The sequence below is a fragment of the Meriones unguiculatus genome, chromosome 8, assembly GCF_030254825.1.
Source record: "Meriones unguiculatus strain TT.TT164.6M chromosome 8, Bangor_MerUng_6.1, whole genome shotgun sequence".
In the NCBI taxonomy this organism is placed as follows: Eukaryota; Metazoa; Chordata; class Mammalia; order Rodentia; family Muridae; genus Meriones; species Meriones unguiculatus.
This window is the reverse complement of record NC_083356.1, coordinates 108,513,392-108,585,480: the sequence shown is the minus strand read 5'-3', so window position 1 is coordinate 108,585,480 and position 72,089 is coordinate 108,513,392. Positions and strand designations below refer to the sequence as shown.

Sequence of the window (72,089 nt, the reverse complement as noted above, 5' to 3'; positions counted from 1 at the left end):
CCATTAAAATATTGTTTGACAATGTTCAATCCCTATCCAGAAAGGCAAAGAGGATGGACATCAGAAGAAGGAGAAAAGAGGGAACAAGTCAGGAGCCTGACACAGAGGACCTCTGAAAGGCCCTGAGACTTATGGCCAACCTTTGGGCAGAGTGCAGGGAATCTTATGAAAGAAGTGGGAAACAGTAAGATCTGCAAAGGACAGGAACTCCACAAGGAGAGCAACAGAACCAAAAAATATGAGCACAGGGGTCTTTCCTGAGACTGATACTCCAACCAAGGACCATGCATGGAGATAACTGAGGTCCCCTGCAGAGATGTAGCTCATGGCAGTTCAGTGTCCAAGTGGGTTCCATAGTAATGGGAACAGGGACTGTCTCTGACATGAACTGATTGGCCTGCTCTTCAATCACCTTCCCCTGAGGGGTGAGCAGCCTTACCAGGCCACAGAAGAAGACAATGCAGCCACTCCCGATGAGACCTAATTGACTAGGATCAGAAGGAAGGAAAAGAAGTTCTCCCCTGTCAGTGGACTTGGGGAGGGACATGCATGCAGAGGGTGGAGGAAGGGAGGGAGGGATTGGGACAGGAGGAGGGAGGGAACCACAGGGGGGATACAAAGTGAATTGTAATTACAATTTGTAATTTACAAAGTAAAGTGTAATTAATAAATAATTAAAAAAAGAAAAAATATTGTTTGAAACAATGTTTTTAAAGTTTTATGTATGTATGCATGTTTCTTAAAATTTTGAATAATGGCTATAAGACTTCCCCCTGAGTAATGTGAGATGCTTTCTAAATGACATTACATGGAGAACAAGTTTTAGGAACAGGTCTTAGGATTTTCCCCACATTCTAAGATAGCCCACAATGATATAGGTAGCACTGATTCATACTGCACGTTTTCAGCTTTAGAATTATTCACTTGTGGTAAAACCTAATAATGAGGAATGTATCATGAGGTGATTTCGTGGCTGGACAAACACCAGAGTGTCATTACACTCCCATAGCTGGTATAGGTTGCCCCATACTTGAGATCCATGGCCTATCCTATTGCTTGTAGCTTACAGAACTATCTTACTGAACTAAACACTTTAGGGAACTGTCATATGATATAAGTGTTAGTGTACATAAATGTATACAAGTATAGAAACATGATAACTTGCTGTGATGGCTAATATTGGCTTTTAACTAGATAGACTTTGGAGGGGACCTCACACTGTCACCATCAGATTGGCCTGTGGCAATTTTCTATGTCTCAGGGCCCAGTCCACGGTGGGTTGGTCTGGGTTCATAAAATGGTCCCTGAATGTGATCCAGGGAAACAATCCTGTAAACCTTGCTGCTCGACAGTCTCTGATTCAGTTCTTGCTTGAAGCTCCCCCTCTGAGTTTCTGCTTTGGTTTGTGACGATGGCGAGGTTGTGAGCTGGAAGGGTGAGATGAAGCCTTTCCCCCCCAGGTCAGCTTGGTTATGGTGTTTGTTACAACAACATAAACCAAACTTGTCTGAGTAGGATAGTTGCCATGACGTTGCCTTGCGTGAGTCAGTGCATAACAGGTCAGGGTCTGTGCAGTCCCAACTGTTGCTCCCCAGACTGCACAAACATTGCACACCTGTGCCAATGATAAATTAACTTCAGCTTACTGCAATTTTATCTTATGAACTTCAAGCCTTTTGACTCTTGAGCTAGCACAAACATGTTACAGTCGCAAGGAAAAGTTTTTTTATAAATGTTTTTCTTTCATAAGCTTTATTTCTGTGTTTTGTCTTTTCAAAATCTTTAGTTAAAAATCAGTATATAAATGTTTCCTTTTACTGTCCACGGAGGCTGCACAAGAGGTAGGGAATGGAAGCTGTCACATGACTGAGAGGTGGGACGGAGTGCTCTGAAACTGTTTTCTGGATATGTAATCATGAACAAGTCACAGTGCGGCTACCTGCAGAAGACCTGCGTGAAGAAATCAGACATGGAAGTAGGGGGGAGGGAGAAAAGAATCAGCACAAGGGAAAAAGAGAGATGAAATGAAGATGGGCAATTATTATTATGCTGATCACTATGTGTGGTGCACACAAATGAAAATGTGAAAATTGCTCTAAAATTGAAAATTGAACACACACACACAAACACACACACACACACACACACACACACACACACACACACACACAGAGAGAGAGAGAGATGCCTAAACCTAAACCTACACGTGATGAACATCATTAGTACAGCTGTCTTCTACCTCCAGAACTTTTTTCTCTTTCTGAAACACCTTAATTGTTAAAAAATGGGTGGAGCCCAACTGTCCCCTTACGTGTAAGCACGCCCTGCTTTGGAATCCCTTCTTAGGAACCTTCCTAACAGTCTTCATGGGGGAGCTGTTCCTTTTCAGAAATACATCTCTCAGGAGTTTCCTTTCATCCTCCATCACATATTTACACTCTGGGCATTTCTTTGTATTAATGAAAACATTTTGCTGTTGGGATCTGCTTTCTCCACCTGAAGGAGCTTGCTGGAATCTACAAGGAACACCCGATGAGCCTTCTGTGTAAGTCTTTGGACTGTTTTTCAGCTGAGTGTTTTTCAGTGCCAACAGCTCCTCATTAGTCAGGTCCACAGGAACCACGCCTCAGTGCTCCTCAGTATCAGCCTCATCCAGGCTCTGGCTGAAAGTGTTCTGGATGCTCCTCGTTGAAAAATCCTCTGAAGTCATGAGTGAACATTTTTAGTGTCTTCTTTGGGTTCCATTCATACACTCTTTGGTGACACTAGCCTGAGCTCCAGCAAAGTTCTTGGTGTAGTCACTGATGTTGCAATTCTTCCAGATTTGCAGCTATATGCTTTGTATACTGTTTAGTTGCAGCAATGGTCCAGGGTCATTGAAGATAGTAGGTGTTAAATGCATCTTTAACTCCTAGGTACATTAGCCCATTATATAAGCAGTGACATTTGAAGGAATAAAATTCTACTTTGATATTGGTATGAAAATCAATAAAATGGAAATGTATAGAAAATTATGAAGTTAAGCAAAACAATTGAAAGGACTATTATTTTTTATTTTGTTTAATTTATTTATTTTTAATTTTTATTATTAGTTACATTTTATTAACTCTGTATCCCAGCTGTATCCCACTCCCTCATTACCTCCCAACCCCACCCTCCCTCTCTCATCTCCTCCCTGCCCCTTTCCAAGTCCGCTGATTGGGGAGGACCCCCTCCCCTTTCATCTGACCCTGTTTTATCAGGTATCTCCAGGACTATTATTTTACAAATGATAGGTCTCAGTTTTGTTGGCATAACATTTGGGGGGCTGGGTTGGTATCCCCATTTCTCCATCAGAGTCTTGCTTGGTTACAGGAGGTGACCAGCTCATGTTCCATGTGCCCTATTGCTAGGAGCCAGCTAGTGCCACCCTCATAGATTCCTGGGAGTTTCCACTGTCCTAGGTTTCAAGCTTGCCACGAAACCTCTGACCCACATTTTCCCTTCCTCTAAGCTGTGCAGGGATAAAGAGGGAGCAGAAAGTGAGGGAATGGCTAACCAGTGACTGGCCCAACTTGAGTCCCATGGCATGAGAGAGAGTCCACCTCTGACACTGTTAATATTCTCCTATTCTTGCAGACAGAAGGCTAAAATAACCACCATCTGAGTGGCTTCACCCAGCAGTGGATGAAAACAGAAGCACAGACCCACAGCCTAACATTAGGCGGAGCTCCGGGAATCTTATGGAAGAGGCAAGGATGGGTTAAAAGAGCCAGAGAGTTCAAGGACACCACAAGAAAACTTACACAATCAACTAACATTGAGTGAACCACCAGTCAGAGAGCAGGCACGGGAGGGATCTAGGCCCTCTGTAACTGATATATAACAGATACAGTTGGGTCCTCATGTGGGACCTCTAACAGCAGGAGCAGGGTCTGTCTCTGACTCTGTTGCCTGTCTTTGGATCACTTTCCTCTAACTGAACAACCTTGTCTAGCCTCAATAGAAAAAGATGCACCCAGTCCTAGTACCACTTGATATGCCAAGGCAGGTTGATATCCATGGGAAATATCCCTTTCTCTGTGGAGAAAGGGGTGGGGGGAGTATAGGGGAGCTGAGAGGGAGGAGAGGAGGGAGGGGAATAGGCATGTAAATAAATAAATCAATGAAGACAATTTGGGGGAGCATCTTGGAAGAGGATCTGGGTCATCAGTGTTCCTACTCCTGCAACACTCCTAACTATTTCTGGATATGTAAAAAGGCTGGAAGTTCTCATTGTTCTAGATCCCAGAACATCACTTCATAGTCTATAACAATAGCCATGTACACAAGTGCCATCTTATTTTTAAAGGCTTGCTTTCCTCATAGATGAAAGTCCTGTGGGACACTGATTCTAGCATTATGGAGGTTTTACCATGCTAAAGATTTTTTACTCTGCTAAATAATTTCCCTTTCACTAAAAGCTCTACCCAGCAGGGTATCGAAGCAGATGCGACGACTCATAGTCAAACTTTGGACAGAGTGCAGGGCATCTTATGGAAGAAGGGGGAAGTAGAAAGACCTGGAGGGGACAGGAGCTCCACAGGGAGACCAACAGAGCCAAAAAATCTGGGCGCAGGGGGCACCGAGGATACTCCAACCAAGGACCATGCATGGAGAGGACCTATATCCCTGCTTAGATATAGTCCATGGCAGCTCAGTATCCAAGTGGGTTTCCCTAATAAGGGGAACAAGGACTGTCGCTGACATGAACTCAGTGGCTGGCTCTTTGATCACCTCCCCCTGAGTGGGCAGCAGCCTTACCAGGCCACAGAGGAAAACAATGCAGCCAGTCCTGATGAGACTTGATAGACTCAGTCAGATAGAAGGGGAGGAGGACCTCCTCTATCAGTGGACTAGAGGAGGGGCATAAGGGGATGAGGAAGAGCATAAGGGGATAAGAAGAAGGGGGGGGTCTAGTAGGAGAAGAGGGAGGGGGTTACAACATGGATACAAAGTGAATAAACTGTAATAAATAATAAGTAAATAAAAATTAAAAAAATGTTCTTCAAAGTCTTCAGCTGCCTTCTCTGCAGCATTTGCAGCCCTACCCCTTATATTGGCAGCACACAGTGATTGCACAATGCTGAATGATTGAAATCATTCACAACGAGCAGTAAGTTCAACGCTCTGGCCAGATGCAGCCTTTTTCAACATCAAACAGTGTTGCTTCAGCTGTGACCCCTATAGTACTAAAAGATGTACACACCTGTGACCATGTTTTCAAATCGGTTCTTCACAAGTTTCTTTGTATCTGATACCAGCCTTTCTAAAAAAATTGGCTAGATTTTGTCTGCAACAAAGCAGATTCTTCAATAGCTTCTATCACTTTGTTCTTTAAAAAACATATTTCCCTTTTATTGAAAATACAGTCTTTTCTCATACAATGTATCCTGGTTAAAGTTTTTTCTCCCTCTATTTCTCCTATTGCCTCCCACCTCCCTTCCCATCCAGATCCATTCCCTTTCTATCTCTCATTAGAAAAGAACAGGCTTCTAAGAGATCACAGCAAAACCTAACAAAACAAATATAATAAGATAAAAACCATCACATCATTTTTGTGGGTCTATGTAAATTTTAGCAGTGGTTTTCTTTTTCCTTTTCAGTGAGAAATGCATTCAGGTTTTTGTGGCATTTGTGACATTGTGACATTGTGGCATTTGTAGGTCACCTTGGGAAGTGTGGGCATTTTAACAATTAATATTGCAGTTCATGAACGTGTTTTCACTTGGTACTTCTTCCAGAAAATGAAAAAAATAAGGCATGTTCTCTTTTACATTATCATAGTCACATATTGAATATCTGTATATTCTGTGTCCATTGACACATGTTTATAATGTAATGCCAGGTTCACGGGACCCTCAGAGACCACCAGGAGATGACTCAATTTAATAGCAAGAGAGCTTTATTATGAGAGCGTTTGAACTCAGGACGGAAGCCCCACTGACACAGCAGTAGGTGAAGTGGGACCCCAAGCTCTGAGTGAACAGGATTTTTTAAAATTTTTTATTTAACTTTTATTAATTACACTTTATTCATTTTGTATCTCCCCCATAAGCCCCTCCCTCCTCCCCTCCCGACCCCACCCTCCCTCCCCTTTCTGCATGCATGCCCCTCCCCAAGTCCACTGATAGGGGAGGTCTTCCTCTTCTTCTTTCTGATCTATCAGTTCTCATCAGAAGTGGCTGCATTGTCATCTTCTGTGGCCTGGTAAGGCTGCTCCCCCCTCAGGGGGAGGTGGTCAAAGAGCAGGCCAAGGGAAAGTCTGTGAGCAGGGAGTTTCCATGGTAGCAAGCAGGGGGGCATAACCCTTGGCATTACAGAATTGGGTGAAGTTTAGCAGGGCAGGGTGACCTTTTCTGAGACATATAATCACAATGGATAAAGCATATAATCATAATGGCTATTTTTCTAAACTATATCTGAAACATTGGGAAGAGTTTTTCCACCCAGTCCTCAACTGATTCTCATTGATTATTGCCAGGGAGATTGTCTCTATTTTCTACGAAGTATTTATGCTGTGATATTTCCTGGAGGCTGTTTCTAGGAGAGTTAACTTTGTTTTCTGCCAGGTGCACATTTTGTGATATTTCCTGGTACCTGAATTCAGCTCCCAATGAAGATGGCTCTTTATTTCAAAATGGAGTTATACTCATGCTAACTATACCCAGGCTAACTGAAACGCTTCAATAATTGTTTAAATGACCTTTTCATCAAAATTCTGCAAGATGAAATAAAAATGTTAAAAATTAAAAAATGAAATACTGCAGTACAGCTTGTGTGTGTGTGAACTCACACACGCGTGAATATGTGTATGCTGACCAGAGCTTGATGTCATGTATCTTTCTCATCGTTTTCCACATTTGTTTTTTCTTAAAGTGACTTAAAAACATTTTATTGAATTTTTCTTTGACAATTTCATGCATGTATGATGCACATTCTGATTATGGTTAGAGTGCTTTTCAGAACGTTCTGGCCTGTTTTGATATTGCCCTGTTTCTTCAGTGTTCTCTGCTGCCAGTTTCAGGTTTTACAAGAAGGGTTTTGATTCACCTGATTTCTGTGCACAGTGGGAAATGGGATCTGATCTCATGATTCTATCTATGGACATTCAGGTTTCCCATCATCATTTGATGAGAAGGTTATATTTTCTCCAGTGGTTTTTTTTTTTGTTGTTGTTGTTTGTTTTTTATTAAAATTGAATTTTTATTTTTTTATATTATTTACAGTTTATTCACTTTGTATCCCAGCTGTAGCCTCCTCCCTCCCTTCCTCCCTTCCTCCCAACCTCACCCTCCCTCCCTCATATCCTCTCATGCCCCTCTCCAAGTCCACTGATAGGGGAAGTCCTCCTCCCCTTCCATCTGACCCTAGTTTATCATGTTTCATCAGGATTGGCTGCATTGTCTTCCTCTGCATCCTGGCAAGGTTGCTCCTCCCTGTGGGGTGGGGTGGCCAAAGAGCCACGGAATTCATGTCAGAGACAGTCCCTGTTCCCCTTACTAGGGAACCCACTTGGATATTGAGCTGCTGAGCTACACCTGTGCAGCTGTTCTAGGTTATCTCCATGCATGGTCCTTAGTTGGAGTATCAGTCTCAGAAAAGACCCCTGTGCCCAGATATTTGGCTCTGTTGCTCTCCTTGTGAAGCTCCTGAACTCTCCAGTTCCCTGTTGGTGGCATCTTTGTAAAGACTTTTTCAGCATTCTTTAGTTGCCTGTAGTACACTTACTACCACTGAGGCTGTGTGGCCTCTCTGCCTTCCAGGTTAGCAAAGTTGTAGGAACTGAGCAGGTTTTTTTTTCTTTTTCTTCTTCTTCTTCTCTCTCTCTCTCTCTCTCTCTCTCTCTCCCTCCCTCCCTCCCTCCCTCTCTCTCTCTCTCTCTCTCTCTCTCTGTGTGTGTTTGTAAAACTGAAAAAGAGAGGCCATGAATTTTAAAGAGAACAAAGTTTTGGTATGGTACATGGGAAGTTTTGGAGGAAGGAATGAAAAGGGAAAAGTGATGTAATTGTATTATAGCCTCACAAAATAAAAACATCAAAAATCAAGTGGTGGGAGCCTAACATGGTTATTTCTCAGTCCTCTCTCCTATTTTACTGTTTTATATATCTGTTTTTGTCAGCTCCATACTGTTTTGCTCCTATGGCTCTGTGGTATAATTTGAAATTAGGTATTTCCTTACTACCAGTATACTGTTACTCAGGATTGCTTTGGCTATTCGGAGTCTTTGTCAATTTAGTGTAGCTTTTTTCATTTCTGTGAAGAGAGCAATTGGGATTTTACGGGTATTGTATTGTATTTCTAGATAACCTTTGGTAATACAGCAATTTCATTATATTGATTATAGTAATCTGTGAGCATGAGAAATCTTTAATTTCTCTATTCTGTGTTTTAGTTTTTTTCTAGGTGAAGATTTTTCACTTTCTTTGTCTGGTTAGTTCCAAGGTTGTGTGAGTATTTTGCCTGCATATTCATTTGTGTACCACGTACACCCCTGCTGTCTTCACAGGCCAGAAGGGAGTGTTGAGCCTCCTAGAAATGGAGTTACAGATTATCATGATTTTCCATGTGGGCCTGGGAATCCCATGAAGCCATCTGCCCAGTCTCATAGTCCAGGGTCGGTTTATTTTTGGGAGGGGTAGTGGCTGAGTGGATTATCCTCCTGGTTTCGTTCTCATTGTGTTCATTATTGGTGTGTAGAAAAGCTATTGATGTTTTACATGTTGATTTTGGGTCCTGCTGCTTTGCAGGAATTACTCCTTTAGAATCTCACAGGAGGACCACATGGCCTGCAGATCGGTATACTTTGAGTTTTATACTTTCCTGCTTGTGCTCATTTTATTCCTCCAAGCACTGTATTGAATAGAATGAGAAGAGAACATATGCTTCTCTCAGTTTAGATTTTAGGGAAATGCTTTAATTTTCTCCCCATTGATTTTACTATGTTGAAATGTGTTCATTCAACCCATAATTTCTTCAAGGCTTTAAAATAAAGTGCTATTGGATGCTGTCAAAAGTCTGTGTCTGTTGAGATTACCATGCAATTTTTATTCCCTGAATCTATTTGTGTATTGTATTTCATTTATTGACTTAGGTACAATGAACCACCCAGAATGAATCTCATTTGGGTATGGTGAATGATCTTTCGACTATGCTGCTGAATTCAGTTCACAAGTATTTTATTGAGAATTTGAGTGTTTGCTTTCATAATGAAGGTTTGTATCATTTTCCAGTTTTGTTCTGTTATTAGGATAATTCTTTACAGTTTTCATGCCACAATTTACGTTTTAACTGTAAATTTACATTTAACACATTGTCCCAGTTTTGTTGCTGCTGCTGTGATGAAATATCTTGACAAGAGAACAACTAAGGGAGAAAGAGCTTATTTTAGTTTACAGTTCCATGTTACTGTCAGTCATTGCAGGGAATCAAGGCAAAAGAAAGTCAGAGCAGTTATTCACATCACTTCCACACTCAAGACCAGAGAGAGAATGCATACATTAGTATCTATATCCTGAGTCTCCCTGCTACACATATGCAGCCCAGGACTCAGCCCAGGAAATGGTGTTCCACAATCGCTGGGTCTTCCTACCTTAAATAACATAATCAAGACAGTGTACCTACAGATATGCCCACAGCAGACCTGACCTTAACAATGCCTTATTGAGACTGCCTTCCCAAAGTGAGTCTACAGTGTGTCAAGGTGACAAAACCAACTACCACATAGACATTTTTGTAGTTGTGGTTATTTAAACTTTTCTCCTAAGAGAAAAAAGTCGAGTGTTTCATGGCTTCCCATTATAGTAGTGGAATGTTCTGGATGCAGGAACAGACCACCTTTACCAGATGTGTTTGCTGCTTCACATGGATCTGTGTCACTAATTACCATCCTTTAATTTCCACCGGAACCAGCCTTTTAACAATTACTTGTAAAACAAGCCTAGTGGTAATGAACTTCATCACTTTTCTTAGGCTTGGAAAGTCTTTATTTCTCTTGTGCATCTGAAGAGCTGATTTCCCAGGCGAAATATTCTTAGTTTGCAAATTTACTGTGTAGTACTTTGCATGTCTCTACCCATTCTCTTCTGTCCTGCCTCTTCTGGTCTGGTTTTATATTGAGGTCTTCTGTATATTTAGTATGATATCCTTTAGATTTACTCACGTTATCTGAAATGGCAAGGCCACACAGTATTCTGCTATTCCGGTGGATTGGAAAGATTTAGGATATGTTCACAATTGCTCTTTTACTTGGTTTTAGAGCATGCCTTAGAAGAAACTAAGGTTTTCTTTTTTTAATCTTTTAATTAAAAAGTTTTAGGTTATTCACTTTACATCTGGATTGTAGCTCCCTCCCTTGTCTCATCTTGGTCCCTCCTTCCCCCATCCCCTTCCTCTAGTCCTCAAAAAAGGGGGAGCCCTCCTCCCCTACCACCTGACCTCAGCCTGCAAGGTCTCATCAGGACTGTCTGCACCCTCTTCTGTGGCCTGGCAAGGCTGCCCTGCCAGGGGAATGTGATCTAGGAGCAGCAACAGAGTCCATGCCCTGCTCCACTTGCTAGGAAACCCACATGGAGGCTGAGCTGCCTATTGGCTACATCTGAGCAGAGGGCCTAGGTCTTCTCCATGCATGGTCTTTGGGGCAGGCGCTCCACAAGAAGACCAACAAAGCCAACAAATCTGGGCCTAGGGTAACTGAAACTAAGGTTTTAAATCCTTCAGCTGAGGGTGATAGTTCTTTCCCATTCTCCTTCCTTACTGGACTTTCAGAGGTGTATTTAGAACCCCTGTTTCGTGTGCTCCTTACTTTCCATCTCTCAGCCATTGGCTCAGCTCATGTCTTTTCTTATTACTATTTCTCAATCAACTTTTTTTTTGGGGGGGGCAGCCTCACTTTTACAAATATAGACTCTTAAGTGCACACTTGGTGATGTCTCTCCTGACTCAATTCTTTTTATCACCCCGAGGTCTTTTGGCATAAGTTTCAAGCACTTTTGGTGCTGCACGCAGGATATTTTACAAGTTTCCTTTACTGATTGCACTGCTGCGTCTCCTCAAATCAAAACATTTCCTTTAATGCAGTCTAAAACCCCTTTCCTGCTTCCCTTTCCTTTCTCACCACTCACCCTTCTGTTAATCAATACTTGTCCTTTGATCCTTAGTTATTGGAAATGTACCTGCCCACTCCTTCTTGCCTCTTTATTTACTTCCCATAGATTATGGACATAGCCATCCATGGCTCCTATGCGATGATTAGTAAACGAATGATTAGTTTGCATTAGATATTATTATATACTTGAAAGCACATGTCGCTTTGTATAACTGTGTGCCTTTGAAGTTTTGTGATGTGTCTGTAGCTAGAATATTCATGTAATAACTGTGAATGAAAAACCATGATTTTTGGTAGAGAAATACAACTTAACTTTTACTTTTTGATGATAACTGCTGTTAACTGAAAACCAATACCAACAGTAGTAACAGTAAACTTTACTGAGAGCTTAACATTTCAAGAGCTTCTTATCTGAAAGATTTATATGTAGTGTCTTTGTTTAATATATAAACAATACTATGTCATAAGCACTGTTAGTATCTGCATTTTACAGATAAGAGATCTGAAGCACAGAGACATTTGAAGTCACCGATTTTAAGGATTGATTTGTAGTGCTTTAATATGTAAACCACTTTCTGCCACAAGCATTATTTGCATCTAAATTTTAAAGATAAGAAAGCCGAGACTCAAACTTGAAGTAACTTGCCCATGCTCCCACATGTAGAAGCTAGAATTTTGGATCTTATCAAGCTAAGTAGTACTCAAATTTGATAACCCTAGACAAAGTACTAAAGCAAGTGATGACTGCTGAGATAGGAATAAAGGAGGTAATGTGGAGAGCAGATGCAGAGACCCACAGCCAGATATTATGTAGGGAAAGAGTTCTTGGAATACATAGGTAACAAATGGGATGTCTCCATCAATCCCTTCCCATCAGAGCTCATGAAATTCCAGGGAAGAGGAGGCAGAAAGAGTGAATGTAAGAACCAGAGAGGATGGAGGGCACTAACAGAAAAAGTCCTCTGAAACAACTGAGCAAGGCCCTTCTGAATTCACACAAATTCAACCAGCAAGCACAGAGCCTCCCCAGGTGTTCACTAAATCCTTTCCCTATTTAGTATAGCATTCAGCTTTCTATTTTTATTGGACCCCTGAGTGTGTGAATGAGTGAGTCTCTGATTTTTGTGCCTGCCCTTAGGCCTCTTTTCTTTCTGTTGGGTTGCCTTGCCTAGCTTCAATATGATGTTTTTTTTTTAATCTTATTAATTTTATTTTGTCAAGTTTTGTTGTTATCTCCTAAAAGCCTGCCCTTTTTCTAAAGAGAGGGAAAGAGAGGAATTGGGGGAGGAACTGAGAGGAACAGAGAGCAAGGAAACTATAATCAGGATATACTGTATAGAAAAGAACCTATTTTCAACATAAAGGAAAAAAAAAAAACAACAGAAAAACCCCCTTCATGTTAATAATACAACACTGTAAATTTGTACAACCACTTTGGAAATCAATCTGGTGCTTTCTCAGACAATTAGGAATAGCGCTTCCTCAAGATCCAGCTATACTACTCCTAGGCATATATCCAAAAGATTCTCAAGTACACAACAAGGACATTTGTTCAACCATGTTCGTAGCAGCTTTATTCGTAATAGCCAGAAGCTGGAAACAACCCAGATGTCCCTCAATGGAGGAATGGATACAGAAATTGTGGTGCAATTACACAATGGAATACTACTCAGCAATTAAAAACAAGGAAATCATGAAATTTGCAGGCAAATGGTGGGATCTAGAAAAGATCATCCTGAGCGAGGTATCCCAGAAGCAGAAAGAAACACACATGGTATATACTCACTTATAAGTGGATACTAGAGTTATAGGATAAATATACTAAAATCTGCACACCTAAAGAAGCTAAACAAGAAGGAGGACCCTGGGTAAGATGATCAATCCTCACTTAGAAAGACAAATGGGATGGACATTGGAAGAAGGAGAAAACAAGAAACAGGACAGGAGCCTTCCACAGATGGCCTCTGAAAGACTCTACCTAGCGGTGTATCAAAGCAGATGCTGAGACTCATAAACAATCTTTGGGCAGAGTGCAGGGAATGTTATGAAAGAAGTGGAAGATAATAAGACCTGAAGAGGACAGGAGCTCCACAAAGAGAGCAACAAAACCAAAATATCTGGGCACAGGGGTCTTTTCTGAGGCTGATACTCCAACTAAGTAAGGTCCATTCATGGATATAACCTAGAACCCCTGCACAGATGTAGCCCGTGGCAGCTCAGCATCCAAGTGGGTTGGTTACCTTAGTAAGGGGAACAGGGACTGTCTCTGACATGAACTCAGTGCCTGGCTCTTTGACCACTCCCAATGAGGGAGGAGCAGAATTGTCAGGCCACAGAGGAGGACAATGCAGCCAGTCAAAATGAGACCTGACAAGTTAGGGTCATATGGAAGGGGAGGAGGATCTCCCCTATCAGTGGACTTAGAGAGGGGTTATGGAGAAGATGAGGGAGGGAGGGAGAGTGGGATTGGGAGGGCATGAGGGAAGGGACTACAGTTGGGATACAAAGTAAATAAGCTGTAATTAATGTAAAAAATAAAAATTTAATTAGAAAGTAATGCAACGCTGTTTTTCATTAATGCAATCAATATCACTGGCGTCAACTGTATGTTAGGCACTAGAGCAGTAGAAAACATGCATATGTGGCTGTGAGTACTGAAGAATGTGTAGTCTGTTGCATGAAATAAACAAGGAAATCCATCTTTGTGTGTTCTAGTTTAATACATGTTGCTGTGATAAAACACTCTGGCAAAACATCTTAGGGAGAAAAAGCCTATTCGGCTTGTACTTCCAGGTCACAATCTATCATTGAAAGAAAGTAGGGTAGGGCCTCAGGGCAGGAGGAACCTGGAAAAATGCTGCTTTCCAACTTGTATACTCTGTCTTGTTTTCTGTTTTTTTTTTTTTTTTTTTTTCTTGTATAGATGGAATATTTTTCCATAACCTGGGAACACCTGCTGGAGGAATAATATTGCCAACAGGGTCCTGGGGCCTCCTACATCAATTAGCACTAAACAGCATGACCCATAGACAATCCCATAGACCAACTTGATTTAGCCAGTTCCTCAATTGAGGCTTCTCCTGTCAGATGACGCTAGGCTGTGAAAGTTGAAGACGGAGGCTAACCAGGACTCTCGGCTGCATAGTTTCTGGGAGGTGCAGGTTCTGTAATAACAATGATGAACTGTGAAGGAACAGTGTTTGAAGGGAGGCACTGTGGTTAGATAAGGTGGCAGAAAAGTAGCACAGTGGGGAGAGCAGATGCAACTGTGGGGAAGATAACATGAAACAAATTATAAAATGGACAGAGCAGAGTTTGTGTTTTCTGAGGACAAGGACAGGCTGATCCTGTACATTGTTTCAGGGACCCAGGATTAGAGCAGAAAAACAATACCAGATGAGTTATTAGGGAAATTGTTGCTGCTACTGACTGGAGTATAGATGTAAAAGCAAACATGGAGGCTGAGATGGCGTACAAGACCCATGTTATCATTCGCTTGAAGAGTGTGACAACTAGATCATGCACAGTGTGGGAAACTGGATACCTGATGCTTTATCACGCCACGAAGATGGAGTTTATACTGATGGCTTCTAGACTGAATTCATGAAGAGGGACTAACTTTGACTCCTAGATTCTTACTCTAATCATTCATGTGAGTGTTAGTGCTGTTTAGCTTTGCTGGAAAATACGGAAGGAATGGGTTAAAATAAAATGCAGTAAAACCAGATATGATGTTACAAAGCAAGCAGGCAGGCAGGCAAGCAAGCAAGCAGGCAGGCAGACAGGCAGACAGGCAGGCAGGCAGGCAGGTAAGCAGGCAGGCAAACACTCCTCCAACCTCAGTTCTCAGTATAATTTAAAAAAAAAAATAAAGCAGGTTACAACAGGATTGTAAAGGACTTGGTAGAAACGGGGAAAAATGGTAAAAAGCTGCTAACAAGGGTCCAAGGAGACAAAAACTGGCTCTAACCAGTTCTTTCAAGGATTTCCTCCATAAACATTTAAGATTGAACATTTTACCATGTTTGTAGCAGCTTTATTTGTAATAGCCAGAAGCTAGAAACAGCCCAAAAGCCCCTCAGTTGAGGAATACAGAAATTGTGGTACATTTACAAAATGAAATATTACTCAGCAATAAAAAACAAGGAAATCATGAAATTTGCAGGTGGGAACTGGAAAAGATCGTCCTGAGTGAGGTATCCCAGAAGCAGAAAGACACACATGGTATATACTCACTCATAAGTGGATACTACACATACAATATAGGATAAACATACTGAAATCTATACACCTAAAGAAGCTAATCAAGAAGGAGGATTCTGGCTAGGATGCTCAATCCTCATTGAGAAAGGCAAAGAGGCTGGACATCAGAGGAGGGAGAAAACATGGAACAGGACAAGAGCCTACCACAGGGGGCCTCTGAAGGGCTCTACCCTGCAGGATATCAAGGCAGATGCTGAGACTCATAGCCAAACTTTGGGCAGAGTGCAGGGAATCTTATGAAAGAAGTGGGAGATAGTCAGACCTGGAGAGGACAAGAACTCCACAAGGACAGCAACAGATCCAAAAAGTCTGGGCACAGGGGTCTTTTCTGAGACTGATACTCCAGCCAAGGACCATTCATGGAGATGGCCTGGAACCCCTGCACAGTTGTAGCCTATGGCCGTTCAGTGTCCAAGTGGCTTTATAGTAATGGGGACAGGGACTGCCTCTGACAGGAACTGATTGGCCTGCTCTTTGATCACCTCCCCCTGAGGTGGGGAGAAGCCTTACCAGGCCACAAAGGAAAACAATGCAGCCACACCTGATGAGAACTGATAGACTAGGATCAGAGGGAAGGGGAGGAGGACCTCCCTTATCAGTGGACTTGGGGAGGAGCACCATTGGGGAAGAGGGAGGGAGGGTGGGATTGGGAGGGGAAGACAGAGAGAGCTACAGGGGGGAATACAAAGTGAATAAACTGTAATTAATAAAAATAAAAATAATTTAAAAAAGATTGAACGTTGGCTGGGAGCATCGCTCACCAGGACAAAGTAGGCACTGATCTAGACGACCTATCGCAAAGGCTAAGGTCCTACCCACTTTGCCTACCCATTCCTTAAACTCTCTTAGGGAAGACTGACTGGAGTCCACAAGGGTGAGGCTAGCTAAGCTGTAGACAGCTTCCTGCAGATATGAGCAGGTGTCTTGGAGCAAGTCAAACAGTCTGAGGAGCAGGCATGCATATGAGGCCTCAAGACTGTTTCTTTTCTGACAGTTTATAAACTTGTGTCGCGGCAGCATGAATAACGATATTGGTTCTTTTCATCGCAAATGCCTACTTGTTTATTGTTACACAACCCTGTTGTACAGAGAATATGAAACTTACTTGGATATCTGGTTCTTGTGTCTTTTAAATCATTATCTTTTTATTGGCTAGCACTGTGATTTAGCTCTCAGTTCCTAAAGCATATATTGATGGCACCATTCCTGGAGTTAGTAATTAAATGTTTAATCCATTCAGACAGTTTTAGTAAAACAATTTTATTGGATTTTTTAATTGTCCAAATGATCGATTACTCCTAATTCCTATATGGCTGATAGATGTTGTTACATGAAATGGGCAGACTTTTATCCATTCAGTCAGTCAACAGCTACCTATGAAGCCTTTGACTTAATCCTGATGCTGCCCTAGATCTGATAGTGAGCAGGAGAAGGTTGTTGGGGCTGAGGATGAAGCTCAATAGTGCAGCAGTTGATTCACATACATGGATTCTTGAACTTGATTCCAAGAAAGAGAGAAACCCACACACACGGACACACAGACAACACATACACACATAGATATAATTCTCAAAAATGTACATGTGTCTCTGCTGATAGGAAGCAAGAAGTACTGTTGGAATTACAGCTTAGGTACTTTCTTGTATATGTCCCTCATGTAACTTAGCAAATGAAAACATATTTGCACGGCTCAGGAGGAACCACATGTACTACATGTACATATAAATAGTATTTTAAAAAAATCAATGGTACCAGTGATTATTTATTCTATGAAACTATGCTGACTCTTTCTGACAGTCCATAGGGACTTTAGCTGTCAATTCTTTTTTATTTTTATTTTTTATTTACAGTTTTATTTTTAATTGCAGTTTATTGATTTTGTAGCCCAGCTGTAGCCCCCTCCCTCCTCCCTTCCCAATCCACCCTCCCTCATCTCCTCCTATGCCCCTCTCCAAGTCCACGGATAGGGGAGGTCCTCTTTTCCTTCCATCTGACCCTAGCTTATCTGGTCTCATTGGAACTGGATGCATTGTCCTCCTCTGTGGCCTGGCAAGGCTGCTACCCCATTCGGGGGAGGTGGTCAAAGAGCCAGCCATTGAGTTCATGTCAGAGACAGTCCCTGTTCCCCTTACTAGGGTATCCACTTGGATACTGAGCTGCCATGGGCTACATCTGAGCAAGGGTTCTAGGTTATATCCATGAATGCACCTTGATTGGAGTATCAGTCTCAGAAAAGACACCTGTGCCTAGATATTTTCGTTCTGTTGCTTTCCTTGAGGAGCTCCTGTCCTCACCAGGTCTTACTATCCCCTCTTCTTTCCTAAGATTCCCTGTTCAAAGTTTGTTTATGAGTCTCAGTATCTGCTTTGATACAATGGTGAGTAGACCCTTTCAGAGGCCCTCCCTGGCAGGCTCCTGTCCTGTTTCCTGTTTTTTCATTCTTCCAATGTCCATCCTGTTTCCCATTCTGAGTGAGGATTGATCATCTTACCCAGGGTCCTCCTTCTAGCTCACCTTCTTTAGGTGTACAGATTTTTGTACGTTTATCATATATTATATGTCTAGCATCCACTTATAAGTGAATATATATTGTGTGTGTCTTTCTGTTTCTGGGATACCTCACTCAGGATGATCTTTTCTAGTTCCCACCATTTGCCTGCAAATTTCATGTTTTCCTTGTTTTTAATTGCTGACCTGTATTCTATTGGTCTCAATTCAGGGTTTGTTCCCTTTCTCCCTGGCAGCCTCAATGTCATTGTTTTGGGTTCAGTTCCCCCTCCACTCACCAGTTTTGGAGTTTCAGATCCTCTGCCCCTCAGATAAGGTCATGCTGGTTGGCTCCATCTTGGATCCCCCTTCTAGCTGTCGATTCTTTTGACATCGATGTAGTTGATCTTAATTATATATATTTTCCATTTTGTATTAATGTGAACACAATTGTTAATCAACTTACTTATAGCAGAATGTTGGAAGGCCCATGCTCTGTGTACCTGGAGGGCACCGTGGCCACCATAGAGGTTCTCCTCAGTTACTTACTGGCTTCTTTGGAGCTGAGCATCAGAAGCACGGCCTTCACTAGTATATTCTCAGATATGCCTGAGGTGTTGTTCATACTCACTTCAACCTGGCCTGAGCCATATCCACCTCTGTGGATTACTATGAGATATGGATGATGGCTTTAAAAGCGGCAAACAAATCCAAAACAAATTATTGAGCATGCACCATAGGTCAGTATTGGTGCTAGCAATTGCTAACTGACAAAGGTCAGAAATTTTACACAGTTTTGAAGGCTGAAAGCTTAATGGTCAGACAAGCTTGGTGTCTGGTGATAACCCTAGTCTTTGCTTCTAAGATTCCATTAACACTACATTTTCAGAAGTGGAGAGTAGAAGGCAGAGACCTCACTCCCCAACTCTTTATATCATGCCATCAATCCATCCACAGTGGTCTTATTACTTGAACATATATACCCAAAGTTTACACTAACCCAACATTGTTGCATTGGAGAGTAAATTTCCAACACATGAGTTGGGAAAACACATATTGACTGTGATATATATATACACTGTGATATATATATGTGTGTGTGTGTATGTGTGTGTGTGTGTGTGTGTGTGTATACACACACACGTATATATATTGTAGGGCAAGGTGTAAAGGTTGCCTCACTACATCCTAGTAAATACTATAAAGCAGATTTCCACAGGAGGGGATATGAATAATGAAGAGGGGTACATTGTGCAATTATGTGGGCCAGTCCAGGCATATATAGCATAGGCTTGAAAGAGCTAATGAAGGAAGACAGAGGCAGCAAGAAACTAGGAAACTAACGCAATCGCCATCATGTTGATAATTAAAATACATCATATTTTAAAAAAATCAAAGTAATCAACTTTTTATTCATCACCTGTAGATAAAAGGGGTCATCTCTGGAGATGAAGTAGTAAGTTTATGATCACACAAAGAGTTAGGGTATTGACTTATTATAAGTACTAAGGGATCCACATCGAGGCAGGCTTTTCTTCCCCTTGGCAGATAGCTCTTCACAGGGTATAGGGAAGATTCATGTTCTTATCTCCCCCACTATGCACAACTCAGATCTTCAGCACAAAACCATATACTGAAAAACCATTCTAATTCTATTCATTAGGTTTGTCTCAAACAGAAGTGGACCCAGAACACTGCTGTGGCATCTTCCCTACTTGGCTGAGCAAAGGATCCAAAGCATAGGATTTAGAAATTCTATCCACTTAGAATATTTTATTTTGGTCTGTGGAGTTGGATTCTGGGAAGCAATTACCAGAAAATTTCAAAAAAAAGTTTATATTGAGAAGAAAGATTATTTATTATTTTCCCCTGTGTTTGGATGTTTTGCAAGTTTGCTAAAATACTGATGTTAAAACCATGTGATAGCTACTGAGATGTTAACTGCATAGTATCTGTCTTCAAGTTTTCATAAGCAACTCTAGGAAAAAAGTAACCAAGTATATTCATACTTTCAACAGAATTTAAATTCAAGATTCTGTACTTTTTGCACTTTTAAACTTGAACATAGAGAGTAGTTGGCTATCAAGGAAGCACTCAAGAAATTTTTTTATTATATATTAACAAAAGTTTTCCTATGTTTGGTAGAACTTGCTACAGTAACGACTGGGCACTCATATGGTTAACCAAAAGTTGGGTAACTAGAACCTTGGATCTCTCCTACACTTTCAGCCAACAAGCTGGTTCCAGGGATTGGGTGTAGTCAGAGGTTGCAGGTGGCTCATAGTTGGTACTTGTTGTAAAAGGCAAAATCATGCTCTTATTTGTGACTCATAAGTCTCTTGTTTTAAGAAAGTATCCTCATCGCTGTAAAGATGAGTCAGTGTCATTCTATCCTGTGTATCTGTGTAAATTCATGTCTTTTTTTTGACATTAGAAGTTCTAAGATGGGGAAGCCCTAATTATAACAATTAGAATAAAAGCCCATGGGCGTTCCCACTAAGGTACTCATCCCATCTGCCTCACTTCTTTAGTTATTACAGCTATGCTGGTAGTGTATATGCACATAATAATATGTCCCACACCTATTTTATAGATGTGGAGATTGAAGTGATCTGGACAACTTCACTGTATAGTATAAAGCTAATGACTTGTAGAATATAGGTTCCTGGAGCTAATTCATTTACCTCACTGAAACCTGTGCAAAGTCTCATTAACTAATTTATTAACCAAAAAGAACAAAGAGGTGGGATATGTGGGCAGGCCAGCCACAGGGAGTATGGGTTTTATCTGGGTTGATTCATGTTTGTCTTTACAAATTCTTAGATCAGTCTCACTATCCTGTTATTCTATATTTAATGTAGAATCTATCTTTCTGAAAGAAAGGTTAAGAATCATCTTGAGTCTCTCCATGTGAAATTACCCTGATCATGGTAGTCTTTAAAGGTTGATGAGTGGAAATCAGCCAAAAAGGATCTTTCCTGCACTGCTGTTGGTACCTATTACTTCCTTCTTTCATATCTTATGTGCCGGTCTCCATTACCGTGAAACACACAGGTGAAGAGGGACAAGTAACATTCTGTGTATTCTAGCTACTTCCAGGAAGCTGTCAGAAATCTTCTAAAGATGCTCACATCTTTGAATGCCCACCGAGTTTCCCTTCAATTCCATTTCTTGGCATGGGAATTAATAAACACTGAGTGTGAAATCATACATTCCTCCATCTGAAATTTACTCCTTCAGTTCATGAATTCATGCAAAATGCTCATTCTCTCCAAGCTTCACATTATCATTTTTATAATGAAATTTACTATAGCATCTTCCACAGAGGGCTGATGTATATTCATTGTCCATGAATATACTCTGAACCTTTGGTTAAGAATTTTGCGCAGGGTTCCTTGTGAATGTCTAACATAATTGAAATCAGGATGTAAAAAAGATATTAATTTCCTATCTTTATTGCAGAAATATTCGTTATAACCAAGATGTGGAAGGAATCTAACTGTTCATCAATAGATGAATGGATAAATATCTTCAGCCCCGTGAGAGCAGAGAACTGTACAATAAACAACAGTATAAATTAGCCTTGGAGATAACACACTGAATAGAGAATACAGCATTGTTTAATTTCACACATCCATTAATTAGTTCATTGTCCATGCATGTGGCCATGCTCTCTTGTGGGCCAGCAACATGTGTCAGTTGGAGGACAGCTTGCTGCAGTTCTCTTCCTGACCACCTGAGTCTCAGGAGTTAAGCTCAGGCTGTCAGTCTTGGCAGCACATGCTTTTACCCACCGAGTCGTCTCAATGATGCTTCTTATGAAGTCATCTTACTGAGCTTCAATAAAGTTCACTTCTATCTGATTGGGAGGAATTATATTAACATGTTTTTGGAATCAGAAAAAAAAACCTTACATCATGAAAAATATTAATGGTCATCTAATTATGGAGTAAATTTTGATTTGTTTAGTATGTTGCTAATCAATAAAATTATCATTTTTCTGAATTCACAATCCCAAGTAATTATACATTTCACTGTATGATATTTGGTGTTTACTCTTGGTGAGGTATTGGCTGGATTTCTTTTCTCTTATTTAATTGTTAAGAGAGGTAAAGAGCATCAACCCATTGTTTTTGCCACTTCTCACACCAATGATCACTGATAGAATTTAGGAGACTGATTCTGCAATTAACTTCTACCCTTCATAGTGTAGAGATCTGATAAATGGGTGAAAAAGTGAAAGTGGCTTAATGGTCCTGGCTCCTAAGCTTTTAAATGAAATGACCTTGAGAGTTATGTTATAGCCCCTCTTTTTATTCGATTCCCAGTGCACTTATAATAAAGATAATTAGTTCCTTCTCTTTGAACCCCTCTGGCCCTTCATCCAGCTACTTTTTCAAGTCTTCACCCTCTTTCTCCCATGAGGTCTTTGCTCTTGATCCCAGTGTTTGATCTGTTCTATCACCTCACATTATACCCAGCTGAGTTGTTATTCATCTCCCTTCTTACCATGCATCTCTTCCACACACCCTCTCAAACCTCAATTTTGCTTAACAATTCTCTGGATTCTTTTTATAACTACTCTTATGAATTGCCAGACAGCACATGGCTTAGTGTGTATCTTTTTTCAATCCACAAAATTACAGAGGACCATAGTGGAACACTATAAAATTATATGTACTTACAAATGTGCATAAATTCGTAGACTATCACAAGTTAGCAACATGAATCATGAATAATACAGACAGAATAATAAGAACTGAAAACTTCAGAGTAGAGTAGTACCCCTCCCCCAAGAAATAAAAAGCCCAGGAATAGCTGTCTATATCTACTTATTTATTTAACAAAATTTACATTTCCCCAACACATTTTCTAATATTTCATAGTAAGAAACCATTTGTAGAAATTCAAGAGTAGCCACATTTTAATGCTGACTAGGTACTTTGAGGACCCAAAGTAAAAGCAGAGCTTGAGAGCCTTTAGGAAACAGACCAGGCTAAACTGGTGAAAGCCACCAAACCGCACCTTCATCCACATGCATGTCTGAATCCAGACAGGAAAGATCACCCATGATTCTACTAGCATTGTGAAGAATCACAGAGTCAACAGATCTCTGTGTCATTTTCATCCTCTTCCCAACTTTCTCATTGGACATTTTCACCATTTCTTCTCCACAGAGTTTGCTCCTATTTTCTTATCTTTGGTATGTGTATTGTGAATCTCCGGGAATAGTGTGTGATTGGAATGTTCTATTTTTGTTTTGGTCAGAAATTTAATTAGGATGCAAACAAACCTAGAATATTTAAGAGCTTTGGGAGAATGAATGAATACTTACTGATGACTTCAGACAACAGATAAACCAATAACACTGGTTTGCTTAGAGCTGTAGAAGAAAGCTTTACTCTTACAGGTTTTCTCCTTGAAGGTCAGGTCAGGTTGTATTATACCCTTCCTGAAATAGCTTAACAAAAGAAATTAGTGTGGTACTGAAAGTGTCTATACATTAGCATGTGTTTTTAGTAACCCACAGTTCCTAAGAGATCACCACAAACAATTACCAAAGAATTAGAAAATCTGTAAAATGAGGATAAATTCCTAGAAATATGGAGTGAAACTAAGACTGAACAAAAAGACTATGAATAGAGATCAGTTGTGAAATTCACTCATAAAATAGGCTTAATTTGTTGATAAATATGAAAAAATCCCTTTATTTAAGCTATGGTTCCCATTATAAAAAATGGAGAAATGGGGCTCTTGGGGACGATCCAATATGGCAGCACCAATCAAAAAGGGCATCTGAGCAACAGCTCAGCAATAAGAGCAGAGTGACCAGCAGACTGTATGTGTAACCCCAAACTCTGATGTCTGTATTTCTCAGGTGTGAGGAGAACCGTGGGAAATATGAGGGTCCATCTTCAAGTCACCCAGCTAATACTGGGAAAAATTCTGCCTGGCACTGGAGCAACCCTAGGCCACCCACCCAAGCCCACTGCCTGTAGACACCTTCCTGGTAGCAGCAGCAAGTGGCGCTCACTCCCCATCCTGTGGAGGGGATACATTCTGGTTCTGGAGAGGGGGCACAGCTCCATTCTGCCTGCTCCCCAGCTGCCTGGATCACCTGGATCAGAATCATCCAGCACAGCACAGACAGTGAACACAGTGGAGCTGAGCTAAGCACGGGACCCAATTCCCATTGTCTGCATCTTACGGATGCCCATGGGGCACTAGCGCAGCTCTAGGCTTGGAGATCATTTCAACTGTGCCCCAGATGCTGCTGTACGAAGTCACAAACAGTGAGCCAGCAGCAATGAATCCAATGGAGGTGAGTTGGGCATTGGACCAAAGCTGTATTGTCCTCCAGCCAGAGGAGGGCTGTGGGCACTGGAACAGCTCTAGACTTGGAGATCTTTCTGCCTGCTCACCAGCTGTCTGGTCCACCCGGGTCAGAAACAACCGAGCCCAGCACAGACAGTTAACCCAGTGGTGCTGAGCTAGGCGTGGCACCCAAGTCAAATTGTCTGCCATCTCAAAGAAGCCTGTGGATCACTGGAGCAGCCCTAGGCTTTGGAGATCTTTCTGCCTGTGCCCCAGCTACCTGGCCTACCTGGGTCACAAACAGTGAGCCAGCAGAGACAGTGAGCTCAGCAGAACGTCCTCCCTTGCTTGGCTGCATCTGAAACTCTAGCACCTATTCTTGAGCCCCTCAACCTCTCTCATCTCCTTGTAGACTACTCCAGGCTCCAGAGATAGGTGGACCCAGTGTGCAGTACAGGCCTAAAAACAAACAGTCAAGGCTATGGACAACCAGCTGGCTAAAGACCAGAGAAAGAACACTATCCACGAAAACCAGGACATCATGGATTCACCAGAATCCTCCCAAATCAATGGATATTATAATGTAAATGAAACACAGGAAAATGATCTTAAATCTATGATTATGCAGTCATTAGAGGCACAAAAGAGGAAATGAACAAAGAAACAGAGGCCATCAAGGGCAGACAGAAATCCACAATCAAACAAGTGAAGGAAATGAATAAAATTTTTTAAAACATGAAAACAGAATTAGAATCAATAAAGAAAACACAAATAGAGAAGAGATCACGAACCACAAAAGTAAGCATCACCAACAGAATACAAGGTATGGAGGAGAGAATTTTAAACACTGAAGATACAATTGCAGAAATAGATACATCTCTCAAAGAAAACATAAAAACAGAAAAGTCCTGACACAAAACATCCAAGAATTCAAGGACACCATGAAAAGATGAAAGCTTAGAATAGTAGGAATAGATGAAAAAGAAGATCCCAGGCTCCAAGATCTGGAAAATATTTTCAAGAAAATCATAAAAGAAAATTTCCTCAACCTTAAGAAAGAGATGCTCTTAAACATACAAGAAACTTTAAGAATACTAAATAGAGTAGACCAGAAAAGAAATTCCTCTCACCCCATAATAATCAAAACACTAAATCTACAGAACAAAGAGAAAATATTAAATGTGCCAAGGGGAAAATAAAAAGTAACATATAAAGGAAGACCGATCAGAATCACACCAGACTGCTCAACAGATACTATGAAAGCCAGAAGGGCCTGGGTGGATACCGTGTAGACAGTAAGAGACCACAGATGCCAATCCAGACTACTGTACCCAGCAAAACTTTCAATCAACATAAATGGAGAGAAAATATTCCATGACATAACTAAATTTAAACAATATCTACACAGCAACCCAGCCCTTCAGAAGATACTAGAAGGAAAACTACAACCGAATGAGATCAACTACATCTAAGAAAACACAGAATAAAGGCATCTTCACAAAAAAAAAAAAAGGAAAACAGGCACAAAAATACACAATCACCACCAACTCCACAATCGTTGATCACTAAGATCTATCAACACCAATGGACTGAACTCTCCAATAAAAAGACATGGACTAACAGAATGGTTGCAGAAGCAGGATGCAAAATTCTGCCACATCCAAGAAACAAACCTCTACAAGAAAGATAGACACTACCTCAGAATAAAGGGATGGAAAAAGGTTTTCCAAGCAAAAAGACCCAAGAAACAAGCTGGAGTAGCCATCATAATACCTAGTAAAATAGACTTTCAGCCAAAATTAATCAAAAGAGATAGAGAGGAACAACACTTTATTTTCATCAAAGGAAAAATCCACCAGGAAGACATTACAATCCTGAACATCTATGCCCCAACCAAAAGGGCTTTTGCATTTGTTAAAAAATAAAAAACATATTTTAGCATGATTAAACATATTTTAAACATATGATTAAACATATGATTAAAACATATTTTAGTATTCTATATTATATGTCTAGGGTATCGAGGCAGATGTTGAGACTGATAGCCAAACTTTGGGCAGAGTACAGGGAATCTTATGAAAGAAGTGGGAGATAGTCAGATCTGGAGAGGAAGGGAGCTCTATAAGGACAGCAATAGATCCAAAAAGTCTGGGCACAGAGGTCTTTTCTGAGACTGATACTCCAGCCAAGGACCACTCATGGGTATGGCCTGGAACCCCTGCACAGAGGTAGCCTATAGCAGTTCAGTATCCAAGTGGCCTCCATAGTAATGGGGACAGGGACTGTCTCTGACAGGAACTGATTGGCCTACTCTTTGATCACCTCCCCCTGAGGGGGGAGCAGCCTTTCCAGGCTACAGAAGAAGACAATGCAGCCACTCCTGATGAGACCTGGTAGACTAGGATCAGAGGGAAGGGGAGGAGGAACTCCCCTATCAGTGGACTGGAAGAGGGACATGGGTGGGGAAGAGGAAGGGTGGGTTTGAGAGAGGAGGAGGGAGGGAGATACAGGGGGAACAAAGTGAATAAACTGTAATTTAATAAAAATAAAAATAATTTTAAAAAGATAAAAAAACAAAAACAGAAATTAAAAAAAAAACCAAACCAAACCAAACCAAACCATTATTAAAGCTTAAATCACACATCGATCCCACACATTAATAGTGGGAGACATCAATATCTCACTCTCACCAAGGGACAAGTCATCCAGAGAGAAGCTAAACAGAGAAAAAAATGATGCTTACAGGGGTCTTAAGTCAAATGGATCTAATAGATGTCTACAGAACTTTTCACCCAAACACAAAAGAGTATACCTTCTTCTCAGTACCTCAGGGAACCTTCTCCAAAATTGATCATATAGTCACACACATGGAAACTGAATAACTCTTTCCTCAATGATAGCTGGGTCAGGGAAGAAATAAGGAATGAAATTAAAGACTTCGTACAATTCAAGGAAAATGAAGGCACAACATACCCAAACTTATAGGACACAATGAAAGCAGTGCTAAGAGGAAAGTTCATAGTATTAAGTACTATCATAAAGAAATTTGAGACATGTTACACAAGCAACTTAATGGCCCACCTGAAAGCCCTAGAAAAAAGAAGCAGACACACCCAAGAGGGGTAAACAGTTGGAAACAATAAAACTCAAAGAAGAAATCAATAAATTAGAAACAAAGAGAACAATTAAAAGAATCAATGAAACCAAGAACTAGCTCTTTGAGAAAATCAACAAGATAGACAAACCCTTAGCCAAACTAACTAAAAGGCAGAGAGACATTATCCAACACAATTCTTTACAGACCTGGAAAGAAAAATTCTCAACTTCATATGGAATAACAAGAAATCCAGAATTGCTAAAACAATCCTCTACAATAAAAGATCTTCTGGAGGTATCTCCATCCCTGATCTTAAGTTGTACTATAGAGCAACAGTTTTAAAAACTGCATGGTACTGGCATAGAAACAGAATGGTGGATCAATGGAACCGAACAGAGGACCCAGAAATAAACCCACACACTTATGGACACCTGATCTTTGACAAAGACGCCAAAACCATACAATGGAAAAAAGATAGCATCTTCAACAAATGATGCTGGTCCAACTGGATGTCTACATGTAGAAAAATGAAAATAGATCCATACTTATCACCCTGCACAAAACTGAAGTCTAAGTGGATCAAAGACCTCAACATAAAACCAGCCACATTAAATCGGCTTGAAAAAAAAGTGGGGAATACCCTAGAACTCATTGGTACAGGAGAAAACTTCCTGAACAGAACACCAACAGCACAGGCTCTAAGAGCAACAATCAATAAATGGGACCTCATGAAACTGAAAAGCTTCTGCAAAGCAAAGGACACTGTCATCAAAACAAAGCGACTGCCTACAGATTGGGAAAGAATCTTCACCAACCCTTTATCTGATAGAGGACTCATATCCAGTATATATAAAGAACTAAAGAAGCTGAAAAGCAGCAAACCAAGAGAGACATTATCCAAATCAACAAAATCAGAAATGAAACGGAGGATGTAATAACAGACACTGAGGAAATCCAAAGAATCATTAGGACTCTATAAAAAAGCCTATATGCAATTTGAAAAATTTGAAAATCTAAATGAAATACACAATTTTCTTGATATATTCCATTTACCAAAGTTGAATCAAGATCAGGTAAATTAAATATCCTATATCCCTTAAGAAAGTAGAAGCAATCCTCAAAAGTCTTCCATCAAAAAAAAAAAAAAAAAAAAAAAAAAAAAAAAAAAAAAAAAAAAGCCCAGGGCCAGATGGTTTCAATCCAGAATTCTACCAGATCTTCAAAGAAAACCCAATACCAATGCTCCTCAAACTATTTTACAAAATAAAAATGGAAGGAACATTACCAAACTCATTCTATGAGGCCATAGTCATTTATAGCACACAAAGACCCAAGAATGAAAGAGAATTTCAGACCAATATCTCTTATGAACATTTGAACATTGATGTAAAAATACTCAATAAAATGCTTACAAACTGAATCTAAGAACACATCAAAGATATCATCCACCATGACCAAGCAGGCTTCATCCCAGGCGTGAAGGTGTGGTTCAATATATGGAAATCCATCAATGTAATTGGCCATGCAAAGAAACTGAAAGAAAAAAAACCACATGATCATCTCCTTAGATGCTGAAAAAGCGTTTGACAAAATCCAACATCTATCCATGTTTAAAGTTTTGGAGAGATCAGGGATATAAGGCACGTACCTAAACACAGTAAAGGCAATATACAGCAAGCTTGTAGCCAACATCAGAATAAACAGATAGAAACTGAAATCAGGGACAAGTCAAGGCTGCCTACTCTCTCCATATCTCTACAACATAAAATTGGAAGTCCTAGCTAGAGCGATAAGACAACTAAAGGAAATAAAGGGATACAAATCAGAAAGAAAGAAGTCAAAGTATCACACTGTTTGGAGATGAAATGATAGTATACTTGAGTGACCCCAAAAATCCTACCCGGGAACTCCTACAGGTAATAAAGACCTTCAACAAAGTGGCAGGATACAAAATTAACTCAAAGAAATCAGTAGCCATCCTGTATACAAAAGAAAAAAGGCTCAGAAAGAAATTAGGGAAATAATACCCTTCATAATAGACACAAATAACATAAAGTACCTTGGTGTAAATCTAACCAAGCAAGTAAAAGACTTGTATAAAAAACAAAAACAAAAAACTTCAAGTCTCTGAAGAAAGAAATTGAAGAAGTTATCAGAAGATGGAAAGATCTCCCGTTCTCATGGATTGGAAGCATTAATAAAATAAAAATGGTCATCCTACCAAAAGAAATCTACAGATTCAATGCCATTTCCATCAAAATACCAACACAATTCTTACAGACCTTGAAAGAACAAATCTCAACTTCATATGGAAAAACAAAAAAATCCAGAATAGCTAAAACAATCCCGTTTGAAAAAAGATCTTCTGAAGGTATCTCCCCACAAGGAGAACAACAAAGCCAAAGCCAAAGCCAAAGCCAAAGCCAAAGCAAGCAAGCAAACAAACAACAACAACAAAATCCACAACCAAAGCTGCGTCTAAGGGAGGCTGCAGAGACTGACATATCAACCAAACACCATACATAGAGAGGCTCTAGATCCTGCTCAGATCTTGCCCATAGACCACTCAATCTCCATGGAGGTCCTCTAGTAAAGGAGAAGAGTCTCTGACATGAACTCAGTTGCCTGCTTTTTGATCACTTCTCCCTGGTGGGAAGACCTAGCTAGCTCACAGAGGAAGAGGATCCAGACAGTCCTGATGAGACCTGTTAGGCTAGGGTCAGACAGTAGGGGAGGAGTACTTCCCCTATCTGTAGACTAGGGAAGAAGGTAGGGGAGGAAGAGGGAAGGAGGGTGGGACTGGAAGGAGATGAGAGAGGGGGCTATAACTAGTATACAAAGTGAATAAATTGTAAATAGTAACAAAATATATACAGATAACTAAAACAAAATGGAGCTCTTCTTCATTCTGATGATCCAGTTAAGAGTATTTGGCCACTTTTGCTCTGGTAAGTAGGGATTAGAAAACTCAATCCTATATGCAAGGGACACTCGGCATCAGTCAGAGAGAAACACTTTTATACTGATCTTCTTCATCAGTTGCTATTCGCATTGATTTTGAAAAATTTTAGGAGACTTTATAGACATTCTAATTTCTCTGTAGGAAACACATGCATAAGTACACTAATTACACATGTTTTAGCCATGATACCTAGAGTCCAAACTTGTGAAGGTATTTTAATGTTAATTATAATCAATTTTTGAAAAAGTTAACCTACTTGAAAGGAAATAAACAAAAAATTTGTATTTCACCACTGATGTCTTAAATAAACAATTTTCTCCTAAGAATAATTACACTGACTTTTAGTGGGCTCTGTTAGACATCTTTACTTTTTACATTTTTGCTTATGTCCACATCATCTTATGCCCCTCATAGAAACAATCTCAATGAGGTCTATTGGAACTAAGTCCAAAACCCTAATGAAAAAGTAGAAACGGTGAGCTACCATTTCCCTTTTGTTATTCGGACCAAAGTCACCTTGTTTTTCTTCTTCCTTTCAGTTCCAGATAATACCTTCAGGGAGAGGGTAAAAAGTGTCCTTGGGATTCACATTCCTGGCACACTCACGTATGCCAATGTTGCTGGTTAATTTTTAGTAAATCAGAGAAGAGCTCTTGCACAGCCACCACCCCTTTCAGAGATACCAATAAGTGCAAAGTTCTGCATCATTCATAGTAAGCATCCATCCAGAGGGCAGCAGACTTCTTCAAAGACCTGGAAAGAAAACAGAGTTGTCAGAAAGAGAAACTCAGTGCAAAGGAAATCCACATGAAACATTTATCAGATACATTGCTTGCTTTCTTCTTTTTTTTCTTTTCTTCTTTTTAAAGTTCATTTATTTTTTATTCATTTTGTATCCTGGTTGTGGCCTCATCTCTCCTCCTCTCCCAGCTCCACCCTTCTTCTCTCCTCTCTCCCCAATTGCCTATTCCTCAGAAAAGGGGAGCTCCCGTTCCCATCTACCCCAGCTCATCAAGTTGCATCAGGAATGAGCATCTCTTCTTCTATAGTCCAGCAAGGTAGTCCCAGCAGGGACAAGTGATCAAAAAGCTGGCAAGTGAGTCCATATAAGATGCAGTCCCCACTTCCCTTACTAGAGGACCCACATGAAACCTTAGCTACCAATATGCTTCATCTTTGTATGTAGCCTAGGTCCTGTTCATGCATGGTTCTTGGTTGATTTTTCAGTCTTAGCAATCTCCTCTGGGCCCTGATTATTTCTCCCTATTGGTTTTCTTTTGGAGTTCTTATATTCTCCAGGTTCTTTCCTTTTTCCTTTCACTTTTCCACAAGACTTTCTATGCATAGCCTAATATTTGGCAGTGACATTCAGCAACTTTTGAGGTGCTGCTGCATAGAGTCTTTTAGAGGACAACCCCGACAGGCTCCTGTCTGCAAGTTTAGTTGAGTATTATTCATACTGTCAGGCACTGGCTCTCTCCCATGGGGTGGGTCTTTGGCATTGTTTGGACATCCCCTCAGTCTCTGCTCTATCTGTTCTATATTCCTGGACATCCCTCATAAAACCCAAATCCAACTGGATCAACGATGTCCATATAATACTGAATACACTAAATCTATTAGAAGAGAAAATGGGAAAGAGCCTCGAACTCATTGCCACAGGAACAGAACACCAACAGCTCAGGCTCTCAGATCAACAAATGGTAAGTGGGACCTCTTGAAACTGAAAAGCTTCTGTAAGGCAAAGAATACTGTTAACAGAACAAAAAGACAGTCTACAGATTGGGAAAAGATCTTCACTAACCCTATATCTGACAAAGGGCTAATATTCAAAATATGTAATGAACTCAAGAAATCAAACACCAATAGACAAAATAACACAATTTAAAAAATGAGGTACAGAACCAAATAGAGAATTTTCAATAGAGGAATCTCGAATGGTCCAGCATCACTTAAGGAAATCCTCAGCTTCTCTAGTCATCAGCGAAATGCAAACCAAAATGACTCTGAGATTCCATGTCACACGGGTCAGAATGGCTAAGATCAACATCTCAAGCAATAGGCACGTGCTAGAGCGGGGGTGGAGAAAAGGGAGCCCTCCCGCATTGCTAATGGGAATGTAAACTTGCACAACCATTTTAGGAATCGATCTGTCACTTTCTCAGAAAATTGGGACTAACTTTCCCTCAAGACCTAGCTATACTGCTCCTGAGTATATTCCCAAAAGATGCTCTATTATACAACATGGATACTTGCTCAACTATGTTCATAGTGTTTTATTAGTAATAGCCAGAACCTGGAAACAACCTAGATGTCCCTCAACAGAAGAATGGATAAAGAAACTGTGGTACATTTATACAAAGGCATACTATTCAGCTATTAAAAACAGAGAAATCATGAAATATGCTGGAGAATAGATGGAGCTAGAAAAGATCATCCTGAGTAGGGTAACCGAAACAAAGAAAGACACACATGGTATGTACTCACTTACTAGTGGATTTTAGTCATACAGGATAAGCATACTACATGGCACAGACCCAAAGATGAGAAATAACAAGAAGAATCCAAGGGAGGATGCATAAATCTCACTTGGAAGGGGAGATGGAATAGTAAGTTAGTGATTGAAATGAGGCAACAAGGTAGCAGAGGGGCAGTAGACAGTTAAAAGCATGGGGATTAGACCTGGGGAGAGCAGGGGTGAGAGGACAGAAGGCCTGTAGAGAAAAGAGAAACTGGGGGTGGGGTTATCTCTGTGACAAGCTGGAGACCTCAGTCAGGGTAGGCTCCTAGTAGGATATGAGGGGGATTCAAGCAGGTACTCCTGTTAGCAGAGGCCATAGAGACTGAAGAGGACACCCTCTAACTAGACTGTCTCCTAGTAAAGGAAGGGGAACACCAAGCCATCCACAAAACCTTTGACCCCATTGCTTATTTTAAAACAATATAGTTTGTGGTCATGTTTGATACTGTGAACCAGGAAAGGGGTCATTGAATTGTTCTCAGCAGATAAATTTGCCCCCCCCCTTTTTTCAGGGGGAAAGTTTGAGTTTCATTTTCATTTTATTCCATTCAATGCCATGTACGTAAATACCATGTCATACCGTCTTCAGCTAACTACCCTCTTTTAAAATGCTGAAAATATAGTTTTAGGGTCCAGGAATGTAACATCAAAACAGACAGAAAGGAATCCTGTCCAGATAGACTTGAAAGATAAATATTAAATAATTGTTCACTCAAAAAGCTATTTAATCAAGGTTATGATAAGGATTGTGATAAGGATAGATTTTGTTTTGAAACCAGTGAAGGGAAAAATTGCCATGAGCCTTAGAGAGTGATTTGTAATTAAGATGGGAAATCAGAGGTGGTATTTTGAGGAATGTTGCAGGCAGGAGAAAAAGTGGCAACGAAATGAGATGTACAGGGAGTGTTCAACAACTAAAGGTAGACCAGATATCTGTATGATAGAGAAGATGATGAATATGGCAAGACTGAAGGAATCAGATAAGATGTGGCTATTGTGGCCTTAACAATATCTCTCTCCCCTTTTAAAAAAAGAACATAATTAAATTCAAACCAGTGGTTGTAAATTTGTCCACTACCACGTCCTGCATGAAAATCCATGTTTATGCATATGATTTTTCTGTTAGACTCACTGCACATGGCTGATTACCAGGTCTGATCATTACACCACTCTATATATTAACAATTTCTCCAGTGGATCAGAAGCTTCGGTGATCCTTAATAACGTATTAAATTCTAAAGCATGTCCAGAGATCTATGGTGAATACAAAGACAAATCCTACATTGATATGAAAGGTCACTAGGGGATTTCTACTAAGAAATACCTAGAATCTAGGAGGTAAATGCTAAATATTTATGTTTCATTATTATTGTTGATACTGGTGTCTCTTAACGCATGGTTGTAATATGGAAAGTTCAAAAGCTGCTGAATAGTTTGGGGGCTGGGAAGAAGGAAAATGAGAGCTTTGAACAAAGGTGAGTTATGTTATTACCTGACAATATCTCCAAATGCCTTCAATATGGGCTTATTTATATACTGCAGTCCATGCTTGTCACACAGAGACTTCACCATTGGGGCCACTTTGTGGTAATTATGGCGTGGCATTGTGGGGAAGAGACTAAGGAAAAAAACAAGAGAAGTGGAACTTACACGTAAAGAGAAACCAAAAATGAGTTTTATTTCCAAATAAAATCATTCTTGAATGCAGACCCAGCCTTAACCTTGTACAAGCTTTCTAGTAAGTCTAGAAGTTCTAGTAATTCAGTTCTCCTACTCTCATCTTTCAACATCTCTGTAATCCATGTGGATGGCAAGGGTTTGGGAAATGCTAAGAGAGTAACTATAAGCTCCATTTAATCTGCTTATCCCTGGTCAGGGCAAATGAAAACATGAGTTAGTTAGCATTTTGAATTTTTTAGGAGAGCAGGAGGTCATGTCTCTTCCATTCTTGTCTTCTGTTCTTCCATTCTACAACCTACCATTGAATAGCTAAGTATTCACTCAGGTCTAGTGACATCTACATGGACGTCCTCAGATGGGAACGTGAGGCAAGAAGGCAAGGTCTGGCACATACCAGCCAGGTAATCTTCCTTGACCTCATACCTTCTCTAATAATGCATGAGTTATGGCTCTATTTTTGTTAGGGTGTTCTAGGATTTACAAAGAATAGAGAACGAGAAAACAGCATTAAGAGCATAAGCGCTCTTTCTTTCTCTGATTCCTAGATGTAGCTTCACAGAAGGAAATGTGAAAGGAAACTTGCTGAGTATTCTGGGGGAGATCAGCTATCCAAGTGTTATCATTTTCCATTTTTTTATTGTATGTCCACTTAACTGATTAATTGGAAGAGTTTCTTCAGATTCAATTGGGAATTTCAGAAGTGACTAGATTTCATTACTGAGTATTTTATAACTTTGGACCTAACTTGATAGTTACATTAAATTGTACTTAAATTTCAATAAAACTTGGTCACTCAATTACTGTAATTTTTCTTCAGCTTTCTTAACAAACTAAATATGCCTGGACACATATACTCACACATCCACGTACCTTCCTCTGACTCATAGACATTACCAGTTCTTAAGACTCAGAATATATGGAATCTAAATTACTGGTCCATTTCTATGATTTGACTTCACTCTCCATTACTGTTAGATCCTCCTTCTCTCCCTCTCAAGCCAGTCATTGGCACTGATGGGTAGCACTCTTTAGAAAACCCTGGTTAAACTTTTTAATTCTCTGAGACTCTTAGCTGAATGGTTGCAGGCTGTGCTATATTGGGCGATGTTAAGGGTCGGCCATTGCTCCATGACGGAGCATTCTCATCACTCACTGGTGTTCAATTTGGAAGTTCAAATGTCCAGTGAACCAGTCATTGAAAAAGGACTGTTCAATATTACAGGTGGCCACAATCTGCAAAGAAACAGCTTGCGTTAGCTACAAGTAAGCCTAAGTGTCAAATAAATGCTAATTATTTGATATAAATCTATTAAAACACATGGTTATTATTTTTACCTTTTAGTAACTATGAGTTATATACAATAAATTCCCAGCCTTCAAGAAGTTTACCAATTAAAAATACTAAGATATTTTGCTAAAAAGTATATATAAAGCAGTAGATATGAAGAAATATGTAGGATTGAAGGAGAAAAATTATACAATCATTCCTTAGCCCAGAAGGCTATGCTCTCATGAATGACAAGTTTGACTGCTGCAGATGGGTTTTTAGGATTGTTGTGGAAAGTGTATGGTTAGGTTAGGACTTGAGGTCCTCTGAGTGAGATGAAGAAATAAAATATTAATGAAGTCCTTTTGTACTAAAATCACAGGGTTAAGAAACAAGTAAAGAAATGTTTATAACATATATTATAGGAAATGTTTTAAAAGCATTGCTTTAAAAGATGTTATCTAAAACGTATTAATTCTCACATAAAAAGGTCAAGGTGGTTGGAAAACAATTCACATAAAAAGAAATGTATATCCATTAAGAAACCCCAGGGTCAGAAGATTGTTCAAGGTTCCTGAATAAACTGCATTGAGAAAAAAAAAAGTGTCTAGTCTACCCAATGACTAAAGATACAGAGGTAGCTTCCAGGCCAATCCTTCTTATGCACGGTAAGGGGTGGGGTTCCTCTGATTGCCAGGGTACAAGTCATCCTATAATTTTGAGTCTTAGATTCACTTGAAAGGCTGTGTCATATGAGTGGTTACAATAGAAAGTCATCACACATTTTCTATAAATTCCCAGGTAATATACCTTTTATTAGGCTTTTATTTTTAAATACATTTACATTTTAAGCATTAAAGTAGAATTATATCACTTTCCTTCTTCATTTTCCTCTCTACACTCCTTCCCAAGTACCTTCTCTAACTCCTTCCATGTCTCACCCTATTCTCAAAATTCTAGCCTTTCTTGGTTATTATTGTAACATATATATGTCCATGTGTGAACAAGTATATAAATATAACCCACTGAGTCTTTTTAATGTTTGTGTGTATAGTTTCAGGTGTGATCACTTTGTATTCAATAAAGGAGTGGGGTATAGTTTCAATAGTAAATCTTTAACTTTGACATCAATGTTAAATTTTGTTTTAGCATCAAAGAGAGCATGGATAAATATGTATAAATACTCAAAAATAAACATGACCCAGTAAAACTTTATATACACAATCAATCAGTGGTTCAGATTTGGCTGCTGAATTTTAGCTGAATAACTTTGCAGGAAATACTTTTCAGGAAAGACTATGATTAAAGTGCTTAGGTTTAAAACTTGCTGCTCTCACTTATTAGTTTTGTGACCATATATGTTACCAAATCTTTTCACAAGTCAGTTTTATCATGTTGTAAAGTAAGAATAATCATTGTGTCCACCTTGCATAGCTACATGCAAAACATCTCACTTGTCCTCAGGAAAGTGTTCTGTGAAGGTGAGTTATTAGTATTCTTATTTAAGGTAAGCAGGCTCTCAGCCAGCCTGGTTGGTAGAATTGTCCCTCGGAAACGCCATCATCACCTGAGTGCTGAGCCAGTCAAGGTTCTCTTCTCTGCTCATTTTCATTGGGATGTGGCTCATCTGGGTAACGTAGGCAATCCAGGGGCTCTCAATAAGCCTTTGGAAGAATAAACACAGAGAGTAGTAACTCCTTTAAGTGTGTTCTAGTTGCAGTCACCTAGGTTTCATGACCTCTGGCTGAACGGCCAGACACTAGAGGAAATGAAAGAGGTTATAAGGTTCGAGTAGCTATCTATTTCCTCTTTGAATGCTGTTCCTAACTATGCCGGGACACAAGTACTTGCCAATATGCTTTGTCCCATTTCACAACTCAGAGCATTGCTGGCAAATAGTCTACTCTAGCTTTGGTGTAAGGATGAAAGACACCGGGAGCTGAATGCTTGCCTGGTATGCATGAAGCCCAGTTCAGTTCCCAGCACAAGAAAAAAATCACCAGCTTCTCTAAGAACATTTGTAAAGTAATTGAGGGCTTGCCACCAGATAGAGCTGGGTTCAAGTTCTGTCTTGGCACCAGTCTTGGCCCTTACTTGTCTATCACCTTAGGGCAGGTGATTTAATCTCTCCAAGCTTTAGTTCCTTGAGCAGAAAGAAAGAAGGTGATACCGTCTACACTGTAAAGCTGTGTGGGGATTACATCAAACAAAATGATGCCTGTCAAGCCCTTAACCTATTGTCTGATGCACAGTTGCTCTCATTATCCTTACAACTAACAGGGGTTTAGTATAGCGATACAACGGGATGAGAAACAAATTAGAAGTTTGGAAAGGGCTATATATGTAAAATAGTGGTTTGAAGCCATTTTGGTTTTGGAAAAAGTGTCTAGTCATGACAGAGCATAAAATTTCCTTTCCCTATCATATTCTTGGCGCGGTTCTTTGTTTCTATTGTCAAAGCAGCTTAAATTATAATGGCCTTAGAGAACAACTGACTTGGCTTCATGGATAATCTGAGAAAGTGGGGAAAAATCAAGTTGGGCAAATTCTTCTTAGATGAAACTTGTGTTATTCAACCACTTGAACTGCTACCTTTTGGTTTGCTCTCAAACTTCTCACAGGAGTGGGCCGCATTGTCATTGTAGTTTGCTAACTACAAATAGATCTAGAAGAAGAGGGTAATACAAATAAGAGAATATTCTTACTTGACCAAATATATGAGCAACACCGTTCCAAAAATTCCATAGAAAGGGCCAAATGTGACGAAATATCGAATGTAAAAGCTGCTAACCCAAGCAATGTCCTGCAGAGAGAAGCATTTCCGTTAGAATCCTTAAACGTGGTTTTAGACCCTGTTTTGGGCACTGTCTCAGTCGGATGAAGCCACAGCTGGAAACACTCCATGCTCTCAACCCATTTTCTCTCTGGTCTAGGTTTAGGAAGTGGGATGTGCCACTCACCGCCCAGTACTTTCGAAGGTACATCACTTGCATGGATTGGAAATTGAAGTAGACGGGCATCAGTAGAGGAAGTGCAACTGGAAAAGATTAAAAAAAAAAAAGGGCCAATGAGCAACGTGGACCCTAGTGCAAGGCAGTGTGTGTTCACTTCTTCTGTATGCTCTTCTCAAAGTGCTGCCCTTCAGAAGGGGCTCAAGATGTGCATCCAGAACAACATGCTGAGCTTTTCATACCTCAGCTAAGGAAGGCCTTTGGCTGACAGTTCCAGGTTCAAGTCTCCTGAAGTAGTGAATGAAATATTGAAGCAAAGAGTCATTTTGGTAGACATTTCCTCCAGTCTTTTGTTCTGAGATTTCAGGGTTTCCCAAGTCCTGGAGTCTTTTAGGCCCTTTATGTCCTCAGAGTGGGTTTTGTTATAATACATTGATAGAAGAATGAAGTCAGCATACTTATTTCCCGATACATACCTGATTTTGTCACAGCACCAACACAACTTCCAAGACCACAAAGCGATCTCAGGGAGACCCTTAGGCTTTGAGCAAGTGTCTTTTCCCTGGCCAAGCTTTAGTTAGCTTCCTTTGAGCTTTGTCCTCAACTAAATCTCAGGCTTGACCAGCTAGGATTACCAATTACCAGCACAAATGATTTCACGCATACCCACTGTAGCAGCCTAAAGCCAGAACAGCTCAATCTCCTTAAGGTTCCTGCTTGGGAAAACCAAATGATGCCAAAATAATTTGCTTTGTACCATCCACCTGACAAGAATAGTCTGGCATCAAAAAAAAAAAAAAAAAAAAAAAAAAAAAAAAGAATAGTCTGGCATCATTTTTCTTAGAGAATTAGTTTAGATTATATATAAATGCAAATTATTTCTCTCTTCCTTTGAGATGTTTTTGTTATAACTCAAAGGCCAGATGGCCTTCCTTTTGAAATATTAAGAAAAAGGCCCCTGTTTCCTAGGGGGACCAGAGCCCAGCAACAATAAACACCGTCTACAAACAGAGATGTCTAACTGTTTCACACTCCTTCCTCCTCCCTGACAACACCCTTTTAGTACATTTTTTTTTTTTTTTTTTTTAGTATTTGGGAAGTCTTCCTCTCACCATTTGTTTCAGCAGAGTTAAGTTCAGCTGGTACTGAAGTTTTTATTTCATTTTACATTGGTCTGAAAAGAATTTTCCAAGTCATCTTTAACAATGTGTGGCTATGTTTTTTTGTTTTTGTTTTTGTTTTTTGTTTTGGTAACAAATTGAACTTGACTTATCTATACCTGAGTGGCTCAGCTGGTATTCCAAGGGATGGGACACCGGGAAACTGCTGACAGCTTGTGACATGTGGAGTGAATTTACACCCTATACTCATTCCCCATAAGCTTAGAGCATACTTCACTACTACAGAGACATGGTATTACTTAGTCAAGTTCAGAAAATAAACTTCTTTTTTGTGTGAAGCTACATTTCCACTTAGGCTGGTATCAGCTACCTTTTGAAATGCAGCACAAAAAGGATGCAATGATGGGTGCAGGGTGAAGAGGCTGAATGCCAGTGTGGAGGAGAGAGACTGGATGGGTCGGCCCACTTGACAGGTAATTTATTCAGGGGCCATCTTCTATAGCTATGTTATAAGCGACCACTAGTTACCTATGTGGGCAAATAAGAACACGTGACAGCTTCTAGGCCTCAGAAGTTCTGAATTATAGGGAATCATTTATAAAGCTACTCTTGTGTGTTGCAGCCTTTTTGAAATTGTCCCCATTCCCCTCCATACTGGGAAGCAAAAATGTCTCTAGACCTTGTTCAATTGTCCCCTGGGAGAAAAATATTCTCAGTTGATGACCACTGTTAAACAGGCTGTGTTTGTTTCCTTCCCTGATATTGGTTTCTTTTCCAAATGTGCAAGTCTGTGTCAGATGAGTAGATTTAGAAGCTACGTGAAAGCTTGTTTATAAGTGACCAGAAGTTTGATTTTATTTGATAATAATAATATTGGTATTAGAATTACTGAACTAGATGGTTTTGCTTTCAGGCTTGGCAAAACGGTGTTCTATCTGTCTGTCTGTCTATCTATCTATCTATCTATCTATCTATCTATCTATCTATCTATCTATCTATCATCTATCTAGTGTGTACGTATGTATATATGTGTGTATGTATCTATTATCTATCTCTCAATCTATCTATATCTTTCAATCTATCTGCCATTTATCTACCTATGTATTATGTATGTATATATGTCTATAAATCTCTTAACTATCATTTAAGGGTTTTGTGCATATGTTACAGCTGTTTGCTGAAAGTTACAAGCTTTCTTCCAGGTACAAAATTTCTTGATGCTCTTTATTCTTGGCTCTGTTTTTTCTGGCATTATATGGAAAATGCTTTCAGTATTGTTTTTCACCTTTTTTCTTCCTACAAAAATGTTATTCTTTTGTTTCAAAATTAGAATTTTCTAAGACAAGGATTCTTGACTCCTTGATTACTATTCTGCTTTCTGACCCTCTTTCAGAGTATCTTTTCTTCCTTGCCCAATATCTAGTACGATGGGACACCTGTAGAAATGCCTGTTTTCTTTTCCACTTTAATCTTCATATTTTTCCACCAGTGAGTCTGAAATAAGATCTGTTATTTTATCATTAACAAATCAGATAGGAAAAAAACTCAAATCAGATATGGGTTGGTTTCTGTGAGATAGTTCAAATGTCTTCAGCTTGACTAGTGTTTATAAGAAAAATAGCTTCAGGAGACTCACCCATGTAGAAGTATAGGTGCTGCTTCTCATAATCAATGTATTTTATTTTCTTCTTGCCATACTAAAAGAACACAGAATGGAGGAAAGAGTCATTATTCTCCAGCACGTGCTGGGGGGGATAGGTATAATTTTAGGACTCATTGCCTGTCAAACTTGAGACACTAGAAGAACCAGAAGAGGCTTGGGAGTAAATAGTGTGCCTTAACTGACTGTTATCCATGCCCAGATGGATTAATGTTTTTACTTTATGAGTCTATTATCATTTTAAAGAAATTCTCATCTAAAAAATTTAAAATTATTTTTCTTTGTATGATTTTTAAATTTTTGAAATATATTCTCTTCATGCATATTGTTGACTTTAAAATACACATTTCTGTAGAGCCTTTAAATCTCTTCCTTATCTGTAGTGCTTGGACTCTGTCTTGAACATCATGCTCTATTTCTACTCCTTCATCCAATAGATGCTTATTAAGTGGTTTTGTGACAAATGGGAATAGATACTCCTTTCTGTCTTTCTCCTCTTTTTTCTTGTATATTTACATCATGGATTTCAACTTTAACTTACTATTTCTAAGGCATCAGGAAGATACTGTATATAATATAACATATCCCATATGTAATATTTTTACAAACATTATATATAATTATTCATCATGTGTAATTATAAGAGTCCATTCATAAACTAGAAGTTGATTAATTTCCCTGGCTTCTTGATCAGTTTGATCTGTGCTCAGGACACAAAATATTAGCAATTACTTTGTCCGAAGGCATAGGGTTAGTGATTGTATATCTCCAGTACCTGGTTGGAATTTAGTGAAGGGTTAAACGAGAGAATGGTAATCCACACACACACTCTTCTCTCCTCTGGTAGCTCAGTTATAACACTAGAGGAAGAGTAAGGCTCACTCTACTTAGTTGCTCTTCCCCTTTCTATGTGTACATATCTTCTTTCGTCTAGATAATGTAGTCAACATCTCCTTTTGTTGCCATAAAGAAAATGAAACACTATGGTGATGAAATCCTAATATCTATTTGCAGTTGCTCTCAAGACTCCAAATATCTAAGTAGTTAGAAATGAGGAAAAGGATGAGATGGAAGATGCTTGGGGCTTGGTAAACTTAGGTGGACTGCTTGAGCATTATCCTGAGGAAGGACATTAAGTCTCTCTGATCATGGACAGGAGATATTCAAGATGTGGGTTAAGAAAGTCATGTTTGAATAAAGGGTTAGAAAGACTTTTAGGAAAGAGATGAAACTCACAAGAAACACCACCGCTGTTGAACTACGCCACTGAATTTCAGAGATGGAATAACTGTAAGTCTCACTTTAAGCTATACTGTCTAGAACTTGAAAGATCTATGAATAGGCCCACAAGCAGCCTTTAGAATTTATAGAGGTGGTCTCTGTATTTGTGAAGTGGTGGCATGTATACAGAGAACACAGCTCTGGACGGTGCTTTAGAGGGAGTCAGGCTCCATGGACAAACCTTCTATGCTCCAGGGAGACATCAGAGACACCAACATATCACTATTCTAGTGTTAAGCGCAGAAGTCCACAAACATCAGGGGAAATCAAAGTTTATATAGAGCTATTGTTAAAAGCAGTTTGTGATAATAGATAATACTTTTAACATATATAAGCAATAATCTTTGATTTCAAATTCATTTGGGAGAGAAGATAAGTCCCTTAAATATGGAAAAAGCACATTTCTAAAAGTTACATAGTCTTTGGGTTCTATGTAAGACAGGTGTAGGCAACAAACAACAAAACAGGAATCACATTTTCTATTCTATCACGTAAAGTCCTGGAAGAAAATGTAAATCTGTTTGACAGTATGTGCTTCTCAGGAGCTATCATTCTCTTAGAGGAGGGATAAACTTCTGCTTTATTCAGTATGCCTCTTTTGTTTAAGAAACAATCTCTTTCCTTGAAAAATTCAGTACATTAAATAGTCTTTTAGATGATGGATTCAAGTTGACATTCTGAAGAAAAATCAACAACTGAAAAATTCAGCATATCACTTCTATTCTCTAGTTTTTGTTTGAAAGTCCAACCTGTGGGTGGGATTTACAGGTATTACATAAGTCATTGGTGACTTATTTACATAAGTGACTCATGTAAATCAAACACACCAAAATGGACATGGGCTAAAAATAACAACATAGTTACTTTTAACTGGACTTGAGTGAATTGAGTTAGCCAGTGTGTAGATGTTTGTAGTCTCGTGCTAGCCAAAAGCACTGCATTGTTTTCTCTGTGAGCATCTCTGCATATCCTTGCTTTGAAAACAGGGAGAGGCATGGCAGGAGATGAGGGAGAGGGAGGGAGACCGGGAGGGGACGAGGGAGGGGCTACAGCTGGGACACAGTCAAAAAAAGTGAATCAAGTAAAAAGGAAAAAAAAAAAAAAAAAAAAGAAAACTAATGTTGGCCTGCTGCCTCAGAGGTAGTGATGAGCACTGTGGCCCTGTCACTGGGATTGCTCAAGCAGGCGACACAGCTTATTATATCTTCTGCTGTGAGAGTGGCCTTTACAGCCAGAGAGTCATGACTCTTAAAGTTCTTTTATATCTATAACTCCAGACTTTGTTATTTCAGATCTGTATCTGGACTTCAAAAGAGAGGGAGAGGCTCTGAGATACTTTGACACTAGAACAATTGAAATCGATCTTTCCACTTCCAGGAACGTTTTTCTAAGTTTGATGGTAGTTGAATGCACCTTGATAGGCTGAGTATCTCCAAGCAGGAAAAGGGGTCCCACATCAATGTCTGGATCCTTGGGGTAGATATTTGGTTTTACATGATGTTGGAAGTGTCGATAATTCCACCAGCCAACAGACAGGCCCTGGGAAGAGAGAATTCATTACCTAATGGAATTTTCTCACCAAGTAACCCTCACTGTTAGAGTGTTCTGCATCTTCACCTTGAAAAGAAGAGGTTTGGCTTCTCTAGTTGATGTTGCTGCTGGGCCACAGGATCACTTATTAAAAAGAGGGGCTCAGAGCTTATGAAGAAATAATTTTCCAATTCAAGGACAAAACTGCAGGCTAACAAGAACTCCTGGGAATGGAAACATAATTTACTCATATGGAATGATTTTCCAGGCTTCTTTTATAGGAGCCCAATCTAAAAAATGATTCTGAAGTAGATGGAGTAGTGAGTCTTATTTCTATTTTATATAAAGGAGTCTTAATTAGTCCTGGGGAAAAAGTGGCCCTAGGTATGAAACTTCAATGAATGTGTCAAAGAATTATGAATATGAAGTGTTCTCCTTGGAGGACTCTGCTCAGATCATTCTAAGTCCCAGCTTAACACTCTCCTATGAAAATAAATGAAAATAAAAGCATTATTGCTGTTGACAAGCTAGAATCATATTTGATTAAGCTGCTAATAATTCTCTCTCTTACTCCAAGTCTGAGCATTTTAATAAAGCAAAAGGTTTGGAGGTCTCTCTCCTGTTTGTATACTAGCTTTTAAATGCTGATGTGTAGGCTTTGTTGAATCACTCATCTTCATTGAGGCTCAATTTCATATGAACATGATGACATTTAGTTCTGCTGGTGGCTGAAGGAGATATGAGATGCTGGAGTTATAATGCTGAGTTTCTTTAAGAAACTCAGTTTCTTCTCATTGGTGTTAATTGCTTATAGAAAACTGAATAGCAATAATATTTTACTGTGTATCTACTATCTCTTAGTAATTAATGTATTATATATATATATAATGTCTCATATATATATATATGAGACACAGCTCTGTCCAATATAGAAGCTCTGTCTATATGTGGATAGATAAACTCAGTCTCAAAATTTTCTTTGAAGAATAAATAAAAAAATAAATGCAAATTATTTCATCAGTTTTTATGTTGGTCACAGATTTAAGTCATAATATTTTGGATATTATGTTATAGTTATAAGTAGGCAGTTTAAGTATGACTATATAAAATTTAAGATGAACGGTGTCATTTAAAACATTCATTTTGAGAACTTAATACATCAACATGGTGTCTCTATCATTCTCAGTCTCTAACTAGTTTTGTGTCCCTAACTCTCCCTCCCAATTTCATGACCATTTCTTTAATTGTTACTGTTACGTGTACACATATACACTCATATGCATACATATAGAGCCTACTGAGTTCATTTACTCATGTTTACAATGTACCTACTTAATTATCTACCTACTCAAAAACATGCAGAGCGGGATGTGGCATCCCTCTTTCCCTCCAGTACTCCCTAACACTTTCATAGTGGGGTGTCTAGCTCCAGTTTATATCTTTTGCCTGCCTGCCTGAGCAGCCACTTTTTAGATGCTTCCCTCGAGGGTGTCTTATGGTTACTCAGACTTGTTCTGTCCCAAGCTGCGTTTATCACTTGCCTGTCGGGTCCCATTACATTCTGTCCTACTCCTGTCAATCTATACACTTAAGGTTTCACTCACTTATTCACTCATTTGTTATTTATTTTGAAGTATGTCAGATATATCAGATTCTGAGCTTGGTAGGTACTTGTGATGCTAAGAAAGACGTGATATAATGAGGTTCCCACACTAGTAATATACAATCTACTGGGAACAGCTGACAGCCAAATGCAATGATAAGAAATGATTCTCCTTTTAAATATCTCTTCCCACAGCTGACATTTGGCCTCTTCCTCCAGCTGACTCTACTCTTTTAAGCAGTGACTGCCTATGGTAACTGGTAACATGGGAGACAGGTTTTAGTGCTCAGTAGATCAAGAAACAGATCTTAATAGTACAAAGCCCTGGAGGTTAGAACAGTGGCCAACTTAGTGATGGGTGTGATCTAAACAACTGGTTCCACCTGAATCCCTGAACACTCTTACCAGAGACCAAGGAGAGCTCTCTACAGGCAGCAGAGGACTGCCAGCCATGTGCCCGGCTGCCCTGAGACCACTCTAAATGGGGCCTCCTTAGGTAATCCCCTATTCCTAAGCTATGTCCCTCATCCAGAGCAGGAGAAAGAATCTAGTCTTTTGACTGAAGTCAACTGGAATTTAAATTCTTGTTTGGCTTTCTACTAGGCGTGTGACTTTGGAAATTTCCTTAGCCAGAAAATGAATATGGTTCTGAGGATCATAGGAAGCAACTGCTTGAAACTTCCTCTTCCCTACCCCCCCAAATTTTTATGATATAGTCATAGACTATAGTCAGGCTAAGTCTTAATCTCAAATATTCTGCTCCATTATCTCTATGATGATACTGTGATTCTTACTATTTATAAAATGTTTGTATGGGAAGATCTTGAAAAAATGTTATATGCCCATTTCAAATATTTGGGGCATTAGTAGCTTTAATTTTATTAAAAATCTTTTTTTGGAATATATGTACATATACAAATAGCATATGAAGATGAGAATTAAATATAAATATAAAACTCATCCGTTTCATGTACACCTGGTCCTGGAGATAAATTTATTAAGTATTTTGAATAATTTTCAGCATGAAACAAAGTTTCATAGTATGGATTTTTTTATTCGTGTCATCACCTTGATGTTAAAATTTATTTAGATTTTGAAACACTTCATATTTGTATTTTTAAATTAAGAATATTTGATATGTATAAGAATGGAAATATATGTAGACATTTCATATTTCATTTTCAGAAAAAAATATCTGAATGTCTGTATACTCTAAACACTAGAACACACACACACACACACACACACACACACACACACACACGAGATATGCTGAATAAGAATCCAAATCTACTCACGCCTTTCTGAGTTGAAGGGGAAACTGATGTTGAGCCTAGTTTTGAAATTTAGAACTGCAATTATTGTAAGAGGTGGGGATGTTGCTGCTTATAATTTTTTTCATCATCTCCTTCCCTCCCACTTTACCACCCAGAAGTAATTTTCTCTTCTGAACATGGTGAAGCCTATATTTATTTTGTTCATGAATCACTGGCTTTGTCTGCAAAAAGGCAAAGTATATTTGCTCTGCTTTTAGAGCTATTTCTAATTTTTCTGATTCAAGTCAGAAGTCATCAAAGATATACACATTTCAAGTAATGAAAAATGCCTTTTAGAGACATAGTAGAAAAAGACCTCTGTATAAATTTGGGTTAATGGGAAAACAGTGTCTTTAGAAAGAGCCAGCAAGGGTGGAACTCACTGGAATTAGTCAATACCAAAACAGCTGCCAATAACCTTGAGGGCAAATGACTTAAGTCTTTTGTATCCTCAACACAGGGCAGGAAACTCTACCTGAATCTCACAGTGATAGAAAAAAAATGGCTCTATTTTATTTTGTAATATTAAAAAAAAATCAAAACGAATTCAGAAAACTCATCTACTTAGCAATAGTGGCTACAGTTGTAGAAGAAAGTACCTCTGGGAATTTTGTGATTAAATGAATCTTTTCATACAATGTGGCAATTCCTTGTTTATTTTCGGGGACAGACATGTCTCTAATAGGAACTCAAGTCCAGCTCTGTTACTTGGTCTAGCTTTGGCTCCATCTGCTGAATGATAGAGACAGTGCCTAAGAACAGATGATCTCTGTAAACTGATGGTCATCTGACTTATAGTCCTCCTCTTAGTACTATCATGATCAACCACTTTTCTTATTAATTCTGAGTCCTCATTTTGGTTGTGAAATTATTGTTCCTAATATTAGCAGCAGCTGACGTGACTATTTCTTGTCACTGTGTTACACATGTAACACAAGTATTACACATAACTGACAATATTCCCACAGGCTGAAGCTCTTATCCATCTACATTCATATCCTTTTCAGTGAAGAAGCTGAAGCCCAAACACACTAAGTCACTTGCTTGGAGTGACCAAGTCACAAGAGGCTGAGTTTCAGTTTAAGAGCATTTGTTGCTGGAACAGTAGTTCTTGGTACTGGCTCCAGGTTAGAATAATCTGAAAAGCTTCTAAGATCTTCACCCGGGCTGACACCCACACCCCACCAAAAATAAATAAAATCATCTTTAATTGTTTAGGCGTACCTACTTTTACCAAGACCCTCATTTTCCTCCAAATGATAGTTGAAATGGAGAAACTCCACTCTGGCCTGCATTATTTAATACTGTGGCATTAATTTCTCTACTTAACCAATTTGTAGACATTGGCTTAAATAGTAGCCCCTTTGAAGACTCATTTTATTTTAAAAACAGGGTGCTGTACTATCTACCTCATGAGTCTTATGTGAGTCAGTAGCCTCAGGGGAAACAGCTCTGCATTTGGCACCTGGCAGCTTTCACCATCAAGTTCCTGCAGACCATAGTTATCATTTGCTGCCCATGGCTGCTGCTCATTGCTCTCCAGTGTCTTGGGCCGGGCATTCTCTTCACACTATTAGTTAGTTGCCCATTTTCAGGCTGGGAAACCAAGTAGTTATCTTTGAGAAGTAGTAGAAAGAGATGACATGTTAAGACAGAAAAGCAATCCGAGTCAGTGCCTGAAGAGGTTCTAGCTTTCCCCAGGATGTTCTAGCTTGAATGGAAGGGTTTGTTTGAGATGTCTTGGTGAGGGGGCATTTTCTCCCCTTCCGATCCAGAATTCACAGGAAAAAAAAAAAAATATATATATATATATATATATATACAGTTAGAGAAAAGCAGAGACCCAGCTTATGTTATAGGATGCTAAAGGCCAGAGAAGAAGTGATGGTCTTGGGGTGGAATCATCAGAGACAAAATCCTTAACGTTGGTTCATTTGTTCCTTCACTCATTCATGCACAGAAGCTTAGTGAAGAACTATGTACAGGAACTCACTAAGTGCTGCATAAGAAAACACGCCCCTTCTCAGACAATGTCAGTTTTTATTATCAATTCTTGCTTTTTACAGAAGTCTGAGTTTTGTAATCCTCCTCTTCAACAGAATCATTGAGCCTTCCTCAACTACTCTTTATTTTATTTACTACCTGTCTTCAGGTATTTTTCTTTTATGTATTCAGCCTCAATCTTCCAGGATTAATTAGGTCTGCTGAGTTTCCTTAAGGAAAATCTTTACATCTGTTCTAAGAATATTACTATTCATGGTTTTATAGTTCACATCTAGATTTAAAGGACACAAACATTCTTCTATGAACATCCCCTAGGAAAATGTGAATTGAGCCAAATAGTTTGTCAGAGTCATTAAAAAATACTAAACACTTTACCCTCTAACTTTAAAATTAGATTTTGCTGTATGTTTTGTAATGTTATATTAAATATTATAATATATATTCTATCTTAAAAATGCATTTTTACTCATTTGTGACTGTCATAATGTGCTTTGCTGTTTTGAGCACACAAGCAGGAGAGCACAACCACCGCCTAGGAGGAGTTCCATTTAGGAGACTCTCTCGCATCTTCCCACGTCCTTACCTTGAGATGACACATTACAAATTTGTGCATCAGGTGATTCCACTTAGACTTCTTAAACATGGAAAGGTGTCCTATGTCATGTTGTAAAAATGAGCTTTGAGCCTAAGAAATAAAGGGTTAGAGAAGTCGCAGATCAAGAAAGAATCATGAAACCCACACACATACTTGCAAGCCTGATAGAGAATAGTGGAGACCTCACTTGATCTTCACCAGGTTTACTTTCAACATCAGCATTTCTACAACCTCCATCCACATGTGCAAGTGCTTACTCCTGCCTCAACCACTTTCTTTGTCTAATAAGTGTCTAATAAGTTTAGAATCTTTAATTCTTAAGAGCTAAACAATTCTGGGCAAGTTATACAGTAGCTCTGATCCTCAGCAACCTGTCTGATTTCTCTTGGATATAATGCCAAACTCATGAGACTGTTGTGAAATTTACTTATTGTAAAGTGTCAAGCTAATGGTAAATGATCAAAGGAATATATGTTTCAAAAACCACTTTCTAAAGAATGAAGAAGTTTGAATTTTCAAGACATAAATACATGTAAAAATTCTGGGGTTTGGAAACATTACTCTCCAATCTTCGGAAAACCCTCCTGAGCTGTTCCATCGAGAACAAACTGCCCTTCCTGCTCCAGGAGACATGCTTCCTCTTGGTGTTGGCGCTTCCCCCTTTGACATATTCGGTTGAGTGTTTCTCCCAGTCCTGGAGGACTCCTTTATTCAGGACAGGGAACAAGTGAATTTCCCTTCATCTCTGTACACAGACTGTTCTCATATGAGAGCACATGCATTTAGAACTTAACAAACATTTAACAAGTGCTCTGAGAAGTGACAGTTGCTGATGTCATTTATATTGAAGTATACATAATTTGTATTCTCATGTATTAAGATGTATTTTTTTCCCATTGAAGAATGCATGGTCTGCAACAAATGTTGGTAGATTGAAAGACAAAGATAGATGTTACATAGCCGAGACTAGAATTACAGCTATTAGAGTAAGGATAAAACAGGGTGAACAAGGTCAGCTTCCATTTGATTGACCATCACCATATTCTAGATACTGTGCTAGCTTTTTTACAGGTTGACGTGCTTAGTCTTCAGAATAATTCCATCTTCATTGTTGTCCTCATCTTATAGATGAGAAAACTGGAGTTCAACACTTTGGAAAGCTATTAACACTCATGAGTAGTGAGTGTTCCAAAATGTGCACCAGCCCACCCAGAGGGGATCAGAGAACATTACAAAAGAAAAGACCAAAAGAGTGTAGGAAATGAAGGATGACAATGAGAGCTATGGACCACTGTCCTCTGGGTATAAAATACCTGTTACAGACACAAACACAAAGCAGCTGTGGTTACCACCTGTACAAGATCAAGCCAGTAAAAATGACAGCATAGGGGGTTCCTGAGGCATCGCACTAGCTACTGGCTTCTGGAAGAGGGAGGGTCATTTTAATTTGTGGGTGTAGCCACTGTTAGTTTCCAAGCATTCCAGTGGATGATCCCACACTCCTGTGCCTATGGGCAGGGCTGATTGGACTCCCTGTGCTAAACATACCATTTAAAAAGGAGGACATGAGATTGGCAGGGAGATGCAATGAGTGGTATCTTGAGCAGGTTAGGAGGGGACAGTGAGCAGTGAATGTTGTCAAAATGTATTGACTGTATGTGTAAAGGTTTTCAAATAATAAAAAAGAAGGATAAAAAAAGAAAGAAAGAAAGAAAAAATAACGAACACTAAACCAAACCAAACAAACAAAAGACCAAACCAACCAACCAACCCACCAACCAACCAACCAACCCCTCAAGCTTTTCCCTGAAGCCACTGTTGAAGCTTAGGACAGTTGCTTACCTGAGAAACTGTGAGAATAAAGGAAATGAGTATTGTAACAGTCCAGCCATTGCCAAAATGACGTAGTATTAGCCATGCTAAGACTTCCAAAATCAAGATCTGGGCAAGGTGGAGAAAGAAGAATCCTAGGTTGGCACTGAACATGTTCATGGCCTCTAATGTCTTGCGCAATTCACGGAAATCTTCTACCAGCTGTGGCTGTGAAATGAATATTTAAGGTTAAAAGTTCCTTCACAGAATGAGAAGATAAATGAATACAAGTAGTCACTTACCTAGTTAGTACTAAATTACTTTATAGAAATGAATATATTGTATAAAATGTAAAACAAGTGAAATGCTTGAAAAAGTGGTGAATGAGTTGCGATGTGAAAATAGTCTCCAATTGTTAGGGAGGACAGATAATAGCAGTTGTTTTCAGGGCTGGGAGATGGCAAAGTAGGTGCGTTGTGATATGTATAAGCCCAATAGTTGCCTTTGAAGCCATCACTATTTTTTCAAGTGCCTCCTGAGTTGAACTCTGCTAACATTTGGGAGGACTTTTGCTCATGAGGGTATGTATTACCGTAGTTCCTGCAATAGTGTGCAAGGCTTTTCCAGCCTTCAGTTATTTACTGTGTGCAAGTGCATCATTTACAGATGGGGGCAAACATAGAACAGTGTGCTCTGGGCAGATTAGCTTGAGGGACCGTCCCAAGGATTCTCCCCAGAACAAGACTATCAGCACCAGCGAGTGTTTGCTGGTTAGCGTGGTCTGGGTACACAGGTGTATGTTTGTGTGTAAGATATCAGCATTAGTTTGCAAGCTTGTGCTGGATATTGAGCAGAAACATCACTTATGTTAATGAGAATAAAAGTTTGGAAATGAGAACAGTTGAGGGTGTGAGTGGGGCAGGAGAAAAGTAGCTTCAGAGATGTTAGGAGGAGTGTGGAAGCAGAAACGAGGAGATCTTTAAAGGTAATTCCAGACACTAGAAGTCTCACTTCAAAATCCACTGATGTAACTTAAAATGTGTCATCATTGTCGTCATCATCATTATCGTGTGCACGGGGTTACACATTTGTCATATGCTTGTGCAGGTCAGAAGACAACCATTGTGCACCTTTGTGATGTCTCTGAAGACCAAACTCAGTTTTTCAGGTTTGTACAGCAAACTCCTCTACCTGCTGAGCCATTGTAGAGGCCATTGAACATATTTTAAACCATATTACCTACTTATTTGTGAGTAACTTATGCCTAAAACCTTAGCTTGACTTTCATTTAATACACATTATACATTTTTATTCTCAGGGACAACTTTCCAATCAATGGATTTATAGTTCTGGCAAGTTTGGTGTGGGTCTCCTCTTCCATGGAGGGTCATTGGACACCAGCCATGAGGACAGCAGGAGCAGAGATGGGGCACAGGGCTCAGAAGGCTATGAGCATGACAGAATGGCCTCCAGAAACCACTTCAGCAAGAAAGCTCAACATTTTTTGAGATGAACAGAGGCTTTATAGTCCTTGGGGAGGTGGCGGGGGGGGGGGCCAGGATAGGTGCACAAAATTGGTTGGAACTAGGAATCCTGAGGATGTTTGGTTTACATTTGGCAGCACACCCCTAGTATATGAACAGGAACACAGTACCTACTTATCCTATAGGCACAGGGAGAGGAGAGCTAGCAAGGAACAGTGCCAAAAGCCCTAGATCAGATATGGTTAGAGGCATCTATACCTAAAGACACTGTCTAGATGAGGTCAGCAGAGACTAGTTGGCCCTGCTGGGGAGAAGGAGTCCTCCATCTAGCAATGAATTCAGAAAGGCTATCTGGACTCGAAGGACTGCAACCTCAAACAGAGGTTTTCTCTAGCAGTTTGAGGTTAAGGATGTGAAATTTTGTGAATGAGATCTTGCCCCTAAATCTTAGGAATGTTTAAGGCTAGCCTGAGTTTTCTTCTTTTCTCACATGTTTAGACCTGCATGGCCATCTCCTATTGAAATTTAGAAATCAACACGTTTATCCACAGGGAAGGTGCTGTCATGTCAAGAGAATTCACATTTCAAATTCTTGCTCTTTCTATATAAAAAGAAGAAGATATAGAATGTGGGGAAGACAAAAGAAGAGAGAAGTTGGAAGAAAATGGAAGATGGAATTTTTGAAGGACTCTGAAATGTGTAAAAGAGTACACAGTAGATTCCCTAATCCACAGAGAAAACATGAAAAATTATCAATGTTTGTCTGAGATCAAAGATAGTACCATCTTATAACCAAGATGACTGGAAAGACAAATGTGTAGGTGATTATACACTTTAAATATTCTGAATAAAGACAAGACTCTTTACATACTGCCCAGGATAATTGAAGACATATTCATTTACCATAGAAAATTCTAGAAATTATAGAAAGTACTGAAACTATAGAAATTAAACCTTGTCTGAAGGGGACCCACTGTGTGTTGTTTTCAGTACGTATCTATCTCATTGGTGAGTGTATTTCATCCAGCCATGAAGAGCCTCTTCTTGGGGGAGATGGATAGATGAACCTAGGTTCCCGGTTACACAATCACCAAGTCATGAAATGAAGTGGCTTATGGTACTCTACTTAGGTCATATTTGTTTATATGTACCCTAGCTGCTTATGGATACCACATTCTTTTATGTGTGTAGGTGAAACTTGTGGTTGGTGAAATTTTCAAAGGATCCCTTGTCAGCATAAATGTCCAAAAGCCTATATCCAACTCCCATGAAACTTGAAATTCTGGTGGTCATAGACAGTTTTAATTAGCCTCTCAGTTTTAATTAGCTTGTCTTTAAGATTTCTCCTGGCCTTTTCTTTTCTACTGCAATTAGACAGAGTAGAAGATAACTGAAATTCAGAATAGCAACTACCTCAAAATAACTGTCAAGCCAGTGACAGAGGCTGGACTTAAGCCCACACCTTCTGACACTCAGTTTTACCAGCTTTCTAAAGTAGTAGCTCCAGTAGCTACACAGATATCAAACAGAACATTCACAGTCAACCTTAATTCTTGGAGAATAACAATATTTTAAATCATCATCACCATCTCTCAGCTCTCAGAAGTTATTCAAATTTGCTTTGTTTTTTCAAAACTCTTTAGAAATAACAAGTAACCTTTGCTGTTACTTCTAAACCTGGAGTCCCCTGCGGCAAGTGCTGGGGACATGTATGGAGGTTTGTAAGGCCTGGTAGTACCATTGTATTTATGATAATGATATTTCCTTCATTTACTACATTTTAAACACTATTTCAAGCTTCTTAAATGTTTTCTTTTTTTCAATTACAGTCCCAATAATTTAGAGATGTCGTGGTGGTGTCACCATTTTACCTGGGAAAACACTGGGCCAAAAAGAAGTTTGAGAACCTCCCTAAATGTGTTTGAGATGGGCAGGGTTAGAGTGAGACTCAAGTCCACTCTCAGAGTCCAATCTTCCAGACAAAGCTGTGTCACCTGGTGTACACCTGTGCAGGGTGCCCTTGTGCAAAGTGAACCCAACTATTAACTCTCAGATATAAACACAACAACTTTATTCCCTCAAACTAGTCTCCTGAGTCATCTCCTCATTTCTTAAAGAATGAATAAAGCTCTTTATCTGCTTCATAGTACATATGGATCAGGACTTTGTATAATAATTTCTGATTGCATGTAAGACACATGCAAGTTTCTACAAAAATAAATTTCAAACAAGTGAACTGTTTTTTATTAAACAAAATCCCTTTATGTTTAAAAAAATTAGCCCAGCAAAGTTTTAGTTATATAGAAATGTTAGAAGACTGTGTTTAAAACAGCCAAACTATTGAAGAAAGAATAATACCTATTTTGGGGGAACAGAAGTCAATGCAGCCAGTCCTGATGAGACCTGATAGACTAGGGTCAGAGGGAGGGGGAGGAGGATCTCTCTATCAGTGGACTGGGGGAGGGGCATGGGAGGAGATGAGGGAAAGAGGGTGGGATTGGGAGGAAATGTAGGAGGGGGCTACAGCTGGGATACAAAGTGAATAAATTATAATATAAAAAAGAAACTGAGGCAAAGAGAAGTGATTTCGAGGCCCAGTTAGTTGATATAGTAACTGTGTTCCAAAAGCAACCTATTTTTCATGATTCATAACTTCCCTAAATATAAAAGGGCAATAGTTAAGATTTATTTACACCTTTCATTCAACAGCTAATTATTGAGGTTTTGCTGCAAGTCTGATCCTGTGTGGGCAGGTTGGAGGGCATGAGAATAAATGAGACTGTCTCTATTCCCATGGAACTTGGCTTAGCAATGCTTCAAACATATAATTAAAAGCAGCCACAGAAATAAAGCCCTGTCTAAGTTGCCTGGCATGAATTAAATGCTTAGAGACCTAGAGCTTGTGTTGGAGTAAGTGCTATAAATTCCATTGCTTTGTTCTGAGAATAAAATATGATCATGTTTTATTATATGCATTTATAAAATTATAAAATGTAAAGAAAAAATCTTTTAAGAAAAAAATATTTGCAATATGTAGAATATACTTATTTAGAGATCAATAAACAAGTGACAATTCATTCTGGTGAGGACGTGAAGTAAGGGGTACACTCCGCCATTGCTGGTGGGAATAGGAATTTGTACAGTCACTATGGAAATCAGTGTGGCAGTTCCTCAGGAAGATGGGAGCTGTTCTGCTTCAAGATCCAGCTATACCACTCTTCAGCATATACCCAAAGGATGCTTCATTCTATAAAGAGAACTGATTAACCATGTTCATTGCTGCTCTATTCATAATAGCAAAAAACTGGAAATATCCTAGCTTATCTAAAGCAGAAGAATGGGTAAAGAAAATGTGGAACAACTACTCAATGGGGAGTTATTCAGCTTTTTAAAAAAGTAACATCAGAAACAACCCTGAGATTTCACCTTATACTCATCAGAATGGCTAAGATCAAAAACTCAAGTGAGAACACATGCTGGAGAGGATGTGGAGAAAGGGGAACCCTCCTCCATTGCTGGTGGGAATGTAAACTTGTACAACCACTTTGGAAATCAATCTGGCACTTTCTCAGACAATTAGGAATAGTGCTTCCTCAAGATCCAGCTATACCACTCTTAGGCATCTATATGCTCAAGTACACAACAAGGACATTTGCTCAACCATCTTCATAGCAGCTTTATTTGTAATAGCCAGAAGCTAGAAACAACCCAGATGTCACTCGGTTGAGGAATGGATACAGAAATTGTGGTACATTTGCACAATGGAATACTACTCAGCAATTAAAAACAAAGAAATCATGAAATTTTCAGGCAAATGGTGGGAACTAGAAAAGATCATCCTGAGTGAGGTATCCCAGAAGCAGAAAGACACATTTGGCATATACTCACTTATAAGTTGATATTAGACATATAATATAGGATAAACATACTAAAAACTATAGTCCTAAAGAAGCTAAACAACAAGGAAGATCCTAAGGAAGATGCTCAATCCTCATTCAGAAGGGCAAATAGTATAGGAAATGGAAGTGGGAGAAGACAGGGATGGGGAAGGTGGCTACAGCAGGGATACAAAGTGAATAAACTGTATTTAATAAAAAAAAGTAACATCATGAAATTTGAAGGCAGATGCAAGGAACTAGAAAAAAATCATCCTGAATGAGGTCACTCAAACTCAGAAAGATACATATGTAAAGTATTTGCTTATCTGTGATTATTAGTCAATGACAACCAACTACAATTTATAGAACCATAAAGGGTGGGTATAGAGAAAGAATTTAGAGGGGATATATCAATATTGTTAGAAAAGGAGAATAAAATAGATAATTATGGATGAATGGGCAATGGGCTGGAACAGAAGGCTCAAGAGAGGAGGGGAAAGGAAGTTGTGGAGGAAAAATGAGGAGAGACAGCTAAAATTAAGGGGCATTTGAAAGGTACTATAAAAAACTAATATAGTGGAAATTACCTAATAGATAGCTATATATAAAGACAATATGAATGAAATTGTCAAGTAATTGAGGAGAAAGTTCCAAATGACATGTCACCAAACAAAGTTGGCCAGTCCCGGGGTTGGGTTACTGGGCAAAAGAACACGATGGGAATCCCCACATAACCCAGGCTCTTGCCAAGACAACAGGCTGTTCTCTACAACTGTCAATGAGGCCCCACTGGGGACGACAACACCTACAGAACCCACTGAACATGAAGAGGTCGAGCACAGGTGCCTACATAGAGCATTCACCCTATATACTAGCATCTTTGGTGCATGAAGGTATTCTGCATACTAACAAAAGAGAAATGTAAGCATCAAGGTAGAAAAAAAACCCCTTTTGATCTACAATGCTGTTTTGCCTGCAAAATATGCCAGAGTAATGGTGGCACAAACGCTGAATAACCAGCCAATATCTGATTTGACTTAAGGCCTACTCCACAAGATGGATACCTGTACCTGACACTGCTGGACTAGCCAAGAACCAGAGATTAGACAGCCCAGAAATCTAAGGCAAAGCCAAATAACACTGTTCTAAAAAAAAAAAAAAAAAACAAATCTTCAAAACATAGTAATAAAATGACCCCTGCTGATATTCTGCTATGCTCAGATTCGTGCCTTATTTGCCATCATCAGAAAAGCTTCCTCCTTCAGATAGGACCAAATAAATGTAGAGACCTACAGCTGGGTATTAACACGAGAGAGACCTTGGAACACTCAGCCCTAAATGGGATGTTTCCATCAAGATCCTCCCCTCAGAGGTCAGGGTACCATGAGGAAGAGAAGGCAGAAAGTATGAAAAAGCCAGAGGAGATTGAGGACACCAAGAAAACATGGCCCTCTAAGTCTGTATGTGTAAAGCTCATATGAACTCACAGAGACTGGAGCAGCTTGCTCAAGAAATGCATGGGTCTGAACCAGGTCCTCTGCTTGCACATTATAGCTTCTAGTTTCATGTTTTTATGGGATTTCTGAGTGTGTGAATGAGTGGGTTTCTGATTTACATGCTTTTTCTTGGGCTCTTTTCCTTTGGTTAGTTTGTCTTGTTTAACTTCATGTGATGGTTTTTGTTTTGCCTTACTGTATTTAGTTTGTTATATTTTATTATTTAAAATAAAATATAGAGAGACAGAAAGGGATTGTATTATGACTGAGAGAAGGTGGGGGATGAACAGGAAGAGTAGAGGGAGGGGAAACTATAATCAGGATATATTACATGAGAAGAGACTCTATCTTCAATAAAGGGGAAAAAAAGAAAATAGTGTCTTCTTTTTCCCCCATGGTTTCACTTTTAGTTATCCTTAAATCTATTAAAAGAAAAGTCCAGAATATTTAAATTGTGCATTGTTCTAAACATAATGGGGGGATACCCTGCCACCCTGTCCCCCACTTTCTTTAACCTGAATTACTGAATTACTTCTTCATCCATCGTATCCATCATGCATACACTGCCTTCTGTTCAGTTACTTAGCCGCCATTCTGGTAGTCAGAAATACTCTCCTAACTTCACATTGCTTGCAGAGATTGTTCATATTAACCATTGTTTCAGGCCTCTGCTTGGGGGAAAGTCTTGGGGAATACACCCTGAAGATAATAAGTAGCTACTATATTTTACTATGGACTCATATTCTCACAGGAAGCGGTGACTTGGTCTTGAAGTACACCTTATGCCCAGTTCTTCCATGTCCTTGGATCCTAAAGCTATACTTACATTTTTGTTTTTCTCCTGGCTGGGCTCTTCTGGAGAAAGTTCTCCAATGAGCAGTGGCTTAAGGTACCGCTGCACAATGCTCAGATCCAGGTGCATGGCCCTGAAGGCATCCTATAAAGCAGAAATACTTGTTAGAAGCTTGTAAAAGGCCTGCGTTTCCTCAGATCTGCTCCTTTCTTGCCCATCCTGGGCCCAAACTGGCAACAGCACAGACTGTAGCACAGAGCATTTCCTTCTGATTCCATGTTGATGCTTCAAGGAGATGTATCAACTTTATTCTTCAGACCCTTCTACAGGAGGATAAGGTTGGTGACTCTCCCAGGGTGGGCACTGTTGGTCTAATGAATTCCTAGAACACATTACATCATTTTTTCTTTTATTAAGCACTAGAAGGGAGAGTTGCTTGAATTAATTAACCACGGTGAGACTTTTAAGCCCAGAATAAAGTTTCATATGAAAGTTCCTTAAACTAGCTAAGGCATGCAGTAAACAAGACTGTCTACGCAAACTACATTCTCTACTGAGGGCTCCCTTTCAGCTCTTGACTGAGGCTCACACGAACGAGGTGTCTTTAATTAACTATTCCAGAGAATGGTAGATTGCATTTGATAGCAACATCTTAAAATAAAGACACGAGTGATTGGGGGAGCATAGTCCTTGAGCCCTGGGCTAGCTAAAGTAGTACACTCTCATCTGATGTGAAGGACTCTCATCACTCCATAAGAATAACGTTGCTAAGGAGTAATTCCACATCACTGTGGGAAGCAGTGCGTTCTGATATCCTGTGTATGTTTGGAAGTAAAATGATTCTTTCCTTCCAAGTATTTTTATAGTTTTTTTTTTGGGGGGGGGAGGGATTGTCACAAGATGGTTAACTTCTTGCTGCTTTGACGCTGAGGTTGGAGGGGTTAAAGCTGAAGAAATACACACAAGTTTGTGCCTTGAATATATGGATAGGATACAGATACTATGGAGCAGTGGCTTTTTCACAGAACAGGTTACAACCAGTACTTTTCACAAAAAGAGGACCCTGGAGCCAACCTTCCTACACATCAGTTTTTGTTTTTCTGTTTACAGGCTATGCAACTGTGAGCCTTATGTATATTCTATATTTTCTTTCTTAAATGGGAGTGATGGTTGTAGCTCAGTCCATAAGTTAGTATGAAGCTTGGGTGAATTAGTTAGGATGCTGATTGCTATACACTAACTATGCTAGGTATTTTATTATGAATTAAATGTATGGATTTACAGAGGGCCTCTGAAAGGCTCTACCCTTCAGGGTATCAAAGCAGATACTAAGACTTATGGCCAAACTTTGGGCAGAGTGCAGGGAATCTTATGAAAGAAGGAGGAGATAGTAAGATCTGGAGAGGACAGGACCTCCACAAGGAGAGCAACAGAACCAAAAAATCTGAGCACAGGGGTCTTTTCTGAGACTGATACTCCAACCAAGGACCATTGATGGAGATAACCTAGAACCCCTGCACAGATGTAGCCCATGACTGTTCAGTGTCCAAGTGGGTTCCATAGTAATAGGAACAGGGACTGTCTCTGGCATGAACTGATTGGCCTGCTCTTTAATTACCTCCCCCTGAGGGGGGGAGCAGCCTTACCAGGCCACAGAGGAAGACAATGCAGCCAGTCCTAATGAGACCTGATAGGCTAGGATCAGAAGGAAGCAGAGGAAGACCTACCCTATCAGTAGACTTGGGGAGGGGCATGCATGGAGAAGGGGAGGGAGAGTAGGGCTGGGAGGGGAGGAGGGAGGAACTCACAGGGGGATACAAAGTGAATAAAGTGTAATTAGTAAAAATTAAAATAAGTAAAAAAAAAGTATGGATATGTATGGGTCTGTGCATGAGTGAGAGGTGAGAAGAGGGCATCAGCTCCCAGGAGTGGGAGTTACAGGCCATTGTAAGCTGCTGGCTAAGGGTGTTGGGAACTGAGTTCTACAAAAGCAACAAGTGCTCTTAACCACTGGGCTATTTTCCCAGACCTCACTAAACAGTACTTGTTAACCATCTTTTCATCTTCCCCCAGTGATAAGAACTCACCACCTACCTTCTCTTTAAGGTAGCAATTCGGGCTTTTATTTATATACTCTAACAACCAGTTGGCTCTGATTATACAAGTAAATATTCTGAATCCTAGATCTTCAATGCCATGGAAATTTGCATAGGCCTACGTGTGAGAAGGTGTGTGTATGATGAATATGGTAATTAGAAGTGTGTAATATCAGCTTTGTAAATTGACTTTACCAAAAGGTTCACAGAGAAACTGCTAGAATCCCTCCAGGCTTTATGTTCCTTCTACTCTGCACACTAATCACAAACCCTTTGGACAACAATGGGCAACATTGACTCAAATATGATTTCCATTTTTTTTTTACATTCTTTCATACTAAAGCTTAGTTCTCCTAACCAGGCAAAGAATTATTCATTGGTTAAAGGAGTGATTTATGTCTCTCATGATGGCCTATATGATTAAATCATCCATCAACTGTTTCTGAGCAGGTTAGAATGGGAACGCATACCGGTGGATCAAGTGTAAAAGTACAGAAGAAGATAATCTCATCCCGAGATATGCAGCACACATAAGAACGTAGCTACCATGATTTCAAACCATGCTGATAATCTACTCTTCTACATTCCTTATTACTGTTGAGCCTGAGGAATGATCAGAAGTCTGTGCTCTGGGACAGGCACTGAGTTTTGCAGAACAGTATGGGTGCTGATTTGTGGAGCCCTTTTCATTGTATTACTGATGAAGTACCACAAAGTAGTTTACTCTTTCATCTTAAAATACTCAATCCTTTTCTAATAGAATCCATATACTAAGTTGTGAAACCCCTTCTTGGAAGCTGGCAAAAACAGGTTCTGTTGCCCACATTCTTGGGCAAGTATTCTCTTGTTGGAGGAGGTGGAGTAAAGTGAAGGGAGAAGGGGAAAGTGCTAGCATGTACGGAATTCACCATAGCTATCTACAAGGAGCTTGTTGGCTCATAGTTTACTCCTATGGGGTTTTATTGCTTCTATTGTACAGCGAGACATCAAGTCTTTAGGAATGTGGGCTGGAAATCTTCCCCCCACATAACACAAGGAGCAGCACAGCCAGTGTTTGAACTTGTGGCTAAACAGAGCAATGGCACTGTAAAGATCCACCTCAGCCTTCCAAGTCTACAGCACTTTTCCTGAGAGACATGCTGCTGGATCATCTGGAGATGATGCTAAGATCATTCTGTATCTTCGGGACAGATGGTGATGGAATTTTCCTGCGGTTGGCTTTAGTCTCATGAAGCCTCTCACTGCAACCTGCATCCTCAGGCTGACCTTCATGGATCATATTATCTACTAGAGCCTTCTACTGAATAAAATTCTATTACTTCCGAACATTCCTGGTGTTTATAGGTTTTATACTCTTTCCTTCTCTTCTTTCATTTTTTTTACTCTTGGTTTCATTTTTTTATCTCATTTTTTTAATTTAATTTAACTTAATTTTTTTATTATTAGTTACATTTTATTAACTCTGTATCCCAGCTGTATCCTGCTCCCTTACTCCCTCCCAAACCCATCCACCCTCCCTCATCTCCTCCCTGCCCCTTTCCAAGTCCACCTATTTTGGAGGACCTCCTCCCATTTCATCTTCAGGTATGGTTGCAAAGTCCTCCTCTGTGGCCTAGCAGGACTGCTCCTCCCCACAGGAGGTGGGGAGGTCAAAGAGCCTGCCATTGAGTTCCTGTTAGAAATAGTCCTTGTTCCCCTTACTATGGGAAACCAATTGGTTACTGAGCTACCACGGGCTACATCCGAGCAGAGGTTCTAGGTTATATCCATACATGGTCCTTGGTGGAGTGTCAGTCTCAGAAAAGACCCCTGTGCCCATATATATTTGGTCCTTGTGGAGCTCCTATCCTTTCCACGTCATACTAACTCCCCTTCTTTCATATGGTTCCCTGCACTCTGCTGAAGGTTTGGTTATGAGTCTTAGTATCTGCTCTTCTTTCATTTTTGTCTACACAAAGATCTTCCTTAAAATTTGATAGCAATATTAGATTTTGCCACCCCTTGCACAGGCAGGAAAATTATTTGTGAGTACCCTGAAAGCTCATAGCATTTTATTATTTAAAAAACATTTATTTGCTCATTTATTGTGTATGGGGGCACACACATAGATTTTAGAGGGCAGCTTGTGGGAATCAGTTTTTTCCTTGTGCATTGTAGTTCATCACAGCAAATTGCCTTTATCTACTGAGCCATCTCACCAACTATAAAGCTTTTATTATATGCTAATAAAGACATATACTTGCTTCCTCTTCAGAGAGTTTTTGAAACTAAGGCTGTGTACTAGTCATTAATTAATGACTACCACTGTGCCTAGAATACAGCATGTAGTGAATACACCCCGATGAGTAAGGGAAAAATGAAACACAGGCGGACAGAGCAGCTCTGCGCGAGGAGTTGGGATGGCTGAAGCATGAATAATATGCTGCTCCCATTTTCCTTATATTCTTTTGTCTCGCTTTGCAGTCACCGTATCTGCTCTTTAAGTTCACCATACATTGCATCATATTGCAGCTCCTCTCGAAACGTTGTTTCCAAGATCATACCAACAAGATGTGAATGTTGAATATTACTTCAATATTGAATATTGAATATTATTATGGAATGGCTAATCCACAGCTATTCTTTACTTGGGGCTGTGATTACTTACTGTTTTATTATCAAAGCAATAGAATTCCCCAATGGAAAGAGAACAGTAAAAGCATGTAAAATCAGAAGACCTCAGACAAAATTCTGATTTTGTAGTTTAGATACTATTGCATAGATTGTACCCTGCACAAAGCCACCAGGCCCAGGAGGCTTAAGACACAGCAAGCACTCTATTTGCCAAAGTGGGCTTCTAGGGACTGCATCCACCCAGAGAGAGTTTGTGTCTTAACCTCCGCCATGGACCATACAGGGCAGCAGAGAGGGGTGGGCTGCTTCATGTTGGGAAGCTATTTCAGTTTTAACAAATCATTCTGTTATTATTTCTGTTGTTGTTAATGTTTACGTGTGTGTGTGTGTGTGAGTGTGTGCATGTGCAAACAATGTGCATGATGGCATGTATGTGGAAGTCATGGGACAACTTTTGGGAGTCAATGCTTTCTCCTTCAACTTGGATCAGGCTTGGTAGCAAGTGCCTTTGCTGATGGAACTCCCTCTTCTCAAGCCTCAGTCTTTATGCAATTGCACACAAACTACCCAGTCCTCCCGTGAGCTGATTTCATTAATTTTCTCAGCTGTTATACCATCTACACAGGACCTAGACTAGTGACTAAGAGGTTAGTCTTTACTATTATTATAAATATTATTATTACATAGTTAGTGTGAGGCCTCAAACCTGGGACAAACAGCTACAACCTAGTAGTTAGTCTGACAAGAGTTGAAATTTCCCAAAAGATGTTGAGTAAGCGACAAGCATAAACTCATGAAACACTGGTAGAGAGGATCAGTCTCAGAAAAGAAGGTGTATAGAATGTTACTTTTCCCACAAAGGAGCTCATAAATTTTTAGTTAGACTCAGGACTCGGGAAATAAAGGCAGAGGATATTGTTGGCTACATAGTGAGTTCCAGGTAGTCTGGGATACATGAGACCGTGTGTTTTAAACAAGAAGCTTACATTCCCTTGGGTAATTCTCCTTCTCTTCTTGTTCCTTCTCAGAACTTGTGTCCTTCTAGGCTGTGGCTAGCTCAAGAGCCCTGACATTCAACTGAAGGGTGACCTGTGAATAGACTAAGTTATGGGGAGAATGAAGCTTTGTCTTTGCCTTGGGAGAGAGCTGCCACCTGGTAGGGTGCTTGCCTGAGCTGCCAGGAGGCTGGGTCTCCACAGGAGTTCCTATTGTCACTGGAAGACCTTTATTTTATGCTTTCAGCTGTTCTCCAGTCTTTTCTCTCCATCTCCCTCAGTCTTTCTCTTTCTTTCTCTCCTCCTCCCTCTCCTTGCACTCTTTCATTTTCTAATCTCCTAAACCTATGCGTTCTAGGAGTACCTAAGTACCTCAGTGAGGTGCCCATTAACTACTTGTGGATATTCAAGAAAGGTGAAGCCTCAAATACCCCTTCCTCTTAGCTGTCATGGTCTGTTTTCATCTTCTAGAACCTGGACTCTCCTCTGTCTGTTTTTCTCAGACATCAGTCAAGAGTGCACTTTTGGCCAGTATTACGCTAAGCAGAGGAAGTGGATGCCCGTGATGCTTGGGCCCTTACTCATGGATAGTCACATATGTCCAACTTGTTTGCTCACACCCTTCCTTTTCTTTGCCTTGCCTCTGTCAGCTCACCTCATCCTGACCCATGTGGGCTCTTCTTTTTGCAATTGTGCACAGTGCTTTTCCTCCCTAGGATTTCCCTCCAAATAGCTGAAGAAGATTCTTGTAAGCTCCTACCATCTCTTCCTTGTTTGTTCCCTTTCACTATAGGACTGGACTGTATGTGTTATTTGTGTGTGTGTGTTCATGTGCGTGTGAGCGCATGTTTATGTGGAGACAGAAGGCTGAAGTCAGGGGCCTCTTCAGCCACTCTCCACCTTGTTTTTGGAGACAGTGATTCTCCCTGGACAATGCTTCTCACTGGCCTGGAGCTCACTAATTCAGTGAGGCTGGCCAGCCTAAGGCAGAGTTCAGGAATCAGCCCCGTGGTTGCCTCTCCAGCACTGGGCCTACATGCTGCCCAGCATTTCAAGTGAGCACTGAGGACACAAACTCATGCCCTTATGCTCGAATTGCAAGCACTTTACTGACTGGGCCATCTTTTCAGGCCTGTCATTGCTTCTTCTAAGTTGCGATTTCTTTATTCAAACATTGCAGCCTTTGCACATCTATTATTGTGATTGTACTCAGTTCCCTTGGCACACACCAGTGTCTAGTATAGAATGTATGGACAAATAGTTATTCACAGATATGTCTTGTCATCAAAATGCTTAGCAATCTTTGTCCTAGAGACTGCAAAATGACCTGTCATGGTAAAATTAAACGATAATCTTTACAATCAGTCCTTTATGTGGAACTTGCTGCTTACTGACTTTTCCTCAGTGGACTCTCGTACGTGAAGAGTCCTGGGCCCCAAGCTCTGCTTATTGGCACTGTTATATTAGTTCCCAATTATACAGCTTGTAAACAACCAGATAACTCATGCATACAGTAGCAGGAGCTTATGTGTTGATTCTGTTTTATAGGCTTATTAAACTACTGAAGGGAGCAGTAAAATCTGTTTCAGGAGAATGAAATGATGATAAACTACAAAAGGCATCATTTTTGAATCTTTAATCCCTGCTGAGCACCATAAGGGGCATTTTATTTGACCTCCACTGATTTTTGTAATGACAGCAAGATTAAAGTATTATGATCTCCTTTTATAAATGAACAACTGAGGCTTCAGGAGCTTACGCAGGCTCCACAGGACTGCCCTAATAAGTGGATTGCAGATGCCTACTGAGCCTAGTCCATTCTGAAACCTATAGTTTTAAGTATTAGGACAGATTCCTCACAAAATTTTAGGAAAGCAAATGAGTGGTTTAATTACACCCCCTACCCCAACAGTTCTGTACCCATTACCTAGGTACTGCTATTCACCTTTCAGGAGATCTAAAAGAGTTGCTGTGTAAATATGAGGAAGGCACCCTATCTGAGCAAGTGCAGACATGGGTTTCATCCCTGGGTTCCTGGCTCCAGTCACAAAAAATTGTGCTAATATCTCCTAAGCTGTACAGTGAGCATTTGGCCTCGGGCTTTTGGGCTTAGTGTTCTGTTCCCACTTAAATGGCACAAACTGTAATCAGAATTTCTATGCTAATAATAAGCTATCTGACAGTAACAATCACACTTCAGGATACAGATGCCATAATTTGTGGAACTTAAATGTTCAATTATATGGCATACTTTGCATGCATTCATTCCATTTACCATAGATCAGGCCGGTGAGCAATGCTATTCCTGTCTGCATATCATGGAGCTGAGACTCTGGGCATTTTAGTAGTTTCCCTGACTTCACACAATAAGCTTCAGTATAAATGTTCTTCATCCTCTGAGCAGCCAGGGAGAACTAGAATTGCCCTGCTTCCCCTGTCTCTCTCTTGCCATTCTTGAGTCACTTTCCTTTAGAGAACTTTTATTTGAATGTTTACTTATCTTTCTAAAGTATGTGGTTGACCAAGCATGTGATTTTCTTTCTTGATATGCACCAATACCAAGGTGGCCTGGATGTGGCTGGTGGAGTCTATGGCACTAAGCATGTCCTTCTCACAGGCTAGGGTGAGAATGAATGATAGCCCTGACTGACATCTGGGGTATTAAAAATCGATAGCAAACTTGAGATCTGTAACTTGGGCTATTTCAAGAGGTTGTCAGCGGTTTTCAATGTGATTGAAAGCTCAAGTCCTTGCCAACATAGCTTTGAGCCATTTCTGTGATTTAAGCTAGGAAACACTGATCCAGGCAATGCATCTGGATATAAGCCTATAACTCTAGCGTTCGGAACGTTCAAAGTCAGCTTGGGACACATGTGATCCAGATCCAGTTTGAGAAAAACAAAGTCATCTATTTCTTCTACGCTATAGGAATGAGGTGATAGACAAGCTAGGAAATTGTGGCTGTGTTATTTTTATGTTTTTTTTTTTTTTGTCATTTGAAATTTGTTAATTGTTCTTCTTTTATTCCCATACATACTTTCTTTACTTTGCTCCTCCCTGCCCCTACTCCTGTCTCTAGATTTCCACACTGAGCACGTTTTTCTGACACCTATGATAGCCTTCTCCTTTGCTCCCAACGAAAGATTGAACATTGTTTAAAAACCACATCAGAACTGAAATAGTATAAATGTGACAGGGCCTGATTGTAAAGACATTCATCTGACTGAAGGAAGCATACAACCAGGAAGATGACAGAAAAACAAGAAATAAGACAGTGAAGAGGGGCCAATACCAGGGGAAAACTGAGAATTATGGGAAAGATATTAATGGCATCAAAATATAAACTTTGTCAATCCCTTGGGTATATACCAAGTCCTAGTTCTAGAACATACCATTTGCATACAGGTGTCTTCAGTCCTATGAGAAGAACACAATTTGAGAACTTTGCTAGGCAAAATATCAAGCCCAGGTTTAAGTTCCTGTTCTTAAATACACTGATTTTTCTAACCTTGAGTTTGTTAGGGGTGCTAACTCTTTGTTTATCTGCACTGTGATGGAAAATAACACAGAATGAGTGGAAGTGAACACCATGCACAGAATATTAAAGTGGGATTAAAAGAAAATAAGATCTTACTATGTAACTTGGCTGATCTGGAACTCCCTGTTTAGACCTGATTGGCCTTGAACTCACAGAGATGTGCCTGTTTCTGCCTCTTGAGTGCTGGGGTTAAAGACATGTGTCACTACATCCACATAAAAGAAATCCTTCAGTACAATCAAAGAATCTGTCAGACCTCCTTATCAAACACGTAGGAAAAATTTGAAATAATTTTTGTTAACATTGCTTATGTATTTAGCAATGTGTGCATGCAAGTGTTCATGCATTGTGGGCGTGCCTGTGCAAACTCAGGCATGTCATGTGGAGGTCAGAGGATAATCTGCAGGAATCGGTTCTCACCTTCTACCAGGTAGTTCTTAGAGGCTGAACTCAGAGTGTCAGGGTCGTGGCAAGTGTCTTCACCAGCTGAGCTGTTTTCTGGCTCTGAGTTTCATTTTTTTTTTTTTTTTTTTTTTTTAAGGAACCAGATATACAGAACTTTATCTTGAAAATACAACAACGTGAAGCCACGCATTGTCGTTGCCAGTTCCTGCTGTGCACATGGCTTACCTCTGAGTGTAAGTACCTCCGCTGTGCTGTGGGAATTACATGCACCCTGGCATGGTTACTTAAGGCGGTGCACACCTCTGGCACGGTTACTCTAGGTGGTGCATTTGAACGCGTCTGTGAGAATTGCATCACCCTTGTCAAACTGCTTGAGCTACGCTATGCAGAAGAGAACTGTGAACCCTCCAAGTCCTGCAAGTTCTTGGCTTTCATTATTATTAACAGTATTTGATTCCATGAGATAAATTGCTTTCTGGAAATTCCTGTTTGAATCAATGACATGCCTTCCCCAGACTTTATTCACGTATTTATAGCTTGCTCTTCATAGGACAGTTATTCTACTTCAAGGAAAAGAAACACAAGAAAACACCGAACAATCGAAAAGGACGAAATCCAGAATGCAAAACCACAATTTCCACCGTCAGCATTTGAAGGTACCCTGTACTGGGCAACAGGCTAGACCCTGAAACGCCATCTGCTTCCAGATGCTTGCTAGACAGGAACCCTGAAAAACTGGTGTGGGACGAGATGGTAAGAGTGTAGGGCAGACACGTACTTCAGGAGTTTTGGGATAAGAGCCAAGATCTAAGCCACCCAGCAGCCGGGAAAGGGAGAGAAAGAAAGAGGAGGGAGGGAGGGAGGGAGGGAGGGGGAGAGAGAGAGAGAGAGAGAGAGAGAGAGAGAGAGAGAGAGAGAGAGCACGCTCGTGGATGCTCTTACCGTGGCATCTTCCCCAGCATAGTGGTTGAGGACCCGATGCCCACCTGGATGCTTGCCGGCCCAGTCAGTCACATTGTAAACCTTGCGATCAATCACCAGCCACTGGTCGGCCTCCTGATTGTGTCTCTGGATCTCCTGCCAGGTGTACAGGTTGAGACATCTCCTGAGCCTGTCGCCCTTGCCGTTTGCCTCCTGCTTTTCATGGATCTCTGCTTTCCCATTTGCTCTCAGTTTCCCATTTGCTATTGCTTTTCCGTTGGCCTGGTGTGTGTCATGGAGACATGGCCGACTCTTTCCAACAAGGCTCTCACTGTGTTCCAGCTTTTCCTCCAGCCTCATGGTCCCTGAATCCCTGAGACTGTCTAGGTTGAGTCTGAATTTCCTAGTTCACTAACTGGGCCATACAATGACTCCTTTCCTCCTCCTTCATTCCACTGAAGTCCTTGACAGTCTCACAATCTCTTGGCTTCTTCACAGGCTGGCAGTGGGCACCTGCCTAGCCTGGCCCTGTTTTGATCTGTAGTTGACCTTTTCTGCACCTAGGACAGCTAGACTGCCTTCCTCTATTCACCTCTCTCCTCTCTGGCTGCTCTCTGAGCAGCATCCTTCTTCATCATTAAATGTCCCAGAGTACAGAGCCTGAGCCAATCACAGTTTGATGGATTGAAGGCCCCACCCCGTGGAGGAGGGGCTAAACTCTGGTTTCTGATTTCTTTTCATGCTGGTGGGTTGGGTTTGCTTGCTCTCTGATGCCTCCCTCCAAATGACTACCTGTAAATTTGTAAATTCAACATGTGAACAAAAGCCTTCAGACTTCCCTGGATGACAGTAATAGCTGCTGCTTGGATTAGGTTCTCTGAACAGCTGTCAGGGCTTTCAAATAGGTTTAAACCCTTTTTTTTAAGTGTCATTTTTCAAAAGGGGGAAAAAGCCTACATAAACGATGTAAATGACTCCTCCACCCCGCCACAACTCACTTACAATCTCTCTAAATCTGCAAACACTTTTAGACGCCGTATGAGTGACACATGCTGATTTAGAGTCCTAGTCACATGTCACATGTTTTATCTCTTAATCCCCTCAACCTTGTTTCTGGGGAAGCTTGCTAGTGCCCCATTTTCTGGCTTAGAAAACAAAGGGCAACATAACATCATGTCACCGTCACCCCAGGAGAGAGACTGGAAGAAGACAGATGAATCTGCCTCTAACTCCAAGTCTTTCTCTGCCTGTATCTGGGCTGTAGCTTTGCAGCCATGGGTTGGTTTAAAAACAAAGCAGAGGAGACTCCCATTTGAAGGTGGGGAGCCTCTGAATTTTGAGAGGAAAAAAAAAGGTTGCACAAAAATAGCAGCAAGAACACACATTTGAGAAACTGAACTGAATTTTCAACACAATTCAAAAACTGTTATAAAAGGGATTAGTTCTACTGATATTTGCAACTGCTAGAATTGGTCTCAATGATCAGCTATGAGGAAGGATGCGTTTGCTTTGCATATCAATTGGATGTTAATATTTTAAGACAAAACTTCACAGAATTTTTATTGGTAGACACTCATCACGATCACAGTATTTTTAATATAAAAAGTTATTCAACAAATTGTACCTTAGAGCAATTTTTTAAACTGAAAAAAAAACAAGTTGTGTTTGCTGATTAATGTATGATGGGAAAAGGGTAGGTTAAACTTCCACTAAGATATCTGTGGAGGCCCTATTGTGCTTTGCAACATTTTGTGGCACTTCCCAAACTTTGACAAATTAATGGATGCAATTTTTATATTTGAAATGAAAAATTGAAGCAAACAAAAATTATGTATAAGTTTGGACGCTAGACAGAACCATGTTTCGTCTCTATCATTTGTTACTATTGGGTATCCCTTAAATTATGTCTTTGCATTTTAGTTTTCTACCTATAAATGAAAGGAGAAGCACATTTCTCATGACTTCATTAAGCCAACATCAGTGCTGTGGTGTTTACATAAACTCTCTGTTTTCATGATTTTTTTAAATTTATTCACTTTACATCCTGATTGTAGCTCCCTTCCTCACCTCATGCCAGTCCCATCCTCCCTCCCTTTTCCCCTCTGTTTCCCTCCCCTAGTCCTCAGAAATGGGGGGTCCTCTTCCCCTACCAACTAACCCCAGTCTATCAAGTCTCATCAGTACTGGCTGCATCCTCTTCCTCCGTGGCTTGGCAAGAGAACCCTGCCAGGGGGAAGTGATCAAAGCTCAGGCAAAAGAGTCCATGTTAGAGACAGCCCC

The 72,089-nt window shown here is 39.9% G+C and overlaps 1 protein-coding gene across 1 annotated transcript; it reads right to left on the bottom strand.

Annotated features, from left to right (window-relative positions):
- Positions 1–30,436: 30,436 nt before the first annotated feature.
- Positions 30,437–70,427, bottom strand: LOC110551972 (fatty acid desaturase 2-like protein FADS2B). The gene is made up of 12 exons (XM_021642897.2): positions 69,831–70,427; positions 59,275–59,385; positions 51,621–51,818; positions 49,767–49,868; positions 44,144–44,269; positions 41,426–41,486; positions 38,678–38,754; positions 38,423–38,520; positions 37,285–37,381; positions 35,604–35,683; positions 34,263–34,388; positions 30,437–31,002 (listed from the first exon to the last, which is right to left on the bottom strand). The coding sequence occupies exons 1-12, from the start codon at positions 70,167–70,169 to the stop codon at positions 30,954–30,956; spliced, it is 1,464 nt and encodes a 487-aa protein (XP_021498572.1). The 5' UTR covers positions 70,170–70,427; the 3' UTR covers positions 30,437–30,953.
- Positions 70,428–72,089: the final 1,662 nt, after the last annotated feature.

Excerpts from the sequence above, each read along its gene's own strand:
- LOC110551972 (XM_021642897.2), bottom strand. The coding sequence starts at position 70,169 with ATGAGGCTGGAGGAAAAGCTGGAACACAGTGAGAGCCTTGTTGGAAAG. Across the intron at positions 49,869-51,620 it reads TTATTCTCACAGTTTCTCAG|GCTCAAAGCTCATTTTTACA; the intron begins GTAAGCAACTGT and ends TTTATTTCTTAG. Across the intron at positions 31,003-34,262 it reads GCATTTGGAGATATTGTCAG|GTCTTTGAAGAAGTCTGCTG; the intron begins GTAATAACATAA and ends TTTTCTTTCCAG.